This window comes from Bos taurus, chromosome 10 (assembly GCF_002263795.3).
Source record: "Bos taurus isolate L1 Dominette 01449 registration number 42190680 breed Hereford chromosome 10, ARS-UCD2.0, whole genome shotgun sequence".
In the NCBI taxonomy this organism is placed as follows: Eukaryota; Metazoa; Chordata; class Mammalia; order Artiodactyla; family Bovidae; genus Bos; species Bos taurus.
The window spans coordinates 12,090,024-12,162,112 of NC_037337.1; the positions used below are offsets into that span (position 1 = coordinate 12,090,024).

Sequence of the window (72,089 nt, forward strand, 5' to 3'; positions counted from 1 at the left end):
AAGTTCAATGAAGATGCCCCCTTGCAGATCTAGATCCAATTTCTTGCTGAGGGACCACTAAGTTGCTGAAGACATATTTGGACTCCTCATCCACCTTCTCAAACCCATGGAAATCATGAACACACAGCCAGCAAAGGTACTTTCAAACCATTCATGGTGATAGCTGTAACCTCACAACAAGCAGTCAGTTTTTTATGTCTTGTAGAAGTGACAGTCCTTCCAAAACTGTCTCAAAGTTGTTCCTGATTCACTGCCTGATGACAAATGTGACATAAATATTTCTTCAAAGTTGCTGTAACCCCCTGGCCCATAGACTGGATGAGCAATGTAGTGTTCGGTAGCAGATGCACAACTTTGACATTGGGGTGAAAGTCACCCACAAATGGGAGATGGCCTGGAGCACTGGTGAGTAGCAAAACAATGAGTGAGATGTCCTTCTCCAAGCAACATTTCTCTAGGTCTGGGATAAAATGGTGTTAAAGCCACCTGGAAAATGGCCTGTGTGATCCAGGCTTTGACATTACTCTTCCACGTAACAGGAAGAGGACCCTTGGCTACGGTTTTAACGGCTCTTGGGTTCTCTGAATAACAAACTAAGGCAGACTTCAGTTTCATATGCCCGGAAGCACTGTCACCAGAGTTAGCCTATCCTTTCCTACTTTATTGCCAGGCAGCAACTTTCCCTCTTTACTGATGTAACTTTGGTCTGCCACCCTCTTCCAGTACAGTCCTGTCTCATCCACATTAAAAATCTGCTTGGGTAAGTGTGCACCTTCAGCCATAACTTCCCAAAATGTTTCAGGAAATTTCCAGGCAGCTACCATACCTGTAGTTGCTGCCTCACCACTTGCTTTTACATTGTGAAGGTCGGCTCCAGTCTTGATTCTGGAAACACAATCCAATTCTCTGTTTCTTCTTCAAGTCCTCATAAGGGCTTTTAGCTTTCTCTTGAATCAGCATTAAGCTGAGCAGGACTTGACGCTGATGCTGATCCTGTTTCTCCATCTCCTCCATCACTTTCCCACATTTCTTTGATATTATCAGCACAGACTTCATGTTTCATGATCTCATCCTTGTTCTTTAGAATTGTGCCAGTGGTTGAACAGTTTATATCATAAGAATGAGCGACATCTACCATCTTTTCGCCTCCCTCTGCTCTCCCGATGATTTTCACTTTTCTTTCTTTCCATCATTATCGTTTGGCACTTCACAGAAGTACCAGCTACTTTTTACCGCTTTTATGGCTGCTTCTGCACATCCTGGGCTTGAAATAAAGATACTATACTACTGTACTATACACAGTGCTGTACAGTACACAAAAGCACCACTTGTACAAGATGCACACACATGACAAGGTACGCCAGACACATGAACTAACTTTTGTAACTGGACATGTGAACGCATGTTTACATTTTTGAAAGTTTGCAACTTGAAGGTTCATATGTTGAGGACTTACTGTATAACTGATTCACCTTGCTGTACACCTGAAACTACACTGTAAATCAACTATACTCCAATTAAAAAAAAAAAGAATTTATCAGACGGAAGGAAAGCAATGAGGTAGGAGATATAGGGCAAGCGCTGGAGAAATGTTTGCAAGTAGATCTCTAGTTATGTCTCCTCCAATTTACCACAGAACCTTCCCAACAATCTGAAACATGTATCTAGTGATGTTCAATTCTCATGCTTAAAATCCTTTTAATAACTCTCCATTACTTTCTGCATAAAATTACAACTTGACCTGGCATATTCTGTATTTTTAAAAAACGTTTGGAGCAGGTAATGGGCTCCCTTCATAATAACGTGGAGAAACTGAGTTTTGATAAAAGGGATTCTTCAGCTATAACTGGAGAGAAAGGTTGGGTGTTAAAGCAGATAGATTTATAGATTTGATGGTGGGAAGATGAGTTCCATCTTGTGATGGTTCTTCAATGAAAGGCCAAGAAAGATGGAGAGGGGAGAGAATAAATCAAACAGTCATCTCAGAGGAGTAACATGTAGTCATACATGTTGGCTATTTCTCAACTCCTAAAGCTCCCTGGTTGTTTCACATTTCTGAGACTTTAATTTTCATGATTCCTTTCTGGCAAATTCCTACTTGTTTTTCCAGATTTTCCAGAAAGGAATATCAAAATTAAAATCTCTGAAATGTGAAACCAGGGAGCTTTAGGAGTTGAGAAATAGGCAACAAGTATGTCTGAGATTACTGTATAGTATATTCCCAGCTGGTACCTACCTCACTTCCATTATTATAATACACTGACATTTGCATTTGCTTTCCCTAATAGACTAAGCTTCTTTGAAAACTTGGCATGTACTACTAGTGTGGGGCCCATGCAGGATCACGTTTAATGGTAAACATTAATCAATGTTTAACATAAACAGACTTTTTGTTGGTAGAATCCACAACTAGGAGTATTAAAGGAATACCAAAGTACGAAGGGTTAACCAGTCTCTAGAATAAACCAGCTCGTGATACCTGTGTCCTTCTTAAAATGGCACTGCATTATGGACACACCACAACAAGGGCTTTCATTTAATCCTTTTGTTTTATTCAAATGCCAAAACAAGTTTCAAGATACAAATCGTAGTTGTGTTTAATTTAAAAACATCAATATGCTTTGTTAACAACTTTCAAAACCAAATGTAAGTTGTTATGACTAAAACGTCTCCCAGTCCATTTCTGGAGGACTAACTTCAATACATTTAATAGCTACTCCAATTTTCACTCTACAAAAAGGAAAATGATGAGCCTGTAAGAAAAAGATAATAAACAGTTATGATATGAAACCCTTCCTGAGAAGAACGTTAACCATTACTAGGGAGACCAAGGATACCAGTTTCTGTTCCATACTATTGCAACCAGGCTTAAACACTTTGCAGAAGTGCATTTCTGGTCCTACCCCAGCCATAAATAGGTATCTCTTATTACATCACAGAAAACCCAACTCCATCAACAAGATTTAGAATTTGCTAATAGTTTAAGGTTCTTTCCCTAAGAAAAGGGGTAGGATGTAGTTAAAAGGAAAACTCAAGCATTTATAAACCAAAAATTGAAAACAAAGGTTTAAAGGTACTCTGATTTAAACAATTTCCAATAAGGCTGAAGTGAAGGAAGAATATAGAAACTTGTATCAATATAAAGGGAAAGAAAAAAATTTTAAAGGTATCCAAGTATTTTAATATTATGGCATCAAATGAAATAATTTTCATTAAGCCCCCCAAACCTCCCCCACTGTTTCTACATAATGAAAATTAATAACTTATATTTTAGTATGAACACATTCACTTTTGCTGATAGTAAAGCATAGATTTTCTTTAATGTTCCATGAAGCCAAAGAATTAGACAAATATTCAGCACCAGAAAACAAAAAACTAGTATTTTAGGTAAGTGTACAATATTAGGATATTTTATTTAGCTCAGCATATGGCTGTTATGACTGATGCTGCATGCGACTTTTAGAATTAGATGTAGTCTTTCTCTAAAGATTTAAGGCAGACTTTTAATTTCATCTGCTCACTCATGGTACTAAAATGGATCAAAGACGGCAAATAAATCAGACAAGTTAGCAGGAGAATGGTCTTTTCTTAATAGTACCAACGGGAAGTCAGTGTCGTGCATCAGTGGATAAGACTAAGAACACAGCTAAACAAATCATCAAAGTATGGCTCTTCAGGGTACTTTTTCCATGAAATCTTTAACTACTTGGAAACTTCCGTTCCAATTTTTAAGATGGATAAAATTCTAACATTTTTCAGGAAACAAACATGAGTAGACAAAGTCAAGCTAAAGAATGGAATCCCAACTTCAATTTTAAAGAATTTATTTTCCCATTTGTAGAGTAACATTATTGTAAAATCCACAGTTATTGCAACACCTGCATTGCTTAAAAGAACTCCTAAGATTTTTTTTTTAAGTATATTTTTTAAAAACCGAAACAAAATAATGTACATATTCTCTCGGAACATTGTGTCATTAAAGTCCATGTAATGTCAGTCTGTATAAATCAATGTGATGTTACATAATATACATGATCTGATTTTTATCCTAAAAGCTTCTGACCATGTATATGATATCCAAGATAGATCCAATGCTTTTAATGTCAGACTGCAGAGACAGTTATGATCCTAAACAAAAGAAGGACACCTTTATATACACAACGGAAGTCTGACAGTTTAGCTGTTTGCAGCATCTGCTTGACGAGGCCATCCTTCTTCTTCAACTCCAGAGTCATACTCCTCTTCCGAGGATTCTTTGGTTGGAGCCCTATAATGAAAAGTCATCAGTGTTTTTATGTTTTTAGTAAGAATTAGGGGTAAATACAACTTCTCAAAAAATAAATAATAAATTAATCCACCTAGCTAGAAAAGCTGCACAAAGAAAGAAAATATTAAGAACACTTCTAATATTGCTCTAAAGATTGCTTAATGGTAAAATATGAGAAACATTTCGAGCACACAACCAAAAACTATAAGAAATTTCCCAATTTTTTTTAACTGAAACAAATCAACAACCAGGCTTCAACAGTGAAGGCCTTTTCTCCAGCAAAAGAAGTAGAATCTATTATTTTAACTAAAATACTTGACATTTAGTATGTCAATGGAAAGAAGTTGAAAGCTTCTGATCAAACCAATATGAATCAAATTAGCCAAAACTATGATTAGACCACAATTCTTTTGTATACTAATAGTAAACAAAATGAGAGATTATACCTCTTTGAATAAGTAAAGGTTGTTCAAAACCAATCAACTGCCTCATAAGTTACCTTAGAAGCATAAAATGTAACATACCTGTGACAAAAGCCTATTTTTTGTGTAGGTAACATTCATGTCAAGCACTGCTTAATAAATATTTATTGAATAGACTGGGGTCAGTAAATGACAGCCTGCCGGCCAAATAAAGTCTGTCATTTGTTTCTGTAAATATTTATTTGAACACAGACATGGATCATTCATTTATGGACTGAACTATCATGCTGTAAGGGTAGAGTAGCTACAATACAAACTGTACGGCCCCAAGTGTTAAAAATAGCCCTGTACTGGACAGTTCACTGACCCCTAGAATAGTTAAATACAAGCAATCAAAGATATGTCAAATTTGTCAAGTGATAAGATACAACTAAGAGGAAAATTATGTCAGCCAAGTTTTGGTCTTATGAAAGACATGAAATAAGTAATAAATAAATTATAGAATTAGAAGCAAAGTTTATTTAAATCTTTTCATTTAGATTACTTTATGTCTTTTTTGATACTTCTCTTAGGAGAAAAAAGTGGAGGCTAGTTTTGAAGATCAATTTCCAAGAAGACTCAAAATATCATTTTATAAACCAAAATTAGAAAATTTTTCTACAGAATATTTGATAACTGATTCCTTTATGAATATAAAGATTTTCACACAACTGTATGACTGACCAATAAACCATAGCAATAAAGAATGATCTTAAGTTTTAGACCTGTTTTAGTTTGACAATACACTTTACCGGATGTATCCTGGTTCCTTCTTTCCTTCTACTACTTCTTTGTCAACCTCCACGCATACAATATCAGAATTAGGGACTTCGAACATTGGTTCTAGTAACAGCTTTTCCTAAAGAGTAAAAAAGTAATGAATTACATGGAAAACTGAGGTTACATACAAAATACTTGTATTCTATAGGTTATCAATCAAATTCATCAACTCAAGAAATATTATGGAGTCCCTATGATGCATCAAGAACTGAATTTTGAAAAGTCAATGTAAAAGCTTTCATATTCTTCATATTAAAACAACTTCTAACTAAATTTGGACAGAAGTCATTCTATAAGGGAAAGCTTCTTCTGCAGTTCTGCCTACTTAGGTCACCTTTTGCACCTACAAAGATTGTACTTTCACTTTGCATGTGATCAGATGTTACTCAAGAAGATTTCTGACATACTTTATCACCAAAGGAGGCCAACTGGTAGTCCTTAATTTTAAAATGACTTAATCTTAAATCATCTATACCAAGCTATGACTTCAATTATGCTTTTGTCTCAACTGCTGCAGTGGATCTAAAGTAATTTACTAAAGAAAACTAGTTTTACCTATGCGTAGCAGCTGGATTGGAGAAGACAATGGCACCCCACTCCAGTACTCTTGCCTGGAAAATCCCATGGACAAAGGAGCCTGGTGGGCTGCAGTCTATGGGGTCGCTAAGAGTCAGACACGACTGAGTGACTTCACTTTCACTTTTCACTTTCATGCATTAGAGAAGGAAATAGCAACCCACTCCAGTGTTCTTGCCTGGAGAATCCCAGGGATGGGGGAGCCTGGTGGGCTGCCATCTATGGAGTCACACAGAGTCGGACATGACTGAAGCGACTTAGCAGCAGCAGCAGCTGAATTATGTTCCATCTTAAGGAAAATACTGGTTGAATACATCAAATTTTCTAAAAATGTCAACTATATTACTTTTTCTTCTAGTTTGCTGCTGCTGCTGCTAAGTCACTTCAGTCGTGTCTGACTCTGTGCGACCCCACAGACGGCATCCCACCAGGCTTCCCCGTCCCTGGGATTCTCCAGGCAAGAACACTGGAGTGGGTTGCCATTTCCTTCTCCAATGCATGAAAGTGAAAAGTGAAAGTGAAGTCGCTCAGTCGTGTCCAACTCTTAGCGACCCCATGGACTGCAGCCTTCTTCTAGTTTACATGTTTATAAATCTGTCACAGCACCTGAAGTTGACATCTTTATTAAAGTATTATCGCAAATTGTGACAGATGTGTAGTTCTGTTCAAAAAGTCCTACTTAGATGAGAGAAGTAATACTTAGCAGTGAAATCCTCAGAGAACAGACCACGTGCTTGCTTTTGCAGCATGTAGGGAAACAGTAACCCACTGTACAGCCACACCAGGGAAGGGAAAGACCTTTAAGAAAGAGGGTGGCTGAAAAGTAGGCTGGGTCTCCAGGACTTGTAACAAAATTAAAATAGTGAGTTCATACTATACTGAATAATTTAGAAATAAAATGTTATAATATCTACAATTTAATTTCAAACATAAAACAACAATGAGAATTTCAATGGTTCTGAGGAGCCACTCTGGAGCTTAGTCAAAAGGTCTGTGTAGGGTTTTCTAAAAACCTCCTTCCCATGATCCTGATTTCCTCTATTTCATTAATCACATTAAGTGTATGTCCTTTGTTGCAAACACCTTGAAGTTCCATTTTAGAAAGAAGAAAAGGGACTTCCCTGGCAGTCCAGTGCTTCCACTGGAAGGGTTCAAACACTGGTTGGGAAACAAAGATTCTGCATGCTGCACAGTGTGGCCAAAATATACAAGAAAAAAAATCACAAAAAATATTAGACCAAATTTCTGGATGTATTTCCAAAGGAAAAACAGGGAGGTTTAATATTATTAAAATTCAGACCAAGAAATAATCTAGTTTTTGTAAATTTATGCCAACTCACCATAATGGACCGGAGGCCTCGTGCACCTGTTTTTCGTTCTAGTGCTAATCTGGCTATAGCTTTTAAAGCATCTTCAGTAACATTCAGTTCACACTACAAATACATTCAAAAGAAATAATTCAGATAATATTTGATGATGACATTTTCCCAATAAAATCATGCAGTATTTGATCTATTACCTATTACTGCCTATCACCATTATTGGTCTTTTTATAACAAGAGGTGAATGCCCTGACTTTACAGGTAAAGAAATGTTCCATAGAGTTAAGTACACTGATTCACTAATACTTAAAAACACAGAATCTTGTGTCTTGACTGATCCTATCTCCTTTCAGACTCAAGTATTTTCAGATTGTAACTTAAGCTTCTGAAAAAATACTCATTTTAAAAAGTGTTACTAACCCTCTCATCCCATAGAACAAAGGTACAATTTTAGGACAAGTCTCTCTAAATTACCACAAATACAAAAAATTACTGAGAATTTAATATACCTCCCCCTAAAAAATAAGATCTTGGTACTAAAACACTTTTGGTTATTAATTTCTACCTCCAGAAAATGTAAAACTTATACAAGGTAATTATCTCTCATGAGGCTTTAGAATCTTGCTTTCAAAAAGCACTTGTTTCTATGAATTAGCTTATGAGACAGTTAACAGCATGAATCAAAGTTTGTCCTTAGTTCCTGAAGAGGTTTTCTAAATTAACATGGATTTTCTAGGACTTTATTCAACATTTATTGAAGCCAGATGTGTTTAAATATTAGAAACTGAATGATGACCCAGACACCACCTTTACCCTCAAGAAACTGAAGCATATTGGATGGTGACAAATTAGCAAAATAGCATTTACAGCAGTGTTTGCACATGGTGCTAAGAGAACAATAAAAGTGGGGACATCTAAATAAGGCTAGGGGACCACTGAAGCATTTTAAGGAGGGGAGTAAAATAATTAGCTTTGGGTTTATTCATTCAATAAATATTTATTAAGCACTTAATATCTATTGGTTGAAACCTATGTTCAATAATTTTAAAAAGATCCATTCTGGATGTAAAGTGGGAGATGATATTTTGGCAGTGGTGGTCAGAGACAAACTTTAGGTAGGGAAACCCAATTAGGAAGCAAATGCATGGGTCAAGGTGAAGAATGATAAAGGAGACTGACTTGAGGTAGAAAGAGTGGCAATGGAGAGATGGAGACTAATGTTTTGTGACACTAAGTTCATAAAACCCAAACATTTGCTATCTGATTGGATATATGGCTCCAAGTGTCTGACTGCAGAGAAGTAGATGTGAGAGCTAACTTTAGGAAAAAATATACCTAGTATGTCATAATGAAAGGATTTAGAATATCAAGACTGAAAAGACAATTCTGTGTGCCTAGCTTGAGGGGTTAGCCGTAGGCTGGTAGCATAATTTCTCTCAATATCTATCCTTAGGCTTCAAGCTACAATGCTGACTTTAATTAAGAAAAAAAATTAAGCCAACTCCTAAGTGTCTAACACAATACAGCGTGCCTTCCCTGATTCCTAGATCCATATTTAGTGAGTAATAGGCTGGACTGTTCCTGCCAACAGAGTCTGCCTGCCAATGCAGGAGACACAGGCTCAATCCTTAGGCCTCGAAGATCCCCTGGAAGAGGAAATGGCAACCCACTCCATTATTCTTGCCTGGAAAATTCCATGGACAGAGGAGCCTGGCAGGCTACAGTCCACGGTGTGGCAAAGAGTCAGATACGACTGACCAACTGAGTACAGACGTGCACACACACAGACTGGTATTCCAGATGAGAAGTACTGCTTTTTAATTTGTTAGGCTAACATAAGCAGATTTTCCATAGCAAAAAATACACGTAAGTAAGTATAAAAAATAAAGATCTAACCTTATCCATGCTGAATAAGGCTTGGTACTGAGGAATAACAGCATTACGTGGCTCGGTTAGTATTTGTACAAGTGTTTTCTCATCTAGGCTATGCAAAGGAACTACCACAGGCAACCGTCCCACAAACTCAGGAATCATGCCAAACTCAATGAGATCTCTGGCTTCCACATGACGTAATAAACGATCTTTTTCTTCAATGTCTTGGTGAGTATTTGATTCTCCACTTCGATTGGCAAGGTCAGCAGCAGCTGCAGCCCTTCTACCTTTTCCCAGATTAGATGGTGTTCCAAATCCAAGATACTGCCAAAGAAAACACAGGTATTACAAATAACAGAATGAAGCTGCACTGTGTTCAGCATTCTGCATGCATTTCTCACATGATCTCTGCAACAGAAGAAAGTATTATCATTTATATTTTACAATGAATAAAAAAGGCTTAAAGAGGTTAAGTATCTTGACCAAGCGCTCATTTCTTCTAGTGGTTAACAACCAGGATTCAAACTTAGGTCTATCTGCCTTCAGAACTGAGAACCCAACCAACTCAGAAGAATGAATTCTAGTAAAAATAGGTAAGAACTGTGAAGGGAAGTCCCTCAGAACTCAGATTACGATATTGCAGGACACTTCCCAGACCTCTAGACTAGTATAACTTCCAAAATGTGCAAGAAAGTAGAGATAGTAATTATTTTGTAACCAAAGTCAGTTCTGTAATACTAACAGGAGTAGGGCCTATGGAACAAGCAGCCTTACAAGCAAATTATCCACAAGTGTCTTAAGTCATTGCTAAGCATTCTATTAAAATCATAATTTGAGGTTGCATACTATCAGATTATACGATGAGTTAGAACACTGTATGAGTTAGATTTTATAAAAGAGCATGTAAGGATGACATCAAACAAAAATGGTAACCTTGTTGCAAAAGGTTGTGTATCTACAATGTATGGACCTTGCTTTACTCAGTATAAAGAACTATACTCCAGGTAACTTTCACAGTTTGGTTTTGATATGTCATACAACTTTCGTCAAAAGTACAAGAGAAGTACATGATATATGAGAAAAGTCTAAGTTAATTAATTCTAAATATTCTGTGTATGTGGATAGTGACTCTCTCAGAAAGCAAAATGCTTTGCATTCAATAATATAAACATTAAAAAATTTTCTTTAGGATGTACCTTTCCTTTTTTAAAAAAATTATTTTTAATTGAAGGATAATTGCTATACAGGATTCTGTTGGTTTCTACCAAACATCAACATGACTCAGTCATAGGTTTACCCATGTCCCCTCCCACTTGAACATCCCTCCCACCTCCCTCCCCACACCACCAGGTTTTTACCGAGCCCTAGTACGAGCCCCTGAATCGCACAGCAAATTCCTACTGGCCGTCTATTTTCCAGTGGTAATGTATGTGTGCGTGTCACCCTCTGCATACAGCCCACCCCCTCCTTCCTCCCGCTGCAGCAGTGTCCATACGCCTGTCCTCAGCGTTTGTGTCTCCACTTCTGCCCTGCAGGCGTGCCATTGTTCAGGCGCCACGTCATGGCCAACTCTTTACAACCCCGTGGACTACAGCATGCCAGGCTTCCCTGTCCTTCACCATCTCCTGGAATTTGCCCAAGTTCATGTCCACTGAGTCAGTGATTCATCTTATCCTCTGTCGCTCTTTTATCCTTCTACCTTCCACCTTTCCCAATGTCAGGGTCTTTTCCAATGAGTCTGCTGTTCGCATCAGGTGGCCCAAATACTGGAGCTTCAGCTTCAGCATCAGTCCTTCCAACAAATATTCAGGGTTGATTTCCTTTAGGATTGACTGGCTTGATCTCCTTACAGTCCAAAGGACTCTCAAGAGTCTTCTCCAGCACCATAATTTGAAGGCATCAATTCATTGGCACTCAGCCTTCTTTATGGCCCAACTCCAACATCAGTACATGACTACTGAAAAAATCATAGCTTTGACTACACAGAACTTGTTGGCAAAGTGATGTTTCTGCTTTTTAATACGCTGTCTAGGTTGGTCAAGCTTTTCTTCCAAGGAGCAAGCATCCTTTAATTTCATGGCTACAGTCACCATTCGCAGTGATTTTGGAGCCCGAGAAAATAAACTCTGTCTCCACTGTTTCCACATCTATTTGCCATGAAGTGATGAGACCGGATACCATGATCTTAGTTTTTTTAATACTGAGTTTTAAGCCAGCTTTTTCACTTTCCTCCTTCACTCACATCAAGAGGTTCTTTAGTTCCTCTTTAGTTCCTCTTCACTTTCTGCCATTAGAGTAGTATCATCCAACATATCTGAGGTTATTAATATCTTGATTCCAGCTTATTAACTCATCCAGCCCGGCATTTCGCATGATATGCTCTTCGTGTAAGTTAAATAAACAGGGTGACAATAAACAGCATTGTCATACTCCTTTCTCAATCCTGAGCCAGTCAGTTGTTCCATACAAGGTTCTAACTGTTGCATACAGGTTTCTGAGAAGGCAGGTAAGATGGTTCAGTATACCCATCTCTTCAAGAGTTTTCCAGTTTTTATGATCCACACAGTCAAAGGCTTTAGCGCAGTCAATGAAACAGAGGTAAATGCTTTTCTGGAATTCCCTTGCTTTTATGATCCAGTGAATGTTGGCAATTTGACCTCTGGTTTCTCTGCCTTTTCTAAATCCAGCTTGAAGATCTAAATATGCTCTCAGTTCACATAATGCTGAAGCCCAGCATGCAGGATTTTGAGCATGACCTTACTAGCATGGGAGATGCGTGCAACTGTCTGGTGGTTTAACATTCTTTAGTACTACCTTTCTTGGGAACTGGGATGAGGATGGACCTTTTCCAGTCCTGTGGCCACTGATGAGTTTTCCAAATGTGCTGACATATTGAGTGCAGAACTTTGAGAGTACCATCTTTTAGGATTTTAAATAGCTCTGCTGGAATTTCATCACCTCCACTAGCTTTGTTGGCAGCAGTGCTTTGTAAGGCCCACTTGACTATACACTCCAGGATATCTGGCTCTGAGTGAGTGACCACAGCAACACCATCATGGTTATCCGGGTCATTAAGATCTTTTTTGTACAGTTCTTCTGTGTATTCTTTCCATCTCTTCTTGAACTCTTCTGCTTCTATTAGATCTTTACCTGTTTCTATCCTTTATTGTGCCTATCTTTGGATGAAATGTTCCTTTGATATTTCCAATTTTCTTAAATTTCTTAAATTTTCTTATCTCTAGTCTTTCCCCTTCAGCTATTTTTCCTCTATTTCTTTGCATTGTTCCTTGAAGAAGGCCTCTTGTCTCTCCTTGGTATTTTCTGGAACTCTGCATTTAGTTTGATGTACCTTTCCCTTTCTCCCTTGCTTTTTGCATCTCTTCTTTCTTCATCTATTTGTAAAGCCTCCTTAGACAACCACTTAGCTTTTTTCTTTGGGATGGTTTTGTTTACTGTCTCCTGAACAGTATCACCAAGCTCTGTCCCTAGTTCCGCAGCCACTCTAGTTTACTAGATCTAATCCCTTGAATCTATGCGTCACCTCCACTGTTATTCATAGGAGATTTAAGTTGTACCTGACTGGCCTATTGGTTTTCCCCTCTTTCTTTAGGTTAAGCTTGAATTTTGCAGAGAAGCTAATAATCTGAGCCACAGTCAGCTCCAAGTCTTGTTTTTGCTAACTGTATACAGTTTCTCCATCTTCAGTAACAAAGAATGTAATCAATCTGATTTTGGTATTGACCATTTGGTGATGTCCATATGTAAGGTTTATATATATTATAAAGCATTATTATAAAACACTGGGGAAATAAACCTGAAGACAGTCCTTATCCTAACTTAAAGGTGTTTATTTATAATGAGAACACATAAAAATATATATTAAAAAAAATTTATTTTGTATTGGGGTATAGCCAATTTTCAATGTTGTGATAGTTTAAGGGCAACAGCAAAGGGAGTCGGCCATACATATACATCTATCCATTCTCCCCCAAGCTCCCCTCACATCCAGGCTGGCACATAACACTGAGCAGAGTTGTGTGTGCTGTATAGTAGGGTCTTGTTGGTTATCCATTTTAAACATAGCAGTGTGTACATGTCCATCCAGATGACCCGCAGATTGACACCACCCTTATGGCAGAAAGTGAAGAACTAAAGAGCCTCTTGATGAAAATGAAAGAGGAGAGTGAAAAAGCTAGCTTAAAACTCAACAATCCAAAAACAAAGATCATGGCAACCAGTGCCATCACTTCATGGCAAATAGATGGAGAAACAATGCAAACAGTGAGAGACTTTATTTTTCTTGGTCTCTAAATCACTGCAGATGGTGACTGCAGCCATGACATTAAAAGACACTTGCTCCTTGGAAGAAAAGCTATGAGCCACCTAGACAGCACATTAAAAAGCAAAGACTACTTTGCCGACAAAGGTCCATCTAGTCAAAGCTATGGTTTTTCCAGTAGTCATGTATGGATGTGAGAGTTGGACTATACAGAAAGCTGAGCGCTAAAGAATTGATGCTTTTGAACTGTGGTGTTGGAGAAGACTCTTGAGAGTCCCTTGGAATATAAGGAGATCAAACCAGTCAATCCTAAAGGAAATCAGTCCTGAATATTCATTGGAAGGACTGATGCTGAAGCTGAAACTCTAACACTTTGGCCACCTGATCCAAAGAACTCACTCACTGGAAAAGACCCTGATGCTGGGAAAGATTGAAGGCAAAAGGAGACAGGGATGACAGATGATGGCATGGTTGGATGGTATCACTGACTTGATGGACATGAGTTTGAGCAAGCTCCGGGAGTTGATGACGGACAGGGAAGTCTGGCATGCTTCAGTCCATGGGGTCACAAAGAGTCAGACACAACTGAGCAACTGAACTGAACACGTCCATCCCAAACTCCCTAACTATTCCTTACCCCCATCTTCCCCTCCGGTTCGTTCTGAGTCTGAGAACACATGAAGATATTAAAGCATCATGTGCAGGAAACCTCAGCAGTGGAAAGGAAGAAAAGAGGCACAATCTGGGGAGGGAGGGTAGGAGGTGACCAAGAAAGTCCTCACAGAGGAATTGACTCATCATTTAACAGAATCTTAAAGAATGAACACATATCTGCCAACTGAACTGAGGTAGGGGAAAACATGAGCAAAGGCAATAGGAGTAAAACTTAGGACTGCAAGCAGTTTCATATGGTCAGGATATAGGTATATTATTTAATACTATAAGCCTGGCTTTCAATGAGGTTTGATAAAAACAATAGCCAAATGGAAGTGTTTAATCCTTCATAAAATCACTGTTGTAGACTTTCATGTCCCTGTCTGCTTTTCATAAAAATCTATCTTTTAGAATCTTTGCCTTTCATGAAGAGATTATACCCTTCCTCTTTCAGAGAATAAAAACTAGCTCATGATTTCTCCCTAATTTCATTAAGAAGTTCAAAGATAAACAAACAGTGACTTAATTTCCACTGACTTGAAATGATATAAACCTTCTATCCATTTCTGATCTCTTTACTAATGTTACTTTTAACTGTTCTTTTCTACATGTTTCTAGTTTTAATTTTATTTGAAAGTATAAATTATAAATAAATATAAGAACACGGGTCCTTGCTTTTGGTTACAGAATTTCGAATATAAAGTTCTATCTCCCACCCTCCCCCATCTCTTTCATACCCACACACGTGCATGCACACATGAAGAAATAATTTCTTCTAATTTTTTTAGGCTAATTTGTGCAGAATTTCAAAAGCAAGAAAAATACAAATTGATTAATATTTAAAATAAAAATCTAACCTTATCCATGCTGAATAAGGTCTGATGCTGAGAAGTAACAGCACTACATGGCTCAGCTGGTAGCCTTACAAGAGGTTTCTCATCTAGGCTATGCAAAGGAATGACCACAGGCAACTGTTCCATTAGCAGAGCTATTTTTTTTTTTTACTACTACTAAACTGCTACTTTAGTAGCTACTAATACCAAACTAAAAAACTCAAGTAAACTGCTACTAAACATGTAAGGCCAAGAAGACAGAGCAGGCAATATACAAAAGAGGTGAAATATGATACATTCATTTAGGTATTATAGAAACCTAAACATATGATATAAAAGGTATCATTTGTGGCTATTATGTAAAACACAAAAGCATGGAAAATAGGCATGTTTTGGGGGTTCTTGCCACTATGCTGATATTATGTTTTATCATAAGTAGGTACTGGGCATGAACCTTGAGGCTATGAAAAAATAAATTCCCGCTAAAATCAAGGCTTATAAGAATGTTTAAGAAATATCTATAAACTAGGTGAGATCACAACCCTCCCTCAACCTCCAAACTCCTTTCCTCCACTTGTGATTGTCAGCAGTGATCTATGAAGACTCTATGGGCAGAGGCAATGGAAACAAGCTCTTTACTGGGAAAGAGAAATGAGTAGAAATTTTACTGATTTCGCAGTTACCTCAAATAATAAAAAAAACTCAGATGAATATAAAATCAAAATCATCAAGTCACACTTTAAAAATGCCGATATAAAGATGATATTTAGAAATCTTCCAAATCACTACTCTGAAATTTAAAAAATAACTAGGAATATATTTCTGGTATACTCTAAGAACACCTAACTGGCAGAAAGCAGATACAAGATTAGAAACTGAGGGTCTATCCTCTAACTTCAAATGCTCTCCTAGTAACCATTCAGAAAAACTTACCTTTTCATTTTTCCTCCTGCTGATGATTCTGTCCAAACCATTGAAAGCACCAGATGCAACAAACAGAATGTTTGTTGTATCCACTTGTACTGTTTCTCCACGTAGCTTACGGGAATTCTTTTCTGGAACATTGACTATCGTGCCTTCCAATAGTTTTAATAAGCCCTAAATAAAGAAAAAATGATTTATGGCATCATCTTATAAGTGTATTATTATACTTTAGATAATGGGATTCAATGGGGAAAATAATATGTGGGTATGGTCAATGAACATAACTGAAGAACACCTCCACATTCCTAAAACTAACATGAAAATCTAACATACTATCATATTTAATTATTCATAAATTTATTTGGAATAGTATAGGACTCCTGATGCATTTAGAAAACAATCAACTTCAGAGGTTGTTTCTGATGGTAAAGACATAATTCTAACATAAAGACAGAATTAGGACTCTATAAAATGCTATTTAACCACATGGGAACATTCAAAATTTGAAAATACTTGAAGCCTTGTCTTTATACTAAAATTCTACTCTACTTTTAGTGTTAAACTTTGAGAACAGTTGTATTTCGAAATGTCTTCACAAAAAAAACATTATCTAGCACATTTTATATGTGTGATTGGAGCTCTCTATGTCCTGGTCAAAAAACAAAAGCAATTTTCCTTACCCTGTAGTTTATGTCATAATTAGTTACCAAAAAAGTCAGGTTAATCAATAGATCATTATGACTTTAATTATGACTCTACAAGGAATAGAGCATTATTTTATCTTCTAACTAAGTGAAAAGAATAAAATACATGTACATAGTTCATTTATGCCTAGTTAGAACTTTCTTCAAGCATCCTTTACAAATGTTTAACTGGGTCTTTGTGGAATACGCCAACAAAAATTAAATTTCATTTACTTCTTTAAAATATCTTTAATTTCCTAACAAAGGTAATTTAGGTATTTAAAATCGCCAACAGGTTTCTCTTAGGATCTGAACTAAATAGTCTGGGGAGTTCAGAGTGGGAGAAATAAAACAGAATCTAATTGAATGTGAAACCAAACGTACAATATTTGGGAGGCTGATGTATTCCCTTCCTTTTAGTGGGCTTGAACAAAATATTCAACTGCTTACTTGCTGAACGCCTTCTCCACCTACATCCCGTAACTGATGAATGCCTGGCACACTGCCAATCTTATCTACTTCATCCAGAAAGACAATTCCTATAATTTAAGGAGGATTCTATTTATAATATGAAAAAGATATATACAAGACAACCTAAGCTTTAAAAGGCTAGGTAGCTAGAGAGCAAGGTATTTAATCTTTAACACAACATATGCAATAGTTTAATATAATAAAAATATACTGCCAACTTTTCCACACATCATTTTGTGTAAACATTTTATAATTTATTCTTACATCATTTGGGTAAAAATAACACTTGGGTAAGATTACCAATTCTCTATGACTATTATAGTTAGCTATCCCACTAATGTTTTCAGGTTCTTTATTCTAAGAAGCAGAGATAGAGGTACAGGGTGAAAGCAAAAGGCTGGTACTAGCTAAACTTCAGCTTATTTTTTCCATCTATATTCTTATCCTAAAAGAATTTAGACAAGAAGCTGTCAAGCTCTTCGTGTAAACAAGGAGAGAGGATACAGAAGGAAAGGAGAAATGTAGCATCTAGGACACTCCCTAGGTAGATAAGTTAATATGTTGCTATATACATCTTGCACTCTCTTGCACTTGTCTTTTTCCCCTCCCCCAACTCATTTCAGCATCAGGAATCTGGAGGAAAGTTAGAACAGAATAGAATAAATAATTTGGCCTGTTTTCACTCTAGTAATATTGCCAACTTATGACAATAAGACAAAGCAAACTTTGTGGCCCTTAGTCAGTATGCTAGAAAACTTAAACATAGCTACTTTTATATAGTTATTGAATTTGACTCTTTGACTCAAAACAAAAAATATATTATCTCTTGCTATTAGACTGCTTCCTCAACAGACTGTATCTGAGGACAGACAAACTTGCTGAAACATACCTTGTTGTGCTTTTTCTACATTATAATTGGCATCTTGGAGCAGCTTGGCAATCACAGATTCAATATCTTCACCTACATATCCAGCCTGAGTCAAAGTGGTACAGTCACAGATAGCAAAAGGGACATCAAGGCATTTAGCTAGAGTTTGTGCCAGAAGAGTTTTACCTATAAACAGAAACAGTAACAACGGGCCTTAGGTTTTCTTCTTAAGAGTGAGAATCCCCCAGTCACAAGACACAGGTTACAGAGTCATTTATATTCTATTTTCTTAAATGAGTGGCAAATTTTTAAGTAAGTTTTTTACCTGACCCAGTTGGTCCAAGCAGCAAAATATTACTCTTTTCAAGTTTGATGTCATCGTGGGAAGAATCCAATACTTCACCTCCTCGTTTTTCCTGAGGTATTTGTTGATTTACCTGTTGCTGCACTGATGCTCCTAAAGCATTCCCATGTGGACTAATTCCAGCAATCTGAAGCAACTCTGAAAAAATGCCAAAGGTATTAGAGCTTCATTTGCTTTCACTTGAAAAAAATGCCCAATAAAACCTTACACCTAAAACCAATTACTTATTTAGAAAAAAATAATATTGACATTTTTTTGTCTTACCTAAAAGGGAAGGAAGCCTCAAATTATCTAATGACAAATATGTAATACATGATGATTATTCATAGAACCTCAAGCAAAGGAAAGTATTCTTTTACCTTCCTTATTTATATAAACTTATATGAAGAATATCCTTTTACTGAAAAGAAGGCAGTTTAACAGAAGAAGAACAGTGTCAGGAGTCAGAAAGCTTCAGAAATTTGGTCCTTTCTTTGCCTCTGAGGAACTATATGATCCTGAGGTATATCATCATACACACTTTGTGTTTCTGTGCCCTAATCTATAAAATGGCTAACACCTTTTCTATCAATGTTAAACACATAACTGGAGGTTTAAGAACAAAATGCAATTGATTTGGAGGCACTCTGAAAGACAAAGGTATATGTACATATATTTGTACAAATGCAAAGAAACAGTGCTGTAGAGAAAGGGTAAAACACTGTACTGAGGAATAGAAAGCTTGGGTTCCAGTCTCAGCTCTATCACAGGAATACAGCAAGTCACTTGGCTTTACTGAGCCTGCTTCCTTAGGGAATTACACTACAATCTCTCCCACACTTAAAAATGATGCTGTGAGTCTACCAGAGAAACCAAGCATGGTAAGACTCATTATCCCTGGCCCTACCTGAATTTCTGATTTTACAGGATCTCAATTGGATCACTGCATTTCCTTTAGCAGACATACAAAAATTATATGGGAATTATAGTGCTGGTGAACTAAGACTTTATCAGCTGGATCCCTTTTTTAAAAAATCTTATTCTCACCCTCTCAGCTGAAGGAAAGAATCCCAATACTCTTTTGAACTAGCTAGATTTGTAAATATCCACATTGCTCCTGGCTCTCAGCATTTAAGGTACCTGGGCTCATATCATATGTCTATATTTTCTAGATTTAGTTGTAGCTTGTTTCTAAGAATATCAGTATTTTCCAATGCTTTATTATTTTAAGCAAACCAACAGACAGATGTTCAGCAAACATACTACTTAAATCCTGTTCCATCTGGCTGTCATTTTCAAACTATCTTTACATCACATCCTTTGGTAAAGGGTTATTCTCTTCACCAAAAATAATAGGCATTAAGTAAATATTTGAATTTAATTAAACTGTACCATTTGAGAGTTAATGGTCAGTGAATAATTCACAATGATATGCCTCATTGCAATTCACATTAGGTTAAAAAAAAAGGCAGTCTTCAGTTAGCTAGCTGTCCCCTACCAAACAAAAACAAAAACTTTTTTATTTCAGCAAAATCTAGTTAGGAATTGTGACAGTATAAGGAGGTGCTTGGCTGAAGAACAGGTCTGCCCAGTGGGGAAAAGATGATTTAGGTAACTTGAACAAAATTGTAAGAAGCATTTTACCTACAGTGGAATCACATGACATATATTCAACTTTATGATTTAAGTTTTTTAAAAAAGAGGAATCATTTAAATAGTACAGAACAAATGATGTTTGTCATTACATTTATGAAAATATGCCCCAGCGTAAACTGGAGAAAACACTTCTGTTCTTTCAGTTAAGTCTCTGTGCACATCTCTTATTGCCTAAGCAGCCCTTTACAATGAGGACTATTGAGTAAGCAGGCTAGAATAATTAGTTGTATGGAGCAATAGGGTATAACATAGCCCTCGTACGCAAGCCAACTAGTTCACCTGGTATTTAACATCAGAAAAATTTATGTTCCAATGATGAGGGGAAGAAACCATCAGTCTTAAAATGTTAGAGACACATGTTGATCTCTAACATCTGATTTCCAAAGAAATTTCCAAGAATATTTTAATTATATATGACTCTGGCCCAATGTCCTAACATTAGAACCTAATACCCCACCTAGGAGAAGACTAAATTATACATGAAAGTAAATTCTACATAAGCTCTAAAAATATTAATTTCTAAGCCAATCAATATATGTAATTACAAATTACTTTGCTTACGTCCTTAAATACTATTACTTGTTAACATTTGTATTAAATCACTGATACTTTACTAATTCATACTAGTTTCACCAGCCATCTGCCCAAAATTATGAATATATAGTAACAGCATATTTTATTACATGTAATACATTTTATGCCATAGTTTCTGAACTCATTATGTTCTCATGGTTCATCCTGAATATACAGTACAATATTCTGATGTTCAAATATTAGATGTATAATATTGTTTGGTTCAAAGGCAAATGTAAACTTATCAAACTTTTAAGTGAAAAATGTTCACACTGGTTTATCTATTATTTTTTGTCTTTTGTGACAACATGAATCTTCTTATGGTAACTTTGGAACCTTCACCCTTTCTTTGTGTAGCAGCTATCTCCACCTCCAAAGAAATGAGTGCAAGACATCAGAATGGCCACTATCATTGGTTTATGAGGTCATTCCATACCCTCCATCAGACCCCCTGATGCTTTTAGGGGCAGTCTAGAGCTCTCAATAGTGAGCTGGAGGTTATGCATAATTTGTAAGCCTACACTAAGTTTCATAAACACCAAAAAATAATGTAGCTTCTGGCAAAGAGCAGCTGAAAGATAATACACCTCCCTTAAAATCTGTCACTTACAGGCAGATCAACTTTTATTCTTTTTTTTAAGGAAAAAAAAAAAAGGATACAACATTCAAGGTACAAATTTTAAAAAATACAACTTCTGTTAATATGCAGATCTAGATTTATAGAGGAAAACTACATATAATACTTATTTCTTTATAAGAAATATCACAAAAGATAAAATCAAGTATCTAAAACAACCCAACATCTATTAACTACACAAATTAGCTATAAAACTGTTTCAAAGTTATATATGCCATGTATAACAAACAGGTTTAGATACTATACGATGCCTTTCTTAGTAATACACAAACAAGTACATATCTATCACAACTAGTGCTGACAAACTTCACTGAGGTAAATCTACAAAGGAAGAATGATTACAGAGGAGGACCTGAAGAGAGGTCACTTACTTGTAAATCTGTACTCATCCTCCCGTCTTCTTATTTCTAACTCTAAGAAAGAGGATGAAAATGGCAACATGAAAATATTATATATTTGCTTAATTTAGGGGAACAAACAAGGAGTATTCCACTTCTTGCCCTCTTCCAAATATAAAGAATATGTTCATTAATGTTTTTTCGGCTTTCTATAAATTATGAAAGAATTTATATGCTACCTCTTTTCTGTATTAAAAAAAAAACAAACCCAAACATGCTTAATGATGGCTGTATAGTTGCTAATATTCACATTTATCAAATACAAAGTTGCTATCTATTTTAAGAAAAGAAATGTAGTAATTTAGGTCTTCAATAAGAATTTAAATCCCTCATTATAAAGACCATATAACCATTTGCTTTTCCAGCACCTAGAAGAGTTTAACTATTAATTTGTTGACTGAAGGAATCAGAAAAAATTATTTTGCTCCATGACCAAACAACAATATTTGGACCTTATAAGTCATAAAGGTTCCAGGTCCTTCATCAGTTAATATGATTTATACTTTCTAAAAAAGTAATTGATCCTACTATGTAAATATTTTGCAGTAAGTTCAAACAGTGAACAAGTGTCTTCATTAAGGCAATAAATTATATATTAGTGCCTACTAAAAGTAATTTAATGCTGAAAGTACTTAGCAAAACTCCATAAAATTATAACATAGCTAAAAGAATGTAAACAATAGATATCTGTAGAACAACTCCAAAATTACAGCTCCCTAGCCAAAAAAAAAGAAACCCTTATTTACATTTTACTGTATTCATAGTTTTTTAAATAAAATCATTCTGTTAATATAACATATACATTGTCCATAATAAGTTGACATTACACAGTATATTGGTCATTAGAATCGATCATTAATAGGAATTATACTTTGAATCACTTACAAATTTGCCCTGAACCTTGCACTGTGTATTGGAGGCCAAAACGGAAAGAGTGCTGAATATGTTCTGTAAGAGGTACCATTTCCATATATCTCTGACTTAGGAAAATTAAATTCTGTGTCCTGAACCCAAAAGAGAAGAACTCAAGAGTTGTATACAGAACACTGCAATGATCTAGTGAACAGGAACTACCTGTGGTGAAGTCTACAACTCAAAAATGATGTCTCAATTTGTACACGAGAACCTAAGCACATATACCTGAAAATAAAGTTTTAAGAAATAATACTTAACAAGTTAACAGACTGGTATTTTCTACTCACACTTATTAACTCTCTTTTTTAAATGCTGGAAATGAACTGGAATGACTTCATGAACCACTAACGGGAAGCAAACTGTATTTTGAAAAATGCCGTACTGTACTAAAAGTATTTTAAGACAAAAGCAAAGAGTTGCAAATAAGGATTACCTCTAAGCACAGTAATCTCTATTTTGGTCAATTATCAAAACACTAACCTCTAGGTGTTAATGATGTCTGCTTCTCAACTTCTGCCTGCTGTCTCAGATTAGCTGGGATATTATTATATATTCTCTTGTAATGATTGTATACAGCAACTGAAAGCACCTTCTTGGCAAACGATTGGCCAACAACGTACTTGTCGAGGTAGTTATAAATCTGAAAAATGGTTAGAAATGAACAATTTACTGTGAGTCATCACAATATACACACGTTCGAGTTAAATACCAAGCACTTTTTGGCTGCACCACATGCACAAAGAACTTTGCCTACCACGGATGGAACCTGTGTGCCCTGCAGTGGAAGTGTGGAGTTAACCATGCTGAACTCACTTGCTTACAGTTTTAAATTTGAACAAAGACTCTCATTCAAAACAAAATGCCAAGGGCATGACACATTATGCAGCAATAATTTCAGAGGCCCCAAATCTTAAAGATACAACACACCATTCATTTGTTCTCTAGCTTAACAAAGTATTCCTATACTTTTCCAGTGCTATGCCAGTTTCTGTTCTATAAACAATGCCAATGATCCTAATTTTTGAAAGTTTAATATTAAAGTCAATTACAATACCTATACTTGCTACCATGGGTCTAAAGCTGTTATCATTAATGAAATCAATTAAAAAAATTTACACCTCTTTCAATCATATGAATAATATTCTTCACAAAGATTACATTATAAAACTAATTTTTTCAAAATAGGCATTCAGTTCAGTTCAGCCGCTCAGTCATGTCCAACTCTTTGCAACCCCATGGACTACAGCACACCAGGTTTCCCTGTCCGTCACCAGCTCCCGGAGCTTGCTCAAACTCATGTCCATTGAGTGGGTGATGCCATCTAATCATCTCATTCTCTGTCGTCCCCTTCTCCTCCTACCCTCAATCTTTCCCAGCATCAGGGACTTTTCCAATGAGTCAGTTCTTCAGCTTCAGCATCAGTCCTTCCAATGAATATTCAGGACTGATTTCCTTTAGGATGGACTGGTTGGATCTCCTTACAGTCCAAGGGACTCTCAAGAGTCTTCTCCAACACCACAGTTCAAAAGCATCAATTCTTCCGTCCTCAGCTTTCTTTATAGTCCAACTCTCACATCCATACATGACTAATGGAAAAACCACAGCTCTGACTAGACAGACTTTTGTCAGCAAAGTAATTCTCTGCTTTTTAATATGCTGTCTAGGTTGCTCATAGCTTTTCTTGCAAGGAGCAAGCATCTTTCAATTTCATGGCTGCAGTCACCATTCGCAGTGATTTTGGAGCCCAGGAAAATAAAGTCTGTCACTGTTTCCATTGTTTCTCCATCTATTTGCTATGAAGTGATGGGACCAGATGCCATGATCTTAGTTTTCTGAATGTTGTATTTTAAGCCAGCTTTTTCACTCTCCTCTTTCACTTTCATCAAGAGGCTCTTTAGTTCTTCTTCGCTTTCTGCCGTAAGGGTAGTATCATCTGCATATCTGAGGTTATTGATATTTCTCCCACAATCTTGATTCCAGCTTTTGTTTCATCCAGCTTGGCATTTCACATGATATACTCTGCATATAAGTTAAATAAGCAGGGTGACAATATTCAGCCGTGATGTGCTCCTTTCCCAATTTGGAACCAGTCTGTTGTTCCATGTCCAGTTCTAACTGTTGCTTCTTGATCTGCATACAGATTTCTCAGGAGGCAGGTAAGGTGGTGTGGTATTCCTATCTCTTTAAAATTTTTTAAGAATAAAATAGGCATTATATACTCAAAAATCATTATACCACCTATATCAATGTGCTTTAATACTCACAAACATTTAGCTTTTTCTCAGATATTAACTTTAAAGCTATGCATTTATCTAAATGGCAATCTAAAACTCTTATTCTTGGTAGAAACTAAAGCTCTATATGAAATTTGGTTATTTGCAATGGCTTAGCACCTAGGGTAAATTCTTTCAGCTTTTAGTTAACAGAAGTTAATTGCTAATATTCACCAACTCCTGAAAAGAGTTATTTTATAGAACTTTATTCTCTAGAACTCCAACTCAGATTCTGAAGTCTATACAAATTAGTGAGGAACGTAAAGCTTAACACCTGTAGTTTCCATTACTTTATTTATTTTTACATAACAAATTCTGTAATGGTTGACCATATATATGTTGTTATGGTTTTTAAAAATCATCATTCTTCATGAATTACACCCACGATTTAGCACATTTGCAGAAACAAATGCACTGGTATCTAAACAGTCAAAAAAAAGCAGAGGGTGAGAAATAACAAGTGTGCAAACACCACCTGAGATGGCCAGAGATAATAACACAGCCCAGAAGCAGGGCTCCTCCTTCTCAGAAAGCACACGCCAAGCACCCAGTGAAGCTGGTGGTGTACTCTGCTGTGTCTCACATGGCTAAATCACAATCCACCTGAGGCTTCAAGAAAGAGCTGACACCACAAAAGGCACAGTGTTGCACAGAAGTGCCCTGGCACATTGGTCATGAAAAAATACTTGCTTCTATTGTTAGCCTGAGGCTGTTTCACCTCTAATAAAGTAGATTAATTTAAGAGGGAAAAACTGCAGGCTGCTGTTATTTAGGGATCCAAACAAAAACAAATCCCCAGCTGTTCTATTTTAAGGATATCATTTTAGATTAACTTAGTATTAACACTAATAATCATCAGCTGTATTTCATTGCTATGAACACAGTAATCATGATATGGGAAAACAGCTGTGGACCCCATACCTAAATTTCAAGTATCAACTATCAGTAACAATTCAGCCAGACACAGCCTATATTATAAAGAACTTACAAAACTTGTTTAGATACTAGTATTAAGATTCAATATAAACTGGAGAGAGGGGAAGCAGTGAAATGTTTTCAAGATAAAATGTTTATAATACTGAGCGAGGACTTATACCTTCTTGGGGGGAGGAGGTGGTTTCTGTTGGAATGCCAATTTTACAGCTTCTGCTGCTGATTCAGGTTCTTTAATTATGCTTTTCTTTGAGTCTGCTTCTGATAACACAACAAAAAAATGATGACATTTTTCACACTTCACAAAGCGGGTGGATGCTGTAGAAGGACACAGAAAAATAATTCAAATACTATTTAACTTTAAAGACTCGTTGAAAATTGAAACCTACGTACTTGACGAAAATCTTGTAGTTCACTCCACTAGCCTCAACAGCCAGCCTAATTTGTACTTAAAATAGATGATAAATATGAGTTCAGTAAACTACATTCTATTCATTTCAGCTAGGTGTGACAGATTTTATCTAGAGAAAAGATTGATTGAGATTCTTTCAATTTCTCCATTCACTAAAGTTTTGGATTTTTCTTTTGGGGGTGGGCTGGGGTACACTGCACAGTTCCCGAGATCTTAGTTCCCCAAAGGACTGAACCCGGACCCTTGGCAGTGAAAGCGAGGTGTCATCTAACCATTACCAGGGAATTTGCCCTCAAGTTAATTTTAAAAACTACCACTATATTAAGTAATTATTTTATTCAAATATGAGAATGAATAAACTGTGGGAAAAAAGTAAAGTACAAATAAATTAATCTGTAATAAAATTAACATTTTACTACAAAAAATTACAAATACACAAAAGTTGAAAGACAAAAATCCATTTTAATCCCTAAAAAATGTAAAATATATATATACTTAAGGTTCTTTTCAAACCTGTGAGCATTTCTAAGACCTTGACTTGGTAAATATATAAAATTATTTTATACCTTTCTTATTATCTTTATTCCACTAATTCCTATTTCTTTGACCTAAAAACCACTAAGAAACTGGGACTTCCCTCGTGGTCCAGGGGCTAAGAATCTGCCTTGCAATGCAGGGGACACAGGCTCAATCCCTGGTCAGGGAAGTAAAATCCCACAGTCATGGAGAAACTAAGCCCATGCACCACAACCGGAGAGTCCATGAACAATGCAAGATCCCATATGCTGCAACACAGATCCCATATGCTGCAACTAAGACCCAACACAGTCAAATAAATAAATATTAAAAAAAAAAAACCTAAGAAACTAACAAAATATAATCATACAGCTTTTGGAAACAGCACAGGGCAGTTAAAGTGAAGATGAAACGGGTTTCTCAATTCCAAGGCATCAGCTATAGGTATCTTGTGTTTAAAACAAAAGTGATTTCCTCTTTTCTCTCTTTTAGGATACAGGCACATATTCTTAATCTTCTCCAAGCCTAATTCCACTAATGGTAACCAAGAACCTCAGAAAGCAGCATGGTAGAGAATCCTATACAGACTATTAACAGATTCAGAGCAAAATATACACAGGAATTAGTTACATGTTGGTAGGTCTAGTAATATATTTTTGTGTTATGTTTGTGTAACCTAACTAAACAGGTGAAAAAGGAAAGAAAAATGATTTTTAAAACTACGGGAATCTCTGCCTTTGGGAATATTATAACTGCTTATCCACATATTAAAAAAAAACTGCACTGACTGGCAAGCACACCTCAATCTTCACAAAATAATCGAAGTTTAAAAAAAATAGACAATTCCACATTTTAAAAATAAATTTAATTATTAATTCAACCAATTTAATTTTTACATATCTGCTCTTAAACAAAAAGACAATAAAAAATATACATTCTGGACAAATTCTAGCCACAAATTTTAAAGTAGATAAGGGATCACTTGTGTATTCCATTTATCAATCACCTAATAAGGCTTCCCTAAAGTAAAAGACCAAGCTATTTCAAGTACTTTTGATTAACACAAGTCAAAATTCATTATCACCAATTCCCATCAATGGAAAAGACAGTGGCTTTATGTTATGACCAGGCACCAGTTTATAATTGTTACTGATGGTAGTAAACAGGGCAAGGATTAAAGGGCAGGGAAGCCTCTAATCTAGTTCAGGCTGTGTCACCGGAAAATCTGGCCTGAGAACACAAGAACAAAATATTTCTCTGAAGAAATTAGGTCAAAGGGAAAGAGAAAAGTGACAAAAACATTCCTCTTTGCTTACTCCTCATTCCTCTTTGAAGGGTTGCTCAAATTCTACCTGAATATTTGCAGTACTGTTTCACACTGAAACACCTTCAACATATATCCAGGTTCAACTTATCAAAATGCTATTTCAGAAAAACAAGTAAACAAACATTGCAATGCATATTTTTTATTCCTAAAAACAAGGGGCAAAATCTGATTTTGTTAAATTTTCAAGGGATAAATAAACCTCCTTACTTTAAATGATTACTACAGATATTCTACATTCCTTTACAAACAGAATACTGATGCCAATAAACATGCTTGTATAGTATATCAACAACAGAAGAAAGATTACCTTAGTAAAAACTTTTTCAGGATATGTGTTTAAATGAAAGTTCTTCATAATTCTGAAAAAGTTTCAGGGTCAAACATAAAATCTCCAAACCACTGCATAAAAGTTTATCCTCACTCTATGAGACACGTAATTACAGTAAGCCTTCAAAAAGTATTATATACATAAAAATAAAAACTAAAAGCTCCATCCAAGAGCAAGGGAACATGCAGTATGATTCTGTTTAAATGAAATACAAAAACAGGCAAAACCAATCTCTTGTTAGCGACTGCGAAAGAACATGAGGGAGCCTTCTGCTGCTGCTGCTGCTGCTAAGTCGCTTCAGTCGTGTCCGACTCTGTGCGAACCCATAGACGGCAGCCCACCAGGCTCCCCCGTCCCCGGGATTCTCCAGGCAAGAACACTGGAGTGGGTTGCCATTTCCTTCTCCAATGCATGAAAGTGAAAAGTCAAAGTGAAGTCACTCAGTCGTATCCAACTCTTGGCGACACCATGGACTACAGCCTAACAGGCCCCTCCATTCGTGGGATTCTCCAGGCAAGAGTACTGGAGTGGGGTGCCATTGCCTTCTCCAGAGGGAGCCTTCTGGGGTGCTGCAAATACTGGTATGTATATCCATCACACTGTACATTCAGAATCCATGCATTTTCTTTCCTTTTCTGTATATAAATTATCCCTCAATTTCCCCCTTAAGTTAAATAAGAAAGAAATTTTTTAAAAATCCCAAGAAAAGCCCAAAATAAAAAACCCCATAACTAAAGGCTCTACCTTAAATAAAACTAGGGACACTATTCATAAAGTTATGTTTTAAAAGGGGAAAAAAAGGGCAAAGAAAAAATACATATACTTATAATCAACAATCTTAGATATTATTTTAATTTCTGATGATTTTCTAAATACTCATAATGGGACTGACAGAAATGGTATTTTATTTCAACAAAGTCAGTCAAGCAACAGTAATACCACTATAAGAAAACATAAAAATCACTATAAACATGTTTGTGAGATGAAATATGTACAGGAAGATCAAAGAGCTAAGAACAGCTTTTACATTAAAAAAAATGACAATGAAAGTTAATGAAATTCAAATTTCAGTGTCATACACAAAACTTCATTGGAACACAGCCGATTTCACTCCTTTACACTGTCTATGGCTGCTTTCTCACAGTAACAACAAAGGAGAAAAGTCACAACAGAGACCATATGGCCCATAAAGTCTAAAATATTTACTATTCGGTCTTTATAGTAAAAGTTAACTGACTCCTATATAGCATTTAAAAATAAAGAACTACCCATAGGATAAGAAAAATATTTACAAATCACGAATCTAGATAAGGGTCCAGTATTCAGAATAAATAAATCTTCCACCTCAACAATAAACAGACAACCCCCACACACAAAAAAAAGAAAAAGAAAGAAAAAGATAACTCAAGCTAAAAATGGACAGAAACTTTAGTCTTCTCCAAAGAAGACATACAAATGGTCAATAAGCACATGAAAAGATATTTAACATCTAGTCATTAAGGAAATGCAGATCACAACCATGATGAGATATTAATCCCACTTTCTATTCCTATGATGGCTATAATTTTAAAAAAGACACAAATGTTGAGGATGTAAAGAAATTAGAACCCTTATACCTACCTTGTTAGTGGGGCTATAAATGGTACAACATCTATGTGCTGCACTGTGCTTAGTTGCTCAGTCGTGTCCAACTCTTTGTGACCACACAGACTGTAGTCCATCAGGCTCCTCTGTCCATGGAGGTTCTCCAGGTAAGAATACTGGAGCGGGTTGCCATTCCCTTCTCCAGGGGATCGTCTCAACACAGGGATAAAACCTGCGTCTCCCATGTTCCAAGCCGATTCTTCTCCATCTGAACGACCAGGGAAGCCCAAGAATACAGGAGTGGGTACCCTAGCCCCTCCTCAGGGGATCTTCCTGACCCAGGAATAGAACTGGGGTCTCCCACATTGCAGGCAGATTCTTTACCAGCTGAGCTACCAGGGAAGCCCTTATACCGTGTTAGCAACATCTACAGCAGTCCCTTAAAAAGCTAAACAGTTACCACCTCACCAAGCCATTCCACTCCTAAGCATATAGCCTGCCTCTCGGGGCTCGTCTCAACACAGCTTAACCATTAAGAATTGTTTATCAATTAAAATTGCCGGGTGGCTCAGATGGTAAAGAATTACCTGCAATGCAGGAGACCCAGGTTTGATCCCTGGGTCAGGACAATCCCCTGGAGAAGGGAATGCCAACTCACTCCAGTATTCTTACCTGGAGAATTTCATGGACAGAGAAGCCTAGTGGGCTACAGTCCACAGGGTCGCAAAGAGCTGGACATGACTAAGTGACTAACACACACAAGCAAAACAAATAAGCAAAGAGTTTTCTTAAATTATCTTATACCATAATAGTTCAAAGCATTACTAGTCCAGGAGATTTTTAGTATCTGGTGACTATAAGAGAGACTATTGTAAGTTCAGGAAAACAATAATTCTGATGTATGTAAGGTATAATGTATATATTTCGGGGCAATTAATGATTTACAGAAAAGGCAGGGAAAAAGAAGAACAGAAGAAGTATACTTACACACGAAGGTCTCTACGTGTGTGCATAAGTCGCCACATTTAGGACAACGAAGCTGGTTTCCACCTTTCCCAGAATTCCCAGAGCCTGATTTCTTACTGCTTCCCTCACTTGCTGATTTCTAATGTTTGTGCAAGAAAAGAAAAAGTGTCAATTATTACTTTCAGGCAACCACCATGTAACTTAAGTTTGTATTTAAATTTATGTTTATATTGTTTGTAATTAATCTTATTAAAAAAACCAGTTCTAGTAAAAACAATTACTGTTTCCCTTCTTTACATGGTATGATCCAGCATGTATAATAATTAGCTTTTTTTCAATGACAGTAAATACTAGAGGAAAAAAATATCAATAAGCATTAGTAACTACTTACTTACTAAAAAACTTACTATGAAATTGAATTGAGAGTTATTACCATGACAAGTAGTGACTCAACTTTCTTAAATCTAACTTCTGTCATCTCTAAAAAAAAGGGGGAGGGATAATTTCACCTACTTTAGAGGGGCATTGTTAGGATTAAGTGTGTATATGAAAACACCTAGCATTTTGTCTCATACATATTAATAACTCAAGTGTTAGCCAAATTTGCATAATAAAAAACATGATTATTCACTGACTTAATAAAGTTACCAATCATCTACTTCCTAGCTACAGAGTTCAGTTCAGTTAAGTCACTCAGTCGTGTCTGACTCTTTGCGACCCCATGGACTGCAGCACGCCAGGCCTCCCTGTCCATCACCAACTCCCGGAGCTTACTCAAAGTCATGTCCATTGAATCGGTAATGCCATCCAACCATCTCATCCTCTGTCGTCCCCTTCTCCCCCTGCCTTCAATCTTGCCCAGCATCAGGGTCTTTTCAAATGAGCTACAGAGTAGCCCACCATTAAGTCATACAGATATCCAAGATTTTTAGGTAGAGGATGAGGTAAGGTTTATATTATCATGAGTTTAAGAGCTGTGTAGAAACAGAAAAGGATGGCTATTCTTAATCCAACCAACCATCAGACTGACTACATAAATTATTTAATGAAGCTTCTTTACTGTGTTGGTGTGTTAGAAATTTTAATTACTGCTTACCAATGAAATGCTTATCAAATAATGTTAAGGTTCAGGCTGATACACAAAATAAAAATACATAAAATTCTTCACATCATTTTATATTTCCTACAGAAAACATGGGCTTCCCTGCTGACTCAGCAGTAAGGAATCTGCCTGCAATGCAGGAGACACAGGTTTGATCCCTGGGTAGGGCAGATCCCCTAGAGAAGAGAATGGCAACTCACTCCAGTATTCTTGCCTGGGAAATACAGGACAGAGTCACCTGGTGGGCTGCAGTCCATTGGGTCACAAAGAGTAGGATACAACTTAGCAACCAAACAATGAAAACATATAACCAATGAAATACAGAGTACTATTATATTTGTTTAAATGAGGGAACTCAAATATGTATATAAATGCCAATAAAGATAAAATACCTTATTTCCATCTCCAGAGCCATCTTTACTTATCCCATCTCTTGAGGCAAAGTATGCTGGTGTTTCTGTAAAAGCTCTAAAAGGAGCTCTTCGTAGAAGCTGAGTTTCAAAGGTCCCAAGCCTTCCTAAAACTGGTATATGAATACGACTACAAGAAATACCTGAAAATACAATGAAATTTGTTTGGTCTACACATCAAATATTAACACACCTTCAATAAATCCTCTGGAAACAAAAATCCCTAAAGCATTAAGAAAGTTGAAAAAGTTAGTTTTCACAGCAATAGTACAAACTGGTGACACCATCCTCAAAAACTGGCCAGACCTGTGCTTTGGAAGTGAGGAAAGACCAGAGACAACAATTAATGGCCCTTTCAAAGTGTGAAAGGGGAACAAGGGCATTTATGTTCTATATTGTTATATGTCTTATATCTACCAACAAGAACAAACACAATGTAAATAAATAGGTGTCTGGATCTGTTCTATGGGATCACTGTTTGCTGACTCCTGCTTCTCTGCATATAAACACAAAATAAACTCCCAAATAAATTATAGTCATTGGCAAAAGAGCCATACTCCATATTGTGAGGCAGTATTTCCCAAGTTGGTCCTTAAAAGACTGCTCCCTACACAAGAAAATTAATGGTCATAAGTTAAACAAAATTCCACAGACCTCAATACCCTAGAGCTACTTAGAATCTTGCAAAAGCTAATAATGTACATTGGCCATGAAGCAAGTTTCCCAGACTGCTATTAGGAGGTGATTAAACTTTGGGGGTGAGGCCGGTGGCGGTGGTGGTGGTGAACACTTAAACTTAAGAAACTGATTTTGCCTCCCTCATTTTATTCCCTGCACAATTCACAACTCAGGATTTAGTTTCTACACCTGTTAGGGCTTTTTTAAAGATATACACATGTATATGTTGTATTCAAATGCAAAAACTGGTTTAAAATTATGTAGTTAAAACAATTCCAAAACAATTGCTTAGTTATGTAACTGTTTTATTAACAACTCTCTCCCATTTTCCAACTCCTTTTATACTGAATAACTTATCACCATGCCATCTCCAGTTTCACAAAGCACAAAAATGAACCCACCAAATTACTCAGCAAAGATACAAAGAGGAAAAAAATTTTATTTCTATATAAATTCACAAAGAACACTAAAAAAGGATTATGACACCCCAGTCCCTAACCCCAAAAGTATAAACTTTTGCTTAACACTATTAAGCTTGGATATTGAGGAAAAAAAAAATTTGATGCATTCCTTATAATTAACATTTTTAAGACATTTCAAATTTTCTCAAGTGTAACATTTCCATGTTTTGCAATAAATTATGTTAGCCATTACTCTCTCGTTGGTGATGCCATTGAGTCAGTGATGACTCAAAAGACATGAGTTTGAGTAAACTCCAGGAGTTGGTGATGGACAGGGAGGCCTGGTGTGCTGCAGTCCCATGGGGTTGCAAAGAATCAGACACGACTGAGTGACTGAACTGAACTGACTCTTGTTAAATACAGTTTATGAAATTTAAGCTAAACATTAATGTTTTTTCAAGGACATAGTATGATTTAAAGACTGCTGCTGCTGCTGCTAAGTTGCTTCAGTCGTATCTGACTCTGTGCGACCCCATAGACGGCAGCCCACCAGGCTCCTCTGTCCCTGGGATTCTCCAGGCGAGAATACTGGAGTGGGTTGCCATTTCCTTCTCTAGTGCATGCATGCATGCTAAGTTGCGTCAGTCGTGTCTGACTCTGCATCATCCTACAGACAGCAGCCCACCAGGCTCCTCCGTTCACAGGTTTCTATAGGCAAGAAGACTGCTGCTGCTGCTGCTAAGTCGCTTCAGTCGTGTCCGACTCTGTGCGAACCCATAGACGGCAGCCCACCAGGCTCCCCCGTCCCTGGGATTCTCCAGGCAGGAACACTGGAGTGGGTTGCCATTTCCTTCTCCAATGCATGAAAGTGAAAAGTCAAAGTGAAGTCGCTCAGTCGTGTCTGACTCTTAAAGACCCCATGGACTGCAGCCTACCAGGCTCCTCCATCCATGGGAGTTTCCAGGCAAGAGTGCTTGAGTGGGGTGCCATTGCCTTCTCCAGGCAAGAAGACTATGTCCCTCTAAAAAGCAAGTTTAGACAAAGTTGTGGGGAAGAGGGATAGATGAAATCAAGAATGCAGAAAGCTGAATGTACCTTGGGGCTGGGTGATGGGTATCTGGGGGTTCAGTGTTCTATTTTGTGTGTGCTTGAGAACATTCATTAAATGAAAGACAGCATAACACAATAATTTACTATAATCTATGCAACAAGTATAATTTTTAACTGAACTTTTATGATGTATTCACAAAGAAAACTACAATTATAACAACCTTTATATTTGTATTTGGATGTTATATTTGTACTCAGATGTTTAGAACAAAATTTATACCTGAAGTTTCACTTACAGTGTATATTTTCCACTTATATCTTTTAAAATAGCATTTAACAATGTACAGTATCTAATACTATTAGAAAATAAGCTGAAAGGAAATTATCTGTGGGAATTTAAGAGAAATAAAAAATGAACATGATTCTTTTAAAATCTACTTGAATAGAAAGAAAAATAAGTCCTTCACTTTAAATAACTTATAAGGTAACATATGAAACCAAACTACACAGTCACCACAGAAAATACAATTTAAAAAACATGTTCATGTCATTTAGACCTCTAAATTTAAGAACTTCTTTGCTGGCCCTGATAGTATGGTACTGAAGTGGTGTTTTAACATTCTATAATCTAAGGGCTACACCAACATGATGCTATAAATACTAAACCACTGGTTCCCAAACTTGGGCATGCATTAGAATCACCTGGAGGGCTTGTTAAACCATAGAGTGCAGGGGATCTTCCCTAGTTCTGATTGACAGAGTGTGAGGCGGGACCCAAGAATGCATTTCTAACAAGTTCCCAGATGATGCCTATGCTGCTGGTTTGAGGACCACACTTTTTAAAACCACTGTACAAAACAATGTAAATGACCAGTCATTCACCAATCATGTAACATCTTCACAGAAAGCACCGCAGCAAGCCAATCAGGAATTGTTAACCCTTTTTTTTGTCCTCTGGCTCACTGGTGAAGCCTATTCAGAACATTTTTAAATGTACAGAATAAAATATATAAGAACCCAATCATCCTGAAGTAGTTAATATATGTAGTAGTTAAAATATGAAGTAGTTAAAATATGCTTCTTAACAAAATTAAACAAGATCTAACAGCTTTTAAAATAACCATGATTTCAAAGTGGTGGAAAGTGTAAACAATATTTTGGGCTATCAGGAATGTAATGTGAAACGAAAACATCTGTGATTTAGAATGGTGACAATTCCACAGGTATTGCTAATACTACTACTAGTTTCTTGCCTATATTTATAACTGAAGGAAATGCTACATTTCTCTCAGACACTACTGAAAATGAAGTTCAAAGAACCTCTGAATTTTATCCCTGGGCCTTTTGGAAGCCTGTGAACCCAGGTGAAGAACATCTAAAAGCCAAACAAGGGGAAGTATTTATGTGAAGTATATTTCAAAAGACTACTTGGCAGTAATGACAGAAGACAGTTAAAAGTTAAACCACTTACAAACTTCTGTCATAAAGATAAAGTTTTGAGTTTCAGAGCAGCTGTTTTTTAAAAACTATATATTAGAATAAGGGATAAAAATTTTAGGGCTTTTAAGAACAGGAGAATATTTTATTCAATTTCTAAATACTTCCTATATTCAATCTTAAACTAAGCATTCTCCAAAATAACACCAATGATTCAGCTTAAAAGATAAACTGATCTTTAATTTGCAATTTAGAAACAGAGTGAAAGAACTAATGAAAATTTAAAACTAGCTATTTGTAGTGACATATTTAAGTGTTTAACAACTTATGAAATGGCAAATCAAGTCAGATGCTCTCTTAAACACCTGACCCCTAACACAAATTGGAAACAAAATTCAACAAACACTCACGATGCTCACAATTTGGTAGATACTTACTGCTTTTAATAATCTCAACTTTTTACTTTATGTCCAAGTTATTACTTCAGGAATTCTGAATACTTTTTAATAGAATACTTATTAATAAAGAAAAATAACATGACTCCTATAATAGCTTTCCTCAAATTTAAAAATATTTGACAGGTTTTCACTAATGTTACTAATCTACTGGTCTGAAGGTGAACACGCCCAAGAAAAGAGAAGTGATTAGGAAATAGTGTGTAATTCCGGAAATAAAGATGTTCTATCACTTATTCATTTTGTCTTATTTAATTTGTATCGGATTTAATCACAAGATAGGGAGGGAACTAAAATCTAGCTAAAAACTATTAAGTTAGGCACATTTTGTAACTATCATGAGAATTATGGATGCCAACCAACAAGTTTGAGCATCTTCAAATCTTCATTTACCTTATGAGGTGACACCCTTTCAATGGACAAGAACAGAAAGCATCCAGAAATCAAGAGAGTTATACAGAATCACACAACTCTCACAGCCAAATTCAGACCAAGTATCGTCACTGAGGATTTTTTAAATGGAATCAAACATTTTTGAATGCACATACTTAGAACGCAAACTGACTGTTATATATGCAAGGTACATTTTAAAAACACATACACCAATAATGAAAACACCAGCAATCTGAGCAAAAAAAATATTTAAAATTTTTACTTTAATATACATTTCATATTCAAAGAGAACAGTGAAGAAAATATTAAATTGGATACATATAGCCCAACAGGAAAAGAAAACAGATCCAGTGTCTAGTACGACAATTAAGTAATTTTTCAAACTACCATGTAAAGTTTTTAAAGTATAACATGACAGATAAAGGAACAGAAACAGAGAACAGCACTGTACTTCAGAGGAGTTATGACATCTCCTTTTATTCTTAAATCACTGTACAATTTCCTGTAGAAGACTATATTGATGAGATTATTTAATTATGTTGCTGAAATTCTTAACTCTAATTGTAAGAATAACACACTAAAGTTCAATTCTAATTTTTCTTTCACTCTCTTCCTCTTTCCAGGAATTCTAAATAAAAATAACCTTGGAGGTTTTTCAGGCTTTAAAAAAAATTATATTTTTGTAGACGTATATATACAGTTTCTACCATGGAAAAGAAACATTGTATGTAATTAAGCCTTGGGAAAGTCTCAAATCCATGTGAAAGCCATTTGATGTTTCATTGTCACATAAAAATATTAAATTCTATAATGATATTGGGTAATATCTCACATTTTAATTTACTCCTTTACAGTAAAAGCTATGGTTTGGTATTTCTAAAAAGCTCTAGTAAACTTGTATTAACTGACAAACAAACAGATAATTCCTAAATAAGCCATTAATTTTTTACTTACCTAAGAATAGATTTAATTTTTTTAATTAATTTTTATTGGGGGAGTATAGTTTCTTTACTAAATTTAATTTTTAAAAGGAGCTGTTGTTTTGAAAAGAAAAATAAACAACTGCACACTTCCTACAATTCAGTTTTCAGGGACAATTGATAGAAATGAAGACTTTTGTCAAAAGGAGCCTTCCCTACCCAAGGAGAACACCCACATATTTCATACAGGCCCAGAAACAATATTATTGTCTAGTTCTCTAAACTTGAAGGTGAGGACTTATTCAAGCACCAAAACAGGGCCTGGCACACAGGAGGCTGTCAACAAGTGTGTCTGATAAATGAATTCAACTACCTGTCACTTTCAAGTGTTTGCAACTCAAAATTCCTAGAATATGGATGTCTACTTGTTCAGGTTTAACAGTGTATGGGGACTAAATTCACTCCTTTATATTTACATACCATTTTAGGAAATGCTTCTGCCCACACAACCTCATTTAATCCCTGTGTGAAATAAACTGTCAGAAAATAAACATTTAGTAAACAGTAAGGATTTTACAATGATGCTAAATATTAGGAATAGGGGGCTTTCCCCCTCCGCCCCGAGATCACAAGCTGATAATCCAAAACAAAACGAATTTGCCTAGAACTTAGTGATTAAAACAGGATCTAGCCTGTTGTCAGCTATTCATAGATTTAGGGAAGAGAAAAATGGTTTCCCTTCCGGAATCTCTTTGCTGGGGTACCATCCCTTCGCAGCTCCTGATAAACAGAAAGGAAAAATAAACAAGCGCCACGCTTCAAAACTATTTGCGACTGTCAAGTTAGGAAACCCGGCAAACGACTGCTGAGACACCCAAGTACTTAAAAACAACTGCTGAGATAACCGGCACCTCCTCAGACGCTTTCCCGCGGCCGCCTAGAAACAGCAGGAGTCCGGTTTACGTCCCGGTGCAAGCGACCGCACAATGACTCTGACACCCCGGGCCTCGCGCGGCCTGCGCCCGGGTCGGCGCCCCGAGGCCCCAGGGGACCCCAACAGTGGCAGCCCTCCAGCCGCGCCCTTCGCGCGGCCCGCGACAGGCCCGAGGGAAACCCGGCCGGGCTCCGGAAAAGGAGCCGCAGTCAGAGCAGCCGGCAGTCCCCGGAGGAGCTCTGAGTGGGGTCTGGGGACACTTTTTAACAAACGAAGCAATTTGTCCCCCGCTTTCAGGGTTTCTGCGAAGCGGCCACATTCTAGCCCCAAAGGCCTGAAAGCCAGCAGGTTGGGGAACACAAGGGGTTCACCTCAAATGTGAGAAACAGCTGCTCCAGAGGTTGGCAGAGTCCCATGCCACGGAAGGGGTTGGGGGGGGGGGGGAGGGTGCCAAGAGAAGCACCGAGTGGTGGGGGCGGTCTCTTGCCCTCCCCGGAGTCTCCACCGCCCGCCAGGACACTCCTGGATCAAGGGCTCAGGTGAGGGACTACTTCGTTACCTCTTTGAGCGGAGACGAGCGACGAGCTAAAGATTCGCGCGGCCGCCGCTCCGCAAGTACAAGCTCCGCAGCCCGACATCTCCGCGGGGCCTAGGCCGGGGCTTCGCCCCCAGCGGCCCTCTGGGTCTCAGCGGCCGACTCTTACTCGCAAAGTTCGCTCCCTTAGCTTCGGAATCTCTTGCCCGCTCTAGGCCCAATGCAGCGTTGACCAGCTTGGCACCAGAACCTCCGCTCTCTTCGTGCCCCACTGCCGTCTACTCAATAGACACCTAACACCCCCCCACCCTCCCCCTCCTCCTTCCCCCGCTCCCCCCTCCCCGCCCACAGGGCCCCGGGAGCGTGCGCGCGCCTGCGTCCTAGGTCTCGGGAGGGGCGTGGGCACGCGCCGCGCGTGCGTGCGTGGGACATCGATGTACGGCGAGGGGAAGGGGGCGGTGACCTGGGCTCCAATGAGCAGGCTCCTACGGCAGACTGCCGACCCGAACCGGGGAACTACAAGTCCCGACAAACGATTCTTCCGGAGGTCTCCAGAGTTGAAAAGTTTGCGATAGAAGCGGAGAGATGCATGCTGGGAGTTGTAGTCCCAAATCGTCGCAGTAAACTGGTCATTTTGGACTTTTGGCTGGAAAGGTCAAAGTGAGACCGGTGGCTTGACCGGTCTCGAGAAGTCTTGAAAGCCGCCGATTCAGTAAGAGTCGATAAGTTCCTTCTTCTGAGGGTTCCACATCCTTATCCTTAGGAACACGGAAGTGGTGGCATTTTTTTACCAAGTTCTCAAGCCACTGTTTGTTGATGACAGCTCTCTTTCCTTGTTTTTTCAAGCCTAGTGGTGACGACTTCCAGCCGTTGCTAGTCCCGGGGTTCTTTACAATCCTCTGTCCCCTTAAAGCTGAGCACACTTTGGTAAATAGTTACTTCATTCAGCTCTCTTCTGTTACCCTTTCCACTCCTGCGTGTGTATGGCTGCTTTCTCTCTGGATGTCTAAAGCAAATCACCCAGCTAGCTGACAAGGTGCCGGATGGTGACGAATCTTTTCCCATCCGGGTGGGCACCAGATTACTTTGTATATAAGATTCTGATCAATTCCGAAGCTCAGAGAAATTGCCAAGTGAGCTTGGATATCTTCAGTTCTGAGCTGGGGGAGGAGAGAGTAGGGGGAGGACGACAAGCAAGCCAAAATCAGAGTTATTTAACCATCATCAGTCTTGGGTCAGAGAAATGTGACATAGTTTCCCAAGTCTGGCCATGAGAAGGGGCATTGGCCTTGGCCCAGGCCACATGTGGTTTTTGTCTTTCTGGGTGCTAACTCCTAGTACTCCTTCAGCTTAAAGTGACAGAGACCAAAAGGGAGCCCAGGTCTTAACTCAGCTGCCTTCATGAATAGAATTTTCAGAGAGTATAGACTCTAAAGTTCCTTCATCCCAGTGTTTTGAAACTGTGTTTCTAGAATTCCCCCAGAAGCCAAAGCTCTTTGTGGGTGTGAGGGGACTAAAAGAGGGGAACTCCCAAACCTTCCTTCAAGCCACTGCTGAAGTCAATCAGAGCAGCTCTGCTTTAATAAACTGTTTAATTTATTGAGGTTTTGCTTGAAAATACAGTTGTTCTGCTTTAAAACAATGTTTGAAAACCACTGATTCTGGGACAAACTTCTTTTAGCAGTAAGCTAAGTAAGTCTCCTGGAATCTTTAACACCCAATTTAATCCTTTCATTCCACTCTACCTTCTATTTCAATTATATACACATTTTCTTATTATTATATAAAGAAGTTGTTTGCTAAAATTTATAGATTGCTATAAAGCAAGATGAATAAAAGCATTAGTTAGGCCAGGTCTCATCTGGGGGCAGCCTATGAAAGCTTCCCTTTCTCTATCTGTTCTAAGGACTTGACTTATTCAGTCAGCAAATATTTATTGAGCACCAGTTACATGCCAGACACTGAGACACAAAACAAAAAAGTTTCATGAAGCTTCTAGTGGGGAAAAATAAGATGGTAAGTAAACAAAAATATCTGACATTGCTATGATGACATAGTTCAGTTCAGTCACTCAGTTGTGTCCAACCCTTAGCAACCCCATTGACTGCAGCACCCCAGGCTTCCCTGTCCATCACCAACTCCCGGAGCTTACTCAAACTCACGTCCATCAATTTGGTGATGGCATCCAACCATCTCATCCTCTATCATCCCCTTCTCCTCCTGCCTTCAATCTTTCCCCCAGCATCAGGGTCTTTTCCAATGAGCCAGTTCTTCGCATCAGGTGGCCAAAGTGTTGCAGTTTCAGCTTCAGCATCAGTCCTTCAATGAATATTCAGGACTGATTTCCCTTAGGATTGACTGCTTGAGTCTCCTTGCAGTCCAAGGGACTCTCAAGAGTCTTTTCCAACACCACAGTTCAAAAGCATCAATTGTTTGGTACTCAGCTTTCTTTATAGTCCAACTCTCATATCCATACATGACTACAGGAAAAACCATAGCTTTGACTAGATGAACTTTTGTCGGCAAAGTAATTCTCTGCTCTTTAATATGCTGTCTAGGTTGCTCATAGCCTTTCTTCCAAGGAGCATCTTTGAAATTCATGTCTGTAGTCACCATCTGCAGTGATTTTGGAGCCCCAAAAAATAAGGTCTCACTGTTTCCATTGTTTCCCCATCTATTTTCCATGAAGTGATGGGACCAGATGCCATGATCTTCGTTTTCTGAACATTGACTTTTAAGCCAACTTTTTCACTCTTCTTTCACTTTCATCAAGAGGCTCTTTAGTTCTTCTTCGCTTTCTCCCATAAGGGTGGTATCATCTGCGTATCTGAGGTTACTGATATTTCTCCCAGCAATTCTGATTCCAGCTTGTGCTTCAGCCAGCCCGGCATTTCACATGATGTACTCTGCATATAAGTTAAATAAACAGGGTGACAATATACAGCCTTGACCTACTTCTTTCCCAATTTGGAACCAGTCTGTTGTTCCATGTCCAGTTCTAACTGTTGCTTGTTGACCTGCATACAGATTTCTCAGGAGACAGGTCAGGTGATCTGGTATTCCCATCTCTTTAAGAATTTCCCACAATTTGTTGTGATCCACACAGTCAAAGGCTTTGGCATAGTCAATAAAGCAGAAGTAGATGTTTTTCTGGAACTCTCTCACTTTTTTGATGATCCAGCAGATGTTGACAATTTGATCCCTAGTTCCTCTGCCTTTTCTAAATCCAGCTTGAGCATCTGGAAGTTCATGGTTCATATAGTGTTGAAACCTGGCTTGGAGAATTTTGAGCATTACTTTGCTAGCGTGTGAGATAAGTGCAATCATGCAATAGTTTGAACATTCTTTGGCATTGCCTTTCTTTAGGATTGGAATGAAAACTGGCCTTTTCCAGTCCCCTGGCCACTGCTAAGTTTTCTAAATTTGCTGGCGTAATGAGTGCAGCACTTTCACAGCATCATCTTTTAGGATTTGAAATAGCTCAACTGGAACTCTATCGCCTCCACTAGCTTTGTTCATGGTGATGCTTCCTGAGGCCCACTAGACTTCACATTCTAGGTTGTCTGGCTCTAGGTGAGTAATCACACCATCATGGTTATCTGGGTCATGAAGATCTTTTTTGTATAGTTCTTGTGTATATTCTTGCCACCTCTTCTTAATATCTTCTGTTTCTGTTAGGTCCATACCATTTCTGTCCTTTATTGTGTCCATCTTTGCATGAAATGGTCCCTTGGTATCTCTAATTTTCTTGAAGAGATCTCTGGTCTTTCCCATCCTATTGTTTTCCTCTATTTCTTTGCATTGATCACTGAGGAAGGCTTTCTTATCTCTCCTTGCTATTCTTTGGAACTCTGCATTCAAATAGGTATATCTTTCCTTTTCTCTTTTGCCTTTGACTTCTCTTCTTTTCTCAGCTATTTGTAAGGCCTCCTCAGACAGCCATTTTGCCTTTTTGGATTTCTTTTTCTTGGGGATGGTCTTGATCACTGCCTCCTGTACAATGTCACAAACCTCTGTCTATAGTTCTCCAGGCAGAGACTCTGTCTATCAGATCTAATCCCTGGAATCTATTTGTCACTTCCACTGTATAATCGTAAGGGATTTGATTTAGGTCATTTCTGAATGGTTTAGTGGTTTTCCCTACTTTCAATTTAAGTCTGAATTTTGCAATAAGGAGTTCATGATCTGAGCCACAGTCAGCTCCCGGTCTTATTTTTGCTGACTGTATAGAGCTTCTCCATCTTTGGCTGCAAAGAATATAATCAGTCTGATTTCAGTATTGACCATCTGGTGATGTCCATGTGTAGTCTTCTCTTCTGTTGTTGGAAGACGATGTTTGCTATGACCACTGTGTTCTCTTGGCAAAACTCTGTTAGCCTTTGCCCTGCTTTGTTTTGTACCCCGAAGCCAAATTTGCCTGTTCCTCCAAGTATCTCTTGACTTCCTACTTTTGCATTCCAGTCCCTTATAATGAAAAGGACATCTTTCTGGGGTATTAGTTCTAGAAGATCTTCATAGATCTTGTGAATCTTCATAGAACCATTCAACTTCAGCTTCTTCAGCTGAATGTGGTGACATTCTTCATCATAGAAATAAAATCCTGTTTTGTAATGTATTCTTCTATCATTCTCAGAACAACTGAGTATTTAATTTTATTTATGGGCTGATGTTTTGTGTACTTAGCCTGTATTCCCAACTGTACTATGAATCTTCAAAGGCAGGTATTTCATTGTATACATGGGCTGAATATACAGTATAAATTCAATAAATACTTGATTAAGTAGTTATCTTCCAACTTCTTTAGCTTGGCAGAAAGCTGGGATGGTGTCTTCAGAAAATAAGACATTAAATCAGAGCAAATTATAATTGACAATAAAGATGTTAATTGATACAAATTCTACAATTTATACAATGGTTGATCCAACTGATTGAATATCCCAGAAGGAATTCTTAGAAATTAATAGAGTAGACTTTGTCCCAGAAAGTACAAAACAAGCAGAGCTGTATACAACTTAGTTTAACTTTTCCTCAAATGTGAGCAAAGGTCATGTGGCTTTGGCAGCAGACTGGTAATGGTTTCATCACACAGGCCACGTTTATTTGGTAGTTTCGATACATCACCCCCAAACTATGCTCTGTGGGTCAAAATGTACCAGGATTTTTAGGATCAGCCCTCAACAAATCCACTACCTAGATTGGGACACGAACTTTGTGTTAGGTTCTTTGATGGTATAAATCTTATGAAGTGAAGTGAAAGTCATTCAGTCCCATCTGACTTTTTGTGACCCCCATGGACTATGGCCTGGCTGCCAGGCTTCCCCATCCATGGAATTCTCCAGGCCAGAATACTGGAGTGGGTAGCCGTTCCCTTCTCCAGGGGATCTTCCCTGCCCGGGGTTTGAACCCAGGTTTCCTGCACTTTACCATCTGAGCCATTATTCAAATTGGGAAACTTATACATGAGGATATACCAAAACTTCCATTTGGTACTTGAGCACAGAGGAATGTTGAGTTTAAACAAAGTATCATCTGTGCTAGAAAGGGTTCAAACCTAAAAGAACCACTTGACTATATGATAAAGGAGTCTGTTCCCAGTATTCCAAGAGTTAAAGGAGTCTGTTCCAAGTGTTCCAAGAGTCTGTTCCTAGTCACACCCTGGGGCAAAGACATTGTCCCAACCTGTGTGAGTTTCAGGTTGGGACAATATCTTTGCCCCAGGGTGTGACTAGGTAGCCATGAGATGGAGCAGAGCCATGAGAAAGAGCACAGGGGCTCTAGATCCATAGTAGGACCCTCTGTCTCACTTGGTACTTTCCAGGTATCCTCTGGTTAAGTTTCTATCAGGCCACCCTCCCAAATCCGGATTTGGAGGCACAGAGTAATTTGAGATTTTCCCTGTGGTAATACGGATATTCTGTCAGGAAAGTGATGGCAAGTACTTGTGGTCTTATCAGCTCTTTGGAACAAAATACTTTCATATCATATCAACTTTCAGCACTTTTCTGATAGGCTTATGTAGCTTTAAGTGAAAGTGAAGTTGCTCAGTCGTGTCCGACTCTTTGGGACCTCATGGACTGTAGCCTACCAGGCTCCCCAGTCCACAGAATTTTCCAGGCAAGAGTACTAGAGTGGGTTGCCATTTCCTTCTCCAGGGGATGTTCCCAACCCAGGGATTGAACCCGGGTGTCCCGCACTGCAGGCAGACGCTTTACCATCTGAGCCACCAGGGAAGCCCCATGTTGTTTTATAAAGACGGTCAAATACAAAGTAATGAATGGCTGGGAAAAGATTCATTTTGTACTTAAAGTATCTCGTGAAGTCGTGAAGTCAGTCAGTCGTGTCCAACTCTTTGTGACTCCATGGACTGTAGCCCACCAGGCTCCTCCATCCATGGAATTTTCTAGTCAAGAGTATTGGAGTGGGTTGCCATTTCCTTCTGGGAGGGGTCGAGAGGCAGGCAATAAAGAGGCAACAAACAAGTGGGCAAGAGTTAACGTGGAGAAAAGTGCTGTGCAGAAAATACCCGACAGCCCTCTGGCAGATGATGGCCCTTCAGACTGGGTGGTCAGGGAAAACAGCTTAGAAGACGCCACCTAGGAGGGAGCATCTGAGCTAAGACAGGACGAGTCTCATTCAACCCCCTCAACCCCACGAGGTGAATCAGTCCTGTGCTAGGCAGAGGGACGGCCCCCAGACACGCCCATGTCAATCCGGGGGACCTGTGACTGTTAGCTTAGGTGGTAGAAGGGACTGCAGGTGGGATTAACGTCATGGGCCCTGAGATGGGGAGATTATCCTTCATTATCTGGGTGGGCCCAAAATAACCCCAAGTGTCCTCAGAAGATTGAAGCAGAGGAGGATGTGAAGATGGAAGTAGTGGAAGGCAACGCGCTGATGGAAACAATTGCAGTGACGCAGCCACCAGCCGAGGAAGGCCAGCAGATCACAGAACCTGGGACAGGAGGCACAGGTTCTCTCCCAGGGTCTCTAAGGGGACCTGCCCTGCCTACACTTTGATTTTAGCCTGGAAGATTCATTTCTAGATTGTTCCAAAATGTGAAAGAGGATAGTGAAGGACAAACTTGAATAGGAAAGCTGTAGAAGATTTGGGAAAGGGAAATTTATTTATCTTGGACTATAATGATTGCAAATAATAGTCTTAAAGTATGCAGTGAAATACTAAAATTTTGCCGAAGCTGAAAAAAAAAGAAGTCAAATGCTATTTTCCAGCTCAAATAGTTTCACTTGAGTTGACTTCTTGAGTTATTTACCTTTTGTGAACTACATGACTAAAAGGCACAAAATATTTTATGTCTCTACATTAACTTTTTCCTTTTATACTTGATTCTACCTCACAGTATTGTGAACACTGTGACTTGCTAAGTAAAAAATATTTTACAGGTTAGAGTCAGAGTCATCCAATCTAGCACTGGATTTTCAGATAAGGAAACAGGCCTATGAAAAAGCAGGGATTTGACAAAGGGCACATACTATGTCAGAAGCACAGAGAAAAATAGAGCCCAAGTCTGCTGATTTTAAAACTGTGTTTTTCAGTCTTTTCTTTTTTAACCCAAGGCTCCTTTTTATAAACAGAAAAAAAATCTTCTCCTCTACAAGAGATTTTCATACAGCCTCTGAGAGAGTCATCATTCAGTTGAGAATCACTGTCTATTCTGAATAATGACATTTCTTTTTCATAGCTGAACACTGATCCTTCAGACCAGCAGACATTGATCCTGCCAGGCAATAACAGGAGCTCAAAATGTATATTTTAAAAGGCAAAGACCAAAAAAAAAAAAGCTTATGTCTATAAGTTGTATGAGACTCAAAGTAATACTGCTGCTGCTGCTGCTGCTGCTGCTAAGTCGCTTCAGTCGTGTCCGAATCTGTGCAACCTCATAGACAGCAACCCACCAGGCTTCCCCGTCCCTGGGATTCTCCAGGCAAGAACACTGGAGTGGGTTGCCATTTCCTTCTCCAATGCATGAAAGTGAAAAGTGAAAGTGAAGTCGCTCAGTCGTGTCCAACTCTCATCGACCCCCACGGACTGCAGCCCACCAGGCTCCCCCATCCATGGGATTCTCCAGGCAAGAGTACTGGAGTGGGGTGCCATTGCCCTCTACAATCAAAGTAATACTAAGAACACTATATAGAACTTTACAAAGTGCTTTTACATCCACCTTCTCATCAGATTCTCACAGCAAGCCAGTAAGGTATTGTTATCTGCATTCTGGTTTTGCAGCTGAGAAAGTCAAGACATGGAGAGTTTAAGTGACTTGCCAAAGCAGAACCAGGATTTGCACCCTAATCTCCACTACTGTTTCCATTACTTCCCTATATCTTCTTCCAAAAGCTGGTAAGATTTTAGAGATTCGCAGAATCGTCACTCTTTATCTAGAAACATCTCACATCAGGGACTAAAATGCCATCATTTTATTGAGGTAGTGACCACCCCTACCCTCATCCTTCCTTCTCTTAAGAATGACCTGGAGTGTTTGTTAAAATACACCTAGGCCCTTTTCATAATGGTTTTGATAAAATACTCTGGAGTGGGGCTCAGGGATCTATTTTTATTGCTGCTGCTGCTGCTAAGTCGCTTCAGTCGTGTCCGACTCTGTGCGAACCCATAGACGGCAGCCCACCAGGCTCCCCCGTCCCTGGGATTCTCCAGGCAAGAACACTGAAGTGGGTTGCCATTTCCTTCTCTAATGCATGAAAGTGAAAAGTGAACGTGAAGTCGCGCAGTCGTGTCTGACTCTTTGCGACCCCATGGACTGCAGCCTACCAGGCTCCTCCATTCATGGGATTTTCCAGGCAAGAGTACTGGAGTGGGGTGCCATTGCCTTCTCCGATTTTTATTGCTAGAATACTAGAATCAGGAAATGCTAAGGTTTATTTGCAAAAATGAATAAGGTGTGTTTTCACTGTGGTGGTGGGAGCCTGTGCCTTTATTTCTCAAGGCCTCTAATTTACCACCACTAATTACCACCACTTTCTCCCTCTAATTACTACCACTTTCTCTCTCAGTGAATCACTGTTCAGCCTTGGCATTGTAGGGAGACCAAGGATTCTACAGGAAGATGTTCACCATCCTCCTGTGCCTGTCCTTGGAGTCTGGTGGCAACCTAAGATAGCACAATGTTCCCCCCACCCCAAGGACTGTCCTTCATCCTGATGTTGAGGGAGATGGTCAGCAGATGGCACTAACTCACCATGGCTTCCCTCTGAATTCATGGGGTAGAGAGTGGAGGGAAGACTTTTAAAGCTAATCCATTGGAACTTTTGGTATACCAAATCTTGAAGACAGTGCTAGAAGGCTTGTTTAGTATTTTATAAAGAACACAGATGTCAGGAATAGGAGGAATGATGTGTGGCTCCTAGCTGGGTCATTTACCAGCTGTGTGACTTCCAGCAAGTTACTTCATAAGCCTGTTTTTTTTGCAACTATAAATCGGGATGCTCCTGACTCCCTAGGGTTAATGTGAATAAATGATTCTGAGTCATAGTACACAGTAGGTGCTTAATAAATAATTTTTTACTGTACAAGGTCTTCCTTTTATGCCTATAAAAAGTTTCTTTTTAGTTATGGTTCAGCTTGTTGATGATCCCACCCTATTCCACTATACCTTAGCAGTATAAGAAGCTCGCTTGATTTCAAATGCAAAATTGAAGAGAAAAGATGAAAGAGAAGAGGATACAGATCCTTAGTTTACAAGTCCTTTACAATTTGCAGTTAATTTGCCTTAGCCATATAATTAGATAATAAGAGATATTTATGTTTCAGTAACAATTGTTATCATTTAGATTTTGGTCATCTGATGCAAACACACGACTCATTGGAAAAGTCCCTGATGCAGGGAAAGATTGAGGGCAGAAGGAGAAGAGGGTGTCAGAGGATGAGATGGCTGAACGGCATCACTGATGCAGTGAACATGAACTTGGGCAAAGTCCGGGAGATTGTGAGGGACAGGAAGGCCTGGTGTGCTGCAGTTCATGAGATCGCAAAGAGTCAGACACAACCGGGTGACTGAACAACAACAACAAATTACTTGCAAGCACCCATTGGGTCGTGTGTGTAAAATATGTACCTGTTGGTAAGTCAGTAAGAGAACATGCGAGAAAGCGTCTTAGCCAACAGAATATATGTTGCAATGTTGGCAATTCAAAGTTCATGTATTTTGCTCATACTCAGGCCTTCAGAATCACATTCTGTGCCTATTTACTCATTTTTTTAAAAAATATTTATTTCTTTGGCTGCACCAGATCTTAGTTGCACCGCAAGATCTTTTAGTTGCATCCTATGGCATCTAGTTCCCTGACCGGGGATTGAACCTAGGCACCCTGAATTGGAAGCGCAGAGTCTTAGCCACTGGACCACCAGGGAAGTCCTTATTTACTCATTTTAAATATTGATTTGATTACATGGAGCCTTATGACCATAAGTGGGTGAGTAAATTAGAAAGGGGAGCAGTGCTAAAAGCAGTCATATTAACCACTGCCAAAGGGTTCTCAAGAACTTGACAAAAAAGGAGGAAACAGAAAAATGGATGCATGAACTCTGTAAAACAGAGAAGGCGATGGGACCCCACTCCAGTACTCTTGCCTGGAAAATCCCATGGACGGAGGAGCCTGGTAGGCTGCAGTCCATGGGTTTTCACAGAGTCAGACACAACTGAGCGACTTCCCTTTCACTTTTCACTTTCATGCATTGGAGAAGGCGATGGCACCCCACTCCACTGTTCTTGCCTGGGGAATCCCAGGGATGGGAGAGCCTGGTGGGCTGCAGTCCATGGGGTCTCACAGAGTCGGACACGACTGAACCAACTTAGCAGCAGCAGAACACCATAAGAAGACTGTCTCATAGATGCAGAGAATAAATGGCTGGCTACCAGAAGCGAGGGGGGTTGGGGGTAGGGAAGATAGGTGAAGGGGATTAAGAGGTACAAGCCTTCAATTACTAATATACACTGTATTCATACATTTGTTCAGGTGATCTTTATAACAGTTCCATGAGATACATATTATTTTCTCAAATTTATAGTTGAGAAAACTGAAGCATGCAGAGGTTAGACAACTTGTCCGAAATTACACTGCCAGTAAGTTAAAATAAACAATATTGAATCCAGGTACTCTACTTCGGTAGTCATGCATGTAAACACTGTACTATATTCCACAGGATGCATTATTAGATTGCCTTGGATGAAATACACTTTTTATTGCACTGTTAGGCTTTTAAAAAATAAAATTTTCCAAGAACATGCATGCAAATTCTGATGTTACTATGTAAGGTGAAAATTGTCAGGCAATGTTTTAAAGAATTAAAGTAAACTCAGGAATTGTTTTTAAAATGAGCAAGCAATTAGAGGCTATCAAAAGTGACCAGAGTAGGGACTTCCTACTAATGGTTAAGACTCCATGCTCCCAATCCAGGGTACCTGGGTTCAATCCCTGGTCACAGAACTAGATCCCACATGCCACAACTAAGAGCTGGTATAACCAAATAAGGGGAAAAAAAGGAAGGGAAGAGCAGGGTGGTCGCTGGTGGTCCAGTGGTTAAGACCCCATGCTTCTACTGCAGGAGGCATGGGTTTGATCCCTGAGGGGATGGCAACCCACTCCAGTATTCTTGCCTGGAGAATCCCCATGGACAGAGGAGCCTGGCAGGTTGTAGTCCGTGGGGTTGCAAAGAGTCGGACACGACTGAGCGACTAACATACACACATACACAGGGCAACTAAGATCCCATACGATGCGTGACACAGCCAAAAACAATTTTTTTTATTTAAAAAATTAAAAAATAAGTAGGGCTTCCCTGGTGGTCTAGCAGTTAAGAATCCACCTTGCAAAGCAAGGGATGCCAGTTCGATCCCTGGTCTGGGAAGATCCCACGTGCTGTGAGGCAGCTAAGTCCATGTGCCACAAATCTGAGCCCACGTGCTACAACTACTGAAGCCCGTGCACCAAGAGCCTGTGTTCCACAACAAGAGAAGTCACTGCAATGAGAAACCTGCATACCGCAACTAGAGAGCAGCCCCGGCTCGCCACAGCTAGAGAAAGCCCACGTGCAGCAACAAAGACCCAGCACAGCCAGAAAGTAAGCAATAAATCTTTTTAAAAATAAATAAGAATATATAATTGTTAAAATTATATGAATAAAATTGAATTAGTATTTGTGTAGTGGCAAAACAGTCTTCAAGCACTGAGACAAAGTTAAGACATTTTCAGATAATAAAAATTGATAGAACAAACTTATAAGACTTGCACTTCTGCTGCTCCTGCTGCTAAGTCGATTCAGTCGTGTCCAACTCTGTGCGACCCCAAAGACAGCAGCCCACCAGGCTCCGCCCTCCCTGGGATTCTCCAGGCAAGAACACTGGAGTGGGTTGCCATTTCCTTCTCCAATGCATGAAAGTGAAAAGTGAAAGTGAAGTCGCTCAGTCGGGTCCGACTCTTAGTGACCCCATGGACTGCAGCCCACCAGGCTCCTCCGTCCATGGGATTCTCCAGGCAAGAGTACTGGAGTGGGGTGCCATTGCCTTCTCTCTTGGTGTCAAAACTTACTACAAAGCTACAGTAATAAAGACAGAGAATACTGTCATAAGAATAGACAAACAGAGCAATAGAATAGAACTGAGAGTCCAGAGACAAATCCTCAATTTTACAGTCAATTGATTTTCAACGAGTGCCAAGCCTATTCAATAAGAAAGAAGAATCTTCACCAAAAAAAAAAAAAAAAAGATGTTGGTTCAACTGGATGTACACATACAAATGAAGTTGGATCTCTACCCATATCCAATATATACATTTACTCAAAATGAGTCAAAGACCTAAGTGCAAATGCTAAAACTATAAAACTGTCAGAAGAGAATAAAGGTATAAGTTTATGACTTTGAATTAGGCAACAGTTTCTTAGATAGGGCACCAAAAACATAAGCAACCAAAAACAAATAAATTGAACTCTATCAAAATTAAAAACTTTTGTGCTTCAGAAGACACTCTCATTAGAAGTGAAATACAACCCATAGAATGGGGAAAAATATTTGCAAATCAAGTATTGATAAGGGCCTAGTATTCAGAATATATAAAGAACTCTTACAACTCAACAGTAAAAAGATAACTCAATTTTAAAAGGGGGTGAATGTCTGTGTCCTCAAAGAACTCTTAACAACTCAACAGTAAAAAGATAACTCAATTTTAAAAGGGGACGAATGTCTGTGTCCTCACAAAATTCATATGTTGAAACCTAGTCCCCAGTGTGATGATATTAAGGGCTGGGGCATTTGGGAAGTAATGAGAGCCCTCATTAAGGAGATCAGTGCCCTTATAAAATAGGCCTCAGCACTCTTGCCCTTCCCACTTTATGAGCCAGGAAGTGGACCCTCACCAGATACCAAATATATCAGACCTTGATCTCGGACTTCCCAACCTCCAGAACTATAAAAAATGTGTTTCTATTGTTTATAAATCACATGGTCTTTGATATTTTTGTTATAGCAGCTCAAATAGACTAAGACAATGAGCAAAGAATTTGAATAGACATTTCTCCAGAGAAGATATACAAATGACCAATTTGTTGTCATTCAGTAGCTCAGTTGTGTCCGACTCTTTGGGACCTTGTGCACTGCAGCATGCCAAGCTTCCCTGTCCATCACCATCTCCCAGAGTTTGCTCAAACTCATGTCCATTGAGTCAGTGATGCCATCCAACCATCTTATCCTCTGTCATCCCCTTCTCCTACCTTCAATCTTTCCCAGCATCAGGGTCTCTTACAATGAGTCAGTTCTTCGCATCAGATGGCCAAAATATTGCAGTTTCAGCTTCAGGACCAGTCCTTCCAATGAATATTCAGGACTGGTTTCCTTTAGGATTGACTGGTTGGATCTCCTTGCAGTCCAAGGGACTCTCAAGAGTCTTCTCCAACACCACAGTTCAAAAGCATCAATCCTTTGGCACTCAGCCTTCTTTATCGTCCAACTCTCACATCCATACATGACTACTGGAAAAACCATAGCTTTGACTGTACGCAACTTTGTTGGCAAAGTAATGTCTCTGCTTTTTAATATGCTGTCTAGGTTGGTAATAGCTTTTCTTCCAAGGAGCAAGCGTCTTTGAATTTCACGTCTGCAGTCACCATCTGCAGTGATTTTCGAGCCTAAGAAAATAAAATCTGTCACTGTTTCCATTGTTTCCCCATCTATTTGCCATGGAGTGATGGGACCAGATGCCATGATCTTAGTTTTTTGAATGTTGAGTTTTAAGCCAGCTTTTTCACTCTTCTTTCACTTTCATCAAGAGGCTCTTTAGTTCCTCTTTGCTTTCTGCCATAAGGGTGGTGTCCTCTGCCAATAAGTATGGAAAAAGATGCTCAACATCACTAGTCATTCAGTTCAGTTCAGTTCAGTTCAGTCGCTCAGTTGTGTCCGACTTTTTGCGACCCCATGAATCGCAGCACGCCAGGCCTCCCTGTCCATCACCAACTCCCAGAGTTAGCCATTAGGAAAATGCAAATCAAAACCACAGTGAGATACCACTTCACACCCACTAGATGGCTATAACTCAAAAAAGCAGAAATCACCCAGGTGGTGGTAAGGATGTAGAGAAATTACAACCCTCCAACAGTGCTGCTGGGAATGTAAAATGATGCAGCTGCCATGGAAAACAATTTAGCAGTTCCTCAAAGATTAAACCCAGAAATATTACATGACTTAGCAATTCTACTCCTGGGTGTATACCTAAGAGAATTGAAAAGATACGATCATACAAAGACTTCTACAGGGTGTTTATAGCAACATTATTCAAAATAGGCAAAAAATGGACACAACGCAAATGTTCATCAACTTATTCAGCCATAAAGAGTAATGGCATATCCTATGGCTGGTTCATGTCAATGTATGGCAGAAACCAAGACAACATTATAAAGAAATTATCCCTCAATTAAAAATAAAATTTTTTTAAGTAATGACATATCAATACATGCTACAATATAGATGAACCTCGAAGACATGCTAAGTGAAAGAGACCAGTGCCACAACTACAGAGTCTATGCACTCTAGAGCCCATGCTCTGCAACTAGAGAGAAGTCCACATGCCACAGTGAAGATCCCATATGCTGAAACCAAGCCCCAACACAGTCAAAAATAAATACTTTTTTAAAGTTAAAAAAAAAAAGTTTTTAATCACACATAGAAACTACAAAAACTGACCAAGTACTAGGTCACAAAGTAATACACAACAGATTTCAAAGAATTGGTATCACACAGATCTCATTTGTTGTATTTAAAACCTCCTGATGTTTGGAAATGGAAAACTCTAAACTCCCAGTAAACCCACTGTTGGGCTGAACCTGCAGGCCTAGTAAGCCTTGTAGCCTAGCCTCAAGACCAAAGAGCCAAGAGACAGTAACAGATATTAATGGTTTATCGGGCAGAGGTTCTTACACATCTACACCAAAAGGTCCTGGAGATCTGCCCCACTGTGTACAGCAGACATGTACATGGTAGCAATCTTTGTTACTTGGGGGTGAAGGGATTTGAAATCAGGTTGACTCTTCAGTTACCAGGAAAACCAGCAGCCAGGGCAGGGGGCAAGCACATAGTTACTAATTAAGCCCTATAATTAAGATGATTGGATATTCATGTGAGTGAAGCAGGGCCTGGTTAGCAGAGGCTGTACAGAGAACAAGAGAACAGCCATCTTGAGCGGCCTGACCATACACCCACAGTGATCTGCTCATTGTTCCACTGAAGTATTCACCTTTCAGGTTGCCTCCCCAGCTCTCCAAGATTCCTTGCCACTTCCCCAGCAACCATAACTGTATAATAGGACTGCCCTTTAAACTCCACTCCCCACTATGGCCACAGTTGATTGGACTAGAGGTAGAGCCCTAATTCAAAATGAACCAATCAGATTCTCCAAGGAATCTGGGCTTAGGTCACCAGTCTTCATTAGCTTGAAGAGAGATGCCCACCTCTTCTATAAGCCCTGGGGAGCAGAGAAAGCTGAGCTGCAAAGAAATTAGGGGTTCCTACATAAAGGAGAGACCACACAGTAAGAGGGAGAGACTGAAAAACAGACTGATTAGAGAGAGGAACTTAAAAAGAAACAGACAGTATTTATAGAGCATATAGAGCAAGACTGAGTTAAATTGAGGTTGATGAAATAAAATTCATATTTTATGGCAAAAAAAATTAAGCAAATTTTTTTCTCTGCCTGTTTGGGCCTCTTCCCTCCCTTTTAGTGTGTATTGTACATCAGCATTAACCAGAACTCCTTATGTGATAATATTCCTTTTTCTTTTATTTTTTGCCATGCAACATGCAGGATCTTAGTTCCCTGACCAGGGATTGAACCTGTGCCCCCTGCAGTGGGAGTGTGGAGTCTTAACCACTGGACCACCAGGGAAGTCCCTTGATCATTAATCTTTAGTGAGAAAGCATTAGTTGATCAAATATTTTGTCCCTCAATGTCAAGGGGATTTCTTAACCTGCCCTGGGTCTATCATGTCTGTCCATGTCAGGTCTTCATATCTCTGTTTTATCTTTCCAAAAAAGGGGGTTGTACTGGTAAGATGTCTGGCAAACATTAATGGTCAATTCCAGGTTTTCCAATGCAATTTATGCCTATTTTATCTTGCATGTGCATTGTGCATGCTCAATAATTTATACAGAACTATAGATGTGATCAAAATTGACAGAGTAACAATGTCATTAGTAAAGATTTAAGCCAAGATTCTCCTAAACCAAAACATTTTCACAGTATTTTTCCTAAACTAGGAAGAGAATCATTCAAAGCGGAAATTTGATTCTTCATCATGTCATAAGATGAGTTAACAAATATCTCAGTCACGTGGTCATACCATTGGAAAATTGATAGAACTCAATATGCTCACATTAAAGGCAGAGTGCAGGGGTTGTTTCCAAGACTACCCATAGGTGACCTTGAGCCAATGGAAAGCAACTGTGCATCTTTCTAACTAACCTGGGGAGAGTCAAGGCCTTAAACTTGTTCCATAAATACACTGGATCCTGTTGCTGCTGCTGCTGTTAAGTCACTTCAGTCGTGTCCAACTCTGTGTGACCCCATAGACGGCAGCCCATCAGGCTCCCCTATCCCTGGGATTCTCCAGGCAAGAACACTGGAGTGGGTTGCCATTTCCTTCTCCAGTGCAGGAAAGTGAAAAGTGAAAGTGAAGTCGTTCAGTCGTGTCCAACTCCTAGCGACCCCATGGACTGCAGCCTACCAGGCTCCTCCGTCCATGGGATTTTCCAGGCAAGAGTACTGGAGTGGGGTGCCATTGCCTTCTCCGGGATCCTGTTAGGAGCTACCCAATATTTAATATCTAGTTAAAACTATTACTTATGACAAGGTTCAGAACAGTTGTCATTAACTGGCTAAGAGGGTCCCACTTTATCATATTGGCAGTAAAATTAGCTTGCATGGTACTAGAGTTTTTTCCTTCTAAAAGAAAATTGCTAGGGGCCATTTATTTAGAGCCTTAGAGAAGAGAAATCCACCACGGTAACCTAGGAGTACTGGACAGAGGTAACTAACCACAAACCCAGAAACTGGATTGAGTTTTGAAACTTGCAAATAATTGAGCCCAAGGAAAAAAAAATATATTTGGTTCACAAGTAAAAGTATGAGTAATTGTCTAAGTAATTAGCATACAGACTTAGTCCAGCGTCTTGGGTCAGCTATCTACTTCAGACGTCACCTTCTTCTTGTCCTGGTCTGGTAATATTAATCCTAGTCAAAGTTGGGTATCAGAAATAGGAGTTGCAGTTCATTCAGAAGAATGAAAGTGGCTGTAAAGAATCCTTTATTTGATGTCTTTTCCAGTATACATAATCTGCTGGTTGCAAGTTATGGCACATATCTTCACTCAAAGATAGATAACTGTGATAAGCTTCAGAACCAAACTTTACAATAATATAGCAACAACAAGCCATCTGAGAAGTGAGTCTTTAGCAGTAAGCACAGACCTCAATTAACAAAACTAGAATTAAATATCCACTGAAACATGTATTTTTCTCTCTAAATACCCTCATTTCTACCAAATATGGCCAAATTAAGACTAATTTGTTTGTGAAATAAATCTGCTTTTCATAAATTTGGCCTGATTATCTACATAAGTGGAACTGATCACATGGGCTTCCCAGGGGGCACTAGTGGTAAAGAACCTGTCTCTTAATGCAAGAGATGCAGAAGACTTGGATTTGATCCCTGGGTTAGGAAGATCCCCTGGAGGAGAGCACAGCTACCCACTCCAGTATTCTTATCTAGAGAATCCCATGGACAAAGGAGCCTGGTGGGCTCCTGCAGCCCATAGGGTCACAAAGAATCAGACACGACTGAAGTGACTCAGCACACACCCATGCTACTGATCTCATAGGCTCTTTTTAAGTTGGATGTGCTGGAACTTTTCATAAGGAATCTCAGATTAAGCTTTTAAAAGGCCTCTCAAAGGCAGGAAAGCCATGCCAAGGCCTTGTCACAGGTTCTGCCTGTGGTATCTATAGATTTGGATGAATTCCTCTCATTTTCCCCCAAGTACCTTAAGACTTCTGTACCTATTAGGAGGTAGCCTTCCTTACTTGGGCTTCCCTCATAGCTCAGTTGGTAAAGAATCTGCCTGCAATGTAGAAGACCCCGGATCAACTCCTGGGTCGGGAAGATCTGCTGGAGAAGGGATAGTCTACCCACTCCAGTATTCTTGGACTTCCGTTGTGGCTCAGCTGGTAAAGAATCCAGCCATGATGCGGGATACCTGGGTTCGATCCCTGGGTTGGGAAGATCCCCTGGAGAAGGGAAAGGCTACCCACTCCAGTATTCTGGCCTGGAGAAGTCCATGGACTGTATAGTCCATGAGGTCTCACACAACTGAGCCACTTTCACTTTCTTTATTTGCCTGATAAAGTTACTGGCAAACTAAGAAATTACAGTTTCTGGAGGGATCAGGTAGAGAGAACAGATAGATGTTTCATTTCCATTTATAAAGGTATAATTTACCAAATTGCCGTAAGTCATAATTAACTGGAGGGGAAAACCAAAAAGTGATGGCCTAGATTCTGAAGGCTTTGCAGTCCCTGGTTCTGGCCCTTCCAGTTGTCTGCTGGCACCCCTGTTACTTCCAACCAAAAGCCTTCCAGTGTGCAGTCCCAGCACTATTCCTTGGCTCTAGCTGATATCCCTTTGCCTGAAATTCCTCCTGTCCTGCACTGCCTCCAACTTGTCTACGTTCTCTCAGTCTTTCAAGCCTCTGTTCTTATCCTGACATATTGGTGACATTTTTCTCTACCAATCTAGCTGCTGGAACTCTCCAAACTGTAGCAAGTTTTCTGCCTGCAGCTTCCTTGGTTGGGAGCAGAAACTGTCTGATCTGCCCCTCTATCTTCCTGTCTGTGCCCTTCCTCCCTGCCATCTGGCATCTGTCTTCTTACAGTTCACTCTCAGTAACTGGGTTATCCGCCAGGGTACGGCAGGCTGAGCCCAAAACCCCGGGGCTTTTCTGAAATGAACGTTTTGTCCATCCAGTCTGCAGAGTCTCCGCAGGGGAAGGGAACACCCAGTGAATCATCCGCTGTTTGTTAGGGCAAAGGCATCTCGGGAACTGTGCTCTTTAGCCTCAGTGAAGAGCATGGAAAGGACTTTGGAGATGGTTTAGAGTCAGTCTAGACAAATTCTCTATTTAATTTTTTTTCTATTTACTTATAATTTAGATATTAGTTTTAGGTGTACAACCAACCCATTTATTTATTGATTTATTTATTTTGGCTGTGTAGAGTAGTGTGTGGGTTCCTTGACAAGGGATCGAACCCAAACTCCCTGTGGTGGAAGCAGAGTTTTAACCACTAGACCACCAGGGAAGTCCTCCAACCCCTTCATTTACAGGTGAGGAAAATGACTTAACCAAAGTCAGACAGCTAGCAAGGAGCCTATCTGCCTTCAGAAGCAAAATGCTTAACAAGTAGGTGTCATGAGCTGAACTCAACAATGTTCCTTGTCTGAAGGAGAGGTATCTGCCCTCCCCTCCCAACCTCCACCTTCCTGGTTTTGCACAAACGGTTTCTGCTTGTGGCCCTTGCTCCCGACAAACCACACTTTCAGCATGCCAGGTCCTATCACTCAGACCTCAGAGTAGACATCACCTCCTCTAAGAAGCCTCTGGCCACCACCCCCTCCAAAGCTGGTGCAGCTGTGTGTAGGTTTGCTTGTTTTCTCTTTTCTTTTTGGCTGCATTGAGACTTAGTTGCGGCAAGCGGGATTCTCTAGTTGTGGTGAGCAGACTTAGTTGCCCTGTGGCATGTGGGATCTCAGTTCCTAGGCCAGGGATCAAACCCCACGTCCCCTGCATTGCAAGGCAGATTCTTAACCACTGGACCACCTGGAAAGTCCACGTAGTATACTTTATATGCTCATGAAGACCTGTCTACTTGCACACATGGCTTTGCATAGAATAGGCACTCGATAAATATTTGATGAGCAAGAAAAAAAAAATGGACTCCAGCAGCTGCTACTTGCTGGAGTCCATTTATTCAGGTCCTCAATGGAGAACAGAAAGGGAAGGTCAAGGGTTGGGAGCCCAGTCATCCCACTTTCCTTAGCAACCTCTTCTGATGAGTTTGCAGGAAACTGGACGATCAGGTTGAAGCAGTGAGGCAGCTGTGCTATAGAGAGCTGAGCACTGACTCCTTGGCAGGGGCAGTCAAAACCGCTCCCCCTGTTATCCCACCCAATGTACTCAGTGGGAGCCACTCCCTGGGAAGTATAGCCTGGAAGTAGGTTAAGGAGCAGTCACAAAGCTGCGAGGACCTAGCCCTGCGTACACTCACTCTCAGAGGTCATGGAAGTGGGGTGCTTAGCCAGAGAAATTTCTAGTCAATTATGAACCAAACCCCTGGGAACTGGGCAGAGGCTGATCCAAGATTACAAATCCAGGCCAGACCGGAGGTGGCCAAAATGAGCTGTACCAGGCCTGCCAGGGGATCAGGGAGAGCATTTTGTCCTGATTGTAAGTGATGCCCTCTCCTCCCCCCTTGGCCTCTTTTGTAATAGATTCTGGAGAGTTTAGGAAAGAAGAAATCAGTACATCTTACTCATCCCTGGCTGTTGATGCCTCCAGGATCACTCTGGCACCATCTAGGGCCTCTGATATACTATTTTAAACCAAACACCTTTTCCAAAAAAAAAAAACCTGTCCATTTGGACCAGTCATTTTACTCAAGGGACAGAGGCTATTATACACAACAGAGGTCTGGTGTCTGGAAAAGCTGGGCATCTTTAGAAGAGCTTGGAATGAAAAAAATAAAAAGCCCATCCTTCTGAGTGAGGCCAGCCAACCCAGCTGGAGAAGGCAGCACACTGAGGGGGGTTGCCAAAGGACCACTGGGCCAGCTTGCCAGACCCTGGGCCAAACCATTGTATAAGCTCCCCAGTATTGGAAGGGATGAAAAAAAAAATCAGGACATGTTTTCAGCTTTGTTCAGGGGCCCAGAACATGCTTTTAACTCCAGGAATCTCTGCTCTCCTCTGCAAATGGAAAATATGATCCATGAGAACAAACTTGACCACTGGAATATGTGCCTAGTCACCCAGCCCTGTAACTTGGGGTTAGGTGGCGCTATGCCTCGAGGCAACTTGTGACCATTTTCCAGAGACCCCTCTGTCCCTCTGAGCAGTTAGCTCACTTTAATGGTTTAAAGACAGGTCAGCGACCTCAAAATCAAGTACAAAATGTGCATTTATTGACATCTGTTCTGGGCCACACTGGGCTTCTAGCAAGAACAATAGCAAATATAAAAGGAAACACATTAAAATAGTTAGCAACCGAGTGCAGCTGTGGATACCAGGTGATGTCTTTTCCAGATTTGGCAGAGGAAATATGATTACCTTATATTCAACAGTTGAACACTGAACATGCACTAGAGTTCCAGATTCAGCAAAGAAATGTTAGTAACATTTCAAGTAACAATATAGTTTATTTCTTTATTTCACCACCTTTTATATGTATGAACTGTGATGCAGGCCTTGCTTACATTCTATGGAGCCAGGCCAAGAATTACGCTTTATATTGGTTATTAGATCTTCAACATCAGATTATCATTAGAGGTGGGCAAAACCATGCAAAAAAGAAAATGAAAGACATTTCCAGGTACGGCACTAAAGGAAGAATGCTTGAAGCCACAGAGTTTGCCCATGGCCAATTTCTTGTTTCTTGTAGAGAGAGAATAGGACAGTGGGGCTTTATTTTGACATTTTAGGGGCTTCATGCCAATCAGTATCACGGGACAAAGACAATAAGTAAGTAAAGGAATGAAGAAACAAACACGCAAGTTGCACCAGAACAGATGGGCTTAAATTAACCGAGTGACAGTTTGGGCGTCAGTCCCACAAGGCTGTCATGTGAGATGGCAGGAGAAGAGAAGTACCACAAGCCTCAGTCGCTCAGAGGCTGCTGAGCAGCCCCAGGAAACCTCAGAGAGGCCACCCCTCCACGCTGGCTACCTTGACTTGCCCGCTGCCTCCTTGAAGGCACTCTTCCCCTGACAGTGCTTGCAGGGGAGGGCTGGGCCGGGGTGTTCTGGAGGTACTGGAAGGCACTCTGACGGCCCACCTGCCTCTCTACGCAGTTAAAGGTGAGGGCCACTCCCACATTGGCCTTCATGACTCTGGAGGAGCCATCGGATGTGCCATCAAAGCACCGGCCGAGCGCAATCTCCTTGGCTGTGCGAGGGTCCTGGTCAGTGACGGTGTAGATGCCATAGTTGTGGCCCAGTGGGTCCAAGGGCGCCAGCATGGTGTACTCACTGGTGTTGTTGTTGACCGCCAGTGGTAGGTGGTTGACCAGGTACTCATGCAGCATAGAGTTTACACTGGCTCGTTGGCAACTGCCCTGGGGGATGACCTTCACCAGTGTGCGGTCCACACGGTCCTGGTCATAGAGCATCCCACTGCACTTGAACTCCAAACAGGCAGAGGAGATGTTGGGCTGGTCCCTATCCCGTGTGCTCTTCACATCCCGGATTCCGTACAGCTTTCCCACTGTCCGCCGGTGGGTGCCCCCCATGTTACGGGATCGCACATTTATCTCCAGTGGCCCCACAATCTTCACCTTGATGTAGCAAGCCCTGAACTCCATTGGCTTGGGCCACCATGCCAGGTAGTCTTCAGTCCAGCCCATGGGGTCATCATCGTTGAAAGGGACTGTGTTATAGTCATACCGATCCCCCTCAATCTGGTAGAACCGGAAATGGGCCGCACTGGGTGGTGCGTCCTCGCATTCCCGAAGGTTCTCAAATGCATAGATGGGTCCATTGCCCTCCTCAGGTGAGTTGGGCCGTGGCTTGGCCATGCTGATCTGGAAAGCTGTCTTCTTGACCCGTGGGTCCTCATGGTCTGTCCGGCGGTACTTGAGCTTGTTGAGGTAAGGCTGAGGGACACCAATTGCATTTGGGTTGAATTTAGGAGAAGACTCCACTGCTTCCAGTTCTTCCCCAGCCAGGCTGGCCAAGACATAGGCAGAGTAAGCATCGGGGGACTGGTCATCACAGAAAGCAGGCAGGCAGGCCCCATTGGGACCCGTGAGGACACTGTCAAAGCGGCCCCAGGCCCTGGGGTTGGAGGAGAAGCCAGTCCTGGGCTCCAGGTTGATCACAGAGACCACAACCCCCTGGATCTGCTCACTGGGCAAGAACCTCTCACTCCTGTAGGCCCTCACCTTGATGAAGCACCTCCTGCTTTCCGGGACATCCAGGTTAAAAAGCCTCCTCTCACGGATCTCCATGTTGCCCACCAGGAAGGTTCTGTCTTCCCTTCTGTTCCGCCTTTGGCTTTCAGGTTTGAAGTCACCTTCCTCCTCCCAGAGCCCTGTGTCTGGATTGAGCGACCAGAGTTTCATCATGGGCACATGCTCTGGCATCTTGACCTGGGTCGAGTCAAGATGAACCTTCACCTTGCCAACATTAAGGGACTCTGAGGTGGCTTCATCTCTGAAGTCCACAGAGAACATGCCATATGTCCGAAGAGGGAAAGTGTCTCCTTCATCATTGATGAAGTTCAGGTCACTCTGGGCAGCAGTAGCTGTGGAAATATTCCGGGGATCCAGGAAGGTCACACTGGCCTTTACTTTTCCCATGTAGGGCTCCCCATTCTGCCGGTAGAAACTCTTGGATGGGATCTCCAGCTCAGCCACAGGGTCTTCACCAGCCATATCCCCCAAGGGGATAATGTTGGTCTCCGTGGCCTCCAAGGTGATGGGCTCTTTCCGCCGAAGCATCTTGATCTCATGGAACACAGCACTCCCCTTCTTATTGAAGGGCAGCACTTTGGTGGTGTTGACGAACTTCTGCATCCTGTCCACAAACGTGAGCACCAGCCTCTCTGTGTCCTGAGGGACATGCAGAGTGAATGTGCCCTTGTAGCCGGTCATGCTCACACGGGTGTTCCCCATGTACACGTGGCCGAAGCGCAGGGGTTCCCCATTGTCAGCTGCGCTGACTCGGCCCCGCACGATTCTCCGAGTCTCCGTACACCGCTGGCAGCTGCACTCCGTGGCCACCTTGGTGGGCAGCGTGTACCCGCTGCACTGGATCTCCCTGTCTTCTGTTTTGGAGATCCCACAGCAGTGCTCCACAGCATCTCGGCACCTGATCCCATTATCCTGCTTCCCTGCACAGGTCTTGACAGGGCAACGACCCACATCATAGTAGAAGGAGTTGGTGGCATTCTGGAAACAGTCATGGGGCAGCCGGATAAGGTAGCTCTCAGGGTTTGGGTTGCAAGGAATCTCATCAGAGGCTATGGAGGGAAATAGTTCAGACATTAAATGCAAGTCCTTTTCCTACACGAAGGGCACCTCAACCTCACATCTCTGACGTCTCTGTGTGCTTTCGGGTTTTCAAAGCACTGGCACGGTCCCAACTCTCACAGAACTCCTCTGAGGGAGAATGGATAGCCATTACTAATTCCATTTTATCCTTGGAGAAACAGAGTTCCTTGTGGAGACCACTACAGTAATGGTTCTCATTGGAGGGATCTTGAAAATTTGTGAGGATGTTCTGAGTTACCACCAAAACTGGGACTGCTACTGGCTTTTTGTGGGTGGGGCGGGCTTGCAGCTCTGTTTTCTGCAGTGCCTGGCACTGTGTGACATAAAGAATTTTTCTGCATTCTGCTTTCACATATTCTATAGACATTCACGTACATGGAAAGCATGTTTAAATGATCAGAACCTGGTGTTTTATACATGGTTTTACCATGCATTGAATGTTTGAAGAATGCACTACCATATAAATCGAGCTAAGATTGTACTTTGTTTAGCTTGGTCAAATACCGAGAACTGCTTCTTGTCTCAGAAAAATCACCTCCCTACAACTGCCCAAGGTCAGTACTTGTTGTTGTCACATTCATGGTGACTGGATTCAAGTGCAAGTGTCTGACTTCTTGGTGGGTGTTCTTGTGTCATTAACACTTACATATTTAAATACATATGATTTTGCATTAAGATTATTTTTTTATATTTCCGTTTTATGTCATTAGGAGCATGTTCCATATATATATATATATCTTAAAATCACATGTAGTTATTATCTATAAATTTAACTTGAATAGTAAATTACTTTTTAATTTAAAATATTAAACATATAAAGTATTAAGAATAACTGTGACAAGCAGGGAGCACTGGTATAATGAGCTGGGAACCACAGTTGACAGGGTTCCACATCTCATCTGCCAAGGTCCAAGTGCCCTGTGTCCTGTCTGTCCTGAGCTGTGTTGCTCAACTTTCTTGGAGTCTGTGAAATATTCCAGGATCCTCCCAACAAATTTCCTCCTGACTTTTGTTTGGTTTTGTTTAGGCCAATTACTAAGATATCCTCCTTCCCCCTCACTTTGCAAGTACAGGTTCCTGACTGGTCTCAGCCTCCGGTCTCCCCTCCTTCAGCTCACTTCTAGAAGCCAGCTTTAATCAGGTCACTCTTGTAAAGCCCCCTCAGTTTCCCACTTCTATAACTTTGCTCACTGTGGCCCTTGATCTGGAATGTCCCCACCTCCATACACACAGACCCTGGCCATTGTTTAACGTCAGGGGTTCACAATACTGGCCACGAATTAGAATTACTGGGGAGAGCTTTTAACCTAAGTGTTCCCAGGCCACATTCCAAACCAATAAAATCAAGCTTCCTGGAGGTAAAACACAGGCATCAATATTTTTTAAAAACTCATCAGTTGGACCTACGGTAACACAGGAAACTCTGCTCCATGTTATGTGGCAGCCAGGATGGGAAGGGAGTTTGAGGGAGAATGGATAAATGTAGATATGTGGCCGAGTCCCTTCACTGTTCACCTGAAACTACCACAACATTGTTAATCAGCTATCTGTGCACACATGCTAAGTCACTTCAGTCGTGTCTGACTCTTTGCAACCCTGTGGACCGTAGCCTACCAGGCTCCTCTGTCCATGAGATTCTCCAGGCAAGAATACTGAGTGGGTTGCCATGCCCTCCTCCAGGGGTTCTTCCCGACCCAGGGATCGAAACTGCATCTCCTGCAACTCCTGCATTGCAGGTAGATTCTTTACCACTGAGCCACCAGGGAGGCCCTAATCAGCTGTACCCCAATACAAAATTAAAAGTTAAAAAAAAAAAATGAAACAGTTGATCCCAGTGGGTGGCCAAAGCTAAAAACCACTGTTTACGCCTCCAGCAACCCACAACAATCATTCCCACCTGGAATTCCAGTTCTCTGTTTCTCATCTGTAAGTAACATCCACAACTCCTTATCTCCTGTTTCAGCTGCATTTTTTTCTATCTCTACTGACTTGTCTCTTATTTCTCCACACCTCCTGGAGTGGCAGATCTGTGAGGGTAGGATCAAGGTCTGTGCCATCTTTGTGTCCCAGGAAGCACAGCACTGGGCACAGCCCAGGACAGCCCAAGTTTTGTTCAGTTATGCCCACTCTGGCAGGGCTTTTCCAGGGGCCCTGCCAGGCTTACCTATGACAGTCAGCTGGGCAATGCGGGACTTTGCAGCCCCAGCATCGCTCTGGGCCTTGCAGAAGTACTCCCCGGCCTGGTCCCGCCGCAGATTCCTCAGCACCAGCTTGCTGTCGTGCTTGTAGAGGGAGGGGTCCAACAGTGTGTTGTTATGGTACCTGCAAGGGATGGAGAGGGACAGCCTGAGGGGACAGTGGAAGGGCTGCTATCCTTAAGGACAGTGTCAGGAGCCAGGCAGGTGACGGACATGTCCTGCAGATGCCAACTCTACAACTGACTCGGCTCATTCAAGATCACTGACTGGCCTGGGAGTCAGGGGACTTGCTTCTCAGTCTCAGCCCCACCGCTGACTGCCTATGGACCCTTGGACGAATCCTTTCACCTCTGAGCTTCAACTTCCTGTTCCATTCATCTGAAGTAGATGCCATGATTCCTAGCTGATCCGTAGAATTGTTGAGAGGGTCAAATAAGATAATGGCTGTAAAATGTTTGTGAAGGGTAAAGGACAGCCACTGGGGACTCTAACCTTGTTCGCCTTGGGGAAATTAGGACGGGAAACCTGGTTCTGTGTCCCAAGGATATAGAGTCAGGACACTAAGACCACAGCTGCTCTGTAGGGACCCCAGCTTCAACAGGACAACAGGGCTTGCTGAGTGGCCTCAACCCTGTTGGCCCCCACTTTAAAAATTTTTTTGTTTAATTTTTTCTCATTTTTGCATGTTAGAATCTTAGTTCCCTGACAGGGGATCAAAACTACACCCCTTGCAGTCTTAACCACTGGACCACCAGAGAAGTCCCCATTCCCTGATGACGCACCAGGGCTGTGTGTGTGTGTGTGTGTGCGTGTGTGTGTGTGCTTGCGTGTGTGCACTCAGTCATGTCCAACTCTGTGACCTCCTGGACTGTAGCCTTCCAGGCTCTTCTGTCCATGGAATTTTCCAAGCAAGAATACTGGAGTATGTTGCCATCTCCTACTCCAGGGGATCTTCCTGACCCAGGGATGGAACCCACATCTCTTGCATTTCCTGCACTGACAGCAGGTTCTTCACCACTGTATCGCCTGGGAAGCCACACCAGAGCCTTACTTGTAACTTTATTCTGCTGGTTATTGTCATGATTAACAGCTCCAGACCCAGTACAAGAAAGCTCTGGGTTTCCAAGAGGAGAATCAGGCCAGATAGGTGGCAGAATACTCACCAGAAATACTTGTCTGGTTTGGGCTTCCCTGTGGCCTTACAGCACAGGGACACGCTCTGCCCAGCTCTTCGTGCTTTTGTCTCAGGGCTCATCACAATGTACGGCGTTTCTGAGGCAGGGATGAGAAATGGTGTTTGGGGTTTTTCACTGTGACAGGTTCTCCAGAGCCTTGCTCCCTCAGGTATTTTGACATGTGTTAAAATCGTACAATTTCACACACACATCCTAGACCCCTTCTAATGGTCCTAATGGAGTCCACTCCCTCCATCCACTCAGATGGGACCCGCTCCCATAGCCTCTTAGGCAGTATCTGGGTGAGGTAGTGGCGAGCCAAGGGGACCCTGTACCAGGCAAGATTCCCAAGCATTGCCATTGAGACAGAGCTGGCTGTTTCGAATAGGGCAGTACCTTCTCTTCTGATTCCAGCAGAATTTTCTGGCCATTCTGCACTGTTTCTGAATTTCCCCAGCCTCTCTCTCTGTGACCTCCAAGCCTTACACTAGGAGGCAGGAAAAGAACGTATACATCTGAGGGAGCAAGCCATGCCACTATCTGGGGGAAGAATAGTCCAAGCAGAGTATATAGCAAGTGCAAAGGCCCTGAGGCAGGAGTGTGCCTGTGTAGTTGAGGAATAGATAGGAAGCCTTTGTAACTGTAGTAGAGTGACTCAGTGGGGGTGGTGGGGACTGTAATAGGAGTGGAGAGAAGAGGAGAGAAGGTAAGTAATGGGTGGAGGGTAGGGAACCAGATGATGTTGGAACTTGTGGACTTTTTAGTTTCACTCTGGTCAAGCTGGGAAGCCAGCTCTGAGTACTAGAATCCTTTTATTTAAAAGTCCAGCCTTCCTCCGCATCCCTACCCCCAGAGAACTTAAGTACCTGCTCTCACGAACTCCGCCCTGATGGTGGCTGCCTTCAGTCTAGTCTTAGGCACCGTGAGGTGGATAGGCGCAAACTTGGTCTTTGTGATCTTCAGGATGCTTTTGCCATCGGGGCACAACCCAGGGACTCGGAACCTTCCACTGCTGTCCGTCTGGGTCAGTAGCTTAGGTGTCTTGCTCAGGAGGTAGACAGCAGCCCCTGAGGCTGGGGCACCCCCAGGGAGGGAGACAGCCCCATACAGCACGAAGTCCTGACACATGCATGCGTCACACTCAGCATTCGCCTTGCCCATGGGGCAGGTAAGGTCACAGGCTGTGGAAAAAGAGGCCACATCAGGAGGGCATGTATGGATTCTGGCCCTCCTTCAGCCATGTCCCACCTGTGGAGTCCCATATGCTCCCTCTCATCCTTAGGTCTTTGTTACCCTCCCTCAGCAGCCTGCGTAACGAATTCCTACTCATCCTTCATGACTTAGCTCAGGACACCTCCTCTAGGAAGACTTAATTGATTCCCCTAAGTGACAATAATTGACCCTGCTCTGTGCTCCCACATTATCCTCTACGTCCCCCATCAGTGCAGCACATAATTACTTGATGAGTGGATGAATGAATGAATGAACCTGTCTCAGTCTGATCCTCTATTCAGCCCCAGCCCCATGCCCTACCTGGTACCAGGAGCAGGGGTGGTACCTGAACAGGCCTGTTCCATGCAGTGCCGGCCCTCCTCAGTGGCCTCACTGCACAGTGACACCGACTCCGCCAAGCAGGTGCGTGTTCGGGTCTGGACCCCAGGGTGACCACAAGCAGCAGAACACTTGCTCCAGGGAGACCATGGACTCCAGAGGCTGTGCTCTGTGTCTCGGCGCAAGGATCCTACAAAGAAGACCAGCAGGCGGTCTGACTTCCCTCCCAAGGGGACTCCATCAGGATGCCTGACCCCGAGGCTGCTCTTTCTCAGAGATCCAGGCCTCCATTTACATCCTAGATGTCTTTGATATTTATATTTCCTGCAAGGATTTTTCCAACAGATGGACACCAAGAGACTTGAGGAAGTGATCTCTCTTAATTTTCACAATGACACCACCAAATGGGCTATAGGTGCCCTTGAAAGGGACTTACTGGCCAAGCGCTGGGACTTTGATATGCTGTCCTTGTATGTGGAGGACAGCACCATCTTTACTCTCTCCCAGTGTGAAAACAGCCCCTGCTCCTGTAGAAGGGGCCCTGGGAAGTCAAGACCTGGGGCCTCAGCAACATCAAGCCCCCTCTGCCTCATCCTTGATCTGAGACCTCTGTGCCAGGAAACGGGGGCCTCGAACCTCACCTTGAGACATTGCCCAGCCTGGGTTCCTGATCTAGTGACTGCCACTGCCACCTGAGCCTGCAGGGCCAGGCCGTGTGCACTGGCGGAACCCCAGGAAGGGAGGATGCACAATCATAATGGACAGGCCTGCAGCTGCCTCTGAATTACCCAGTATGGGCAGAGAGGACAGAAAGAGCATGAACTCCTGGACTCTGCGAACACAGGCCAGGGGTTTAAATCCCAGCATTCCAACTGACCAGCTGTGTCGTTCCAAGAAGTTCCCTAACCTCTCCGAACCTGGAATAACTTGTCAAAATAGAGATTCCTCACAGTCAGTTGTGAAAGTTGAGTAATGGAGAGAACTAGCAGCGTCTGGCACAGAGGAACTAAAATAGAAATGAAAACTTAGTGCCCACTGCACTTTTCACCTGCATTAAGCCCTTTGCACTTATTATCTAATTTAATCCTCGTAAAAACCCCCATAAAGTGAAAAGGTTAGTCGCTCAGTCACATCCAACTCTTTGCAACCCCATGAACTGTAGCCCAGCCAGGCTCCTCTATCCATGGAATTCTCCAGGCGAGAATACTGGAGTGGGTGGCCATTCCCTTCTCCAGGGGATCTTCCTGACCCAGGGATTGAGCACAGGTCTCCTGAATTACAGGCAGATTCTTCACTGTCTGAGCCACCAGGGAAGCCCAAAATCCCGCATGAAGGTATATTAATACCTTTCTTCCACATGCGAGAAACCTGAGGTTCAGAGAGTTTCAGAAAATCTGCCTAAGGAACACAGTAGAGACAGTGGGCCCAGATTCAAAGCAGTCCAGCTCCAGAGCATGTGGTCTTCCCCATCAGTAAAATGGATTGAAGGGAAACTCTCCATCAACCCAGAATACTGTTGGAAACATGGCTCTCATGAAACTAACGGGTTATTATGGAGTTGAAGTACGTGTATGTGTGCGATGTCCAGAGTTTCCATGGCCAGATGCAGGCCCTGGCCTCCCTCTGTGTGGGGGCTGGCCAGGCTCACCTGGAGGGCAGAGGAAGCGCACGGTGTAATTGGAGCAGTTCTGCCCGGGTCGCTGCTCCCTGTTGAGGCACCAGAAGCCCTCGAGGGGGCTGCCATGGACCACTTGGCCAGTGCTGCCTGCGGGTTTCCAGTTGGTGGTTCGAGCCTCTAGCCGCAGGGGCCGGGCGCACACCCGGTCCCCATAGTAGAACTGAATGGCATCCAGCCGTTCGTAGTCACCCTGCCCACCCGGGTGGTCAATGTTGAACCAGATCGTCCACTCCCCAGGACCTGAGAGAGAGCCAGAGAGAGCCAGGTGGGAGCCAACCGGGCCCCAGAGCCCCCGGTGAGCTCAACCCCTGGGAGTCATCCCCGCTACCCCTCACCCACCCCTCACTGGTCTCAGGCCCCATCGCATCCCTCTGCAGCATTTCTAGAATCTCTTACCCTTCTGCACACCCTACTGCCAAAGATTCTCAGCAGCCTGACTATACCATGTCAATAACTTCCTGCCTGGTGTCTCTACCTCCAGCTTCCCCAAACCATCCCCACCCCTCTTCAATACTACAGTCAGGGTGAGCTTTCTCCATGCAGCCTGGGCCACACCACTCCCAGCTTTAACTCCCTTAGCCAGCTATTTAGGTGCTGATGAGATAGTATGTCCACTCTCCTCTCTCTTCTCTCTCCCTGCCAGTCTGTGCTCTGGCCCCAGCAAGCCCTACAGCATTCCTGGGATCTATCAGGCAGCCTCATGCTTCTGAGCTGTCCTATATACTTGGTCCCTCTGCTTGGACAGAGACATCAGCCAAATATTCTTTTTTTTTTTAAGTTCCCTGACCAGGAATTGAACCCAGACTCCCTGCAAGGGAAGCACCAAGTCTTAACCACTAGACTGCCAGGGAAGTCCTCAAATGCCTTTTAAAAGTGGATTTCTATGGAAGTTCCCAAATGGCTCAGTGGGTAAAAGAATCTGCCTGCAATGCAGAAGATGGGGGTTCAATCTCTGGGTCAAGAAGATCCCCTGGAGAAGGGAATGGCAACCCACTCCACTATTCTTGCCTGAAAAATCCCATGGATAGAGGAGCCTGGTGGGCTACAGTCCAAAGGATCGCAAAGAATTGGACACAACTGAGCAAAGCATTTTGTCTATGGAACCCTGACATTGTCCCCTGACTGCAGAGATTCTCTTAACAAGCTCAATAAAGACAAAGCCCCTCACCCCCATCAGTCCCTGCTCCAGCCACAACTCACTGTCCAGGAGGTTAGCAGGCTTGGCAAAGACGCCTGAGGTCCTCTTCCCAGGCTGGACTCTCCTTACTGACTGAGTGAGCATCATCTGCCTCCCTGAGGGCCAGGAGGAGAAATGAGAAGCCAAGACAGTTACAGGGGCCCAGCAGGGTCCTGCTACTAGCCTCTCGGGACGTAGGGAAGCAGGGTGATGTGGGGAATGCAACATGAGCGCTGGGCATGAGTTCAGAGTCTCACTCTGCCATTGACTGCCTGAATGACCTCAAAAGCTTTATTCTTTTAAATTTGTTTCCTCATA

General features: G+C 40.9%; 2 protein-coding genes across 7 annotated transcripts in view; both read right to left on the reverse strand.

Annotated features, from left to right (window-relative positions):
• Window positions 1-2,530: 2,530 nt before the first annotated feature.
• Window positions 2,531-39,461, reverse strand: CLPX (caseinolytic mitochondrial matrix peptidase chaperone subunit X). Of its 3 annotated transcripts, XM_059890762.1 has the most exons (15): window positions 39,191-39,461; window positions 32,346-32,506; window positions 30,873-30,990; window positions 25,882-26,036; window positions 22,993-23,152; window positions 21,571-21,612; window positions 18,316-18,492; window positions 18,012-18,176; window positions 17,102-17,190; window positions 15,978-16,142; window positions 9,303-9,602; window positions 7,425-7,517; window positions 5,481-5,587; window positions 4,148-4,267; window positions 2,531-2,753 (listed from the first exon to the last, which is right to left on the reverse strand). In XM_059890762.1, the coding sequence occupies exons 1-14, from the start codon at window positions 39,267-39,269 to the stop codon at window positions 4,177-4,179; spliced, it is 1,902 nt and encodes a 633-aa protein (XP_059746745.1). In that variant the 5' UTR covers window positions 39,270-39,461; the 3' UTR covers window positions 2,531-2,753; window positions 4,148-4,176. The 3 variants fall into 3 exon arrangements, with proteins under 3 accessions (XP_059746745.1, XP_024853672.1, XP_024853673.1); XM_024997904.2 differs by having other exon boundaries at window positions 2,531-4,267; XM_024997905.2 differs by lacking the exon at window positions 21,571-21,612 and having other exon boundaries at window positions 2,531-4,267.
• A 21,426-nt stretch (window positions 39,462-60,887) lies between these two features.
• CILP (cartilage intermediate layer protein) overlaps window positions 60,888-72,089 on the reverse strand; it is a 15,445-nt gene continuing 4,243 nt past the window's right edge. The window contains exons 3-9 of one of the 4 annotated variants that reach the window (XM_003586505.6): window positions 71,795-71,887; window positions 70,565-70,834; window positions 68,924-69,106; window positions 68,232-68,546; window positions 67,354-67,462; window positions 66,157-66,314; window positions 60,888-63,961 (exon numbers count right to left, since the gene is read on the reverse strand). In XM_003586505.6, the coding sequence (XP_003586553.3) occupies window positions 61,602-63,961; window positions 66,157-66,314; window positions 67,354-67,462; window positions 68,232-68,546; window positions 68,924-69,106; window positions 70,565-70,834; window positions 71,795-71,887 (3,488 nt within the window). In that variant the 3' untranslated portion in view covers window positions 60,888-61,601. Of the gene's footprint in view, window positions 63,962-66,156; window positions 66,315-67,353; window positions 67,463-68,231; window positions 68,547-68,923; window positions 69,107-70,564; window positions 70,835-71,794 lie in introns of all 4 variants that reach the window. The other 3 variants (XM_059890760.1, XM_059890761.1, XM_024997908.2) reach the window with 3 other exon arrangements.

Coding starts and splice junctions, on each gene's coding strand:
- CLPX (XM_059890762.1), bottom strand. CDS start 39,269: ATGTCGGGCTGCGGAGCTTGTACTTGCGGAGCGGCGGCCGCGCGAATC. Junction 32,507..39,190: donor GCTCGTCTCCGCTCAAAGAG/GTAACGAAGTAG, acceptor TTGTATTTTCAG/GTATTTCTTGTAGTCGTATT. Junction 18,493..21,570: donor GGATGAGTACAGATTTACAA/GTAAGTGACCTC, acceptor GCATTTTTTCAG/AGTTGCTTCAGATTGCTGGA.